Here is a 60948-nt window from a genome sequence, read left to right as displayed (position 1 = left end):
CCATCAGACTGCTGAACACGTCATAGACACCTCAGCTTCACTACTGGAACTTCAACATTATGCACTCCACACTGTATATAAATGCCACTTGTTTTGCACATATTCAACTCTGTATATTTTATATATTTTATTATTATTATTATTATTATTATTATTATTATTATTTTTTTTTTTTTTTTTTTTTTTTTTACTATTTAATTTGTAAAAATGTGTATACACACACACACACACACACACACACACACACACACACACACACACACACACACACGTAGGAAAATATTTAGTATACACATCCAGAAATGCATACACTATTATATATTGTACATATATTTATTAGTTTCAGGTTGGCCATTCTTGTATTTTGCTCGTTTGTGTTGTTGTGTTTGCACATCTCTGTTGCTTGTGGGGCTCGCACACAAGAATTTCACTCGCATGTGCTGTGCCAGTGTGCCTGCACATGTGATGTAACAATAAAAGTGATTTGATTTGATTTGATTTGATTTGACTTCTTGCGAAACGTCTGTTTTGAGCTTTCTATCCCTGATATTCTAGCTTCACCTGATTTGAACCAAAATTTTTACATTTGGATTCATGGTTAAAAAATGGTCACGAAACACATTTCAACATCTGATCAGTTTGAGAAGAATCAGCCTTAATGTTCAGCATGTTTCCAGCAATGGATCTGTTTCATCAGTGGACTGATTCTTATTTAACAGACTCCTGGAGACTCAGAGCACTTTACACAACATTCATCCAGCCACACATAAACTTCTTCTATACTCGAGTGCTTTTATCTTTCTAACATTCTCACTCTGATGGATGCATCAGGGTTAGTGTCTTGCAGGATATTTAGGACATTTATTTTAGCAGTATAAATGATTCTTTATGGCAGCTCAGTATGTGAGTAATGGGCTAAAGTGAGGATGACGTCACTTTTTGCAGCAAATAAAGTTTTCTGCTGAAAGTGGAACAAACGAGCAGACAGAGCTGGAAACTGCTCCGGTTTCAGTTTCTCCTCGTAGGCACAGAGGAGGCTTTTATTGAGGTATTTTAAAGAGTTTACAGCACAGTGTGCAGCTCGCTCTCTCTCTGCTGATAAGAGTGAATGGAGCTCACCCACCTGTCTCTGTCTTTCTTACTTTCTCACATCTCTCTGCCATTCAAAACAGGTATTTATATTTTATTTATATATTTGCATAATATCCGATTGATTATTTGATTTCACTTTTGATACCAGTGTTAAAGGGATTGTCTAATCCACATTGTTCTTTACAATCCACAGCACCAATAATAATGGCCTCTTTCTATCCTTCTATCTAACATTCTCCCTCTGATGGCTGCATCAGGGTTAGTGTTTTGCTCAAAGATAGTTGGCATGCAGATTTAAGGAGCCAAGGATCAAATCACCACCCTTTCATTTTGGTAGAGGACCTGCTCTACAGCCACCTCATATGGAGAACACAGAGGAACTTGGAATTTGAATATCCAGGAAAGGTCATAGGTCATGCATTGCTCATTTTCACATTTTGTTTGCTGACCTCGGCTCTCTGTTCTTAAACTGGAGTGTTTTAAAGTAAAGTGAACATCTTCACTGACAACAAACCTGCTGTAACTAGAAATGGCATCTCCATTTTTAAATCATCAAAAATGAAAAACACTGGCACATAAAAACATGACAACAACACCTGGATCAATACTGTGAGATTATTACACTGTCGTACGTTACATCATACCTCTAATCAAAGAATTGTTGAATCATTATACGGCTGATTAAAGATTGAAATCATTATGTAGTTTTAAGTTGCATTATACTCCTGATTTAGAAGAAGGTGAAGATTGTTAGATTTATTCACCTGATTTGTACATTATTATTATTATTATCACATTATTACATCATACTGCTGATTTATAAAGAGAATACTGTTTGCAGGGAATCATGGCCTTGCTTTTCTGATTGTAGAAGCGTCTCCCTCACATTAGCCAGGAGCAGAAAAACAGGGAGCCGAGGTTGTAACTTAGACTCACTGAGAGATAGAAAGAATGTGGATGTTTAGGTTTTATGACTAGGTGGGGACCATTACCATGACGGGACATTACCGCCACACAGGAAGTGAAACCTCGCACTTTGCTGTAAAGCAACGACCCAGAAAAACAGTTCAGTCTGGAACTGGTCATGAAGTCATGATCTCAGGTCAGGCGATAGCTCTCAGTGGATCTGTCACTGGGAGTGTCAGTTGTTTCTTCTGCTGGGAGAACCATGTAAACAAACACAGATAACACTTTTATGATGGGTGTTGGTTTTCGAGATCTGTGACCCAGATTCATTGTTTGCTTTACTTCCAGCAGCACTTTCATGATTCCTTCTGACTTATTACTGAAACACACTTATGTGAATTTACACAGATAGGTCCAGCTGTTGTGTAACACGTGAACTGTTCTGTATTGCAGATAAAGTGAACCCTGCTGTCTCGTACACTGACATTACCGTCACACAGGAAGTGAAACCTCGTACTTTCAGAGGTAAGAACATAAAAACTCACTCAGATACTCACAGTTCTCTCTTTGATCGCAGACTTTCCTTATTTCCTTGATGACATCATCATTGTTTATAAATAGGAGTGACCTGGTTATGTAACGGGAGTTTCAGGGCAGCGTTTGCATGCTTTCATACTTTCACTCTCACTATCACAGGAAGACAGTCTCAGTCCCATCAATGACTTTATTTGGATTGTTATTGGCACAGACACTGACTCTCTAACCCTGCTGTTATCTCAGAGGGCTGTGCTACCCTGGATCACCACCAAGTCATTGGTTCAGGTATGTGGACGACACCTGGGTGACAATCAAATCTCAGGACGTACCACAATTCACAGCAACTAGCTGGACGAACACATCAGATACACCAGGGAGGATATGAATGCAGGTTGCCCTTCTTAGACTGTGAAATTTCCACCAGTAATGGGGGACATTTAAAAGCTGATGTGCCAGGTTTCCCCAACATTATAAAGCGTTTACAAGAAACCTGCAGTCAGCTGGGAACGAAGAAATCACGTGGATGAGTGACGAAATGTTTCTCACACTGAAAACGTTCAGATGAACAAAATCAACGTTTAGGGATCGACTCACTTTTCTATTCAACGTTCAAGACTCAAACAGACACGTTTTGTTGTAACGTTTGACTTGAATAACAAAAGAGAGAAAGAAAGTTTCGTCATATCCTGATTCTGTTTCAGGCTCGGACCGATCAGAGCTGTGTTTCAAGAACAGCAGCTGATAAACATCACGATTCACTCAGAAATATAACATGATTAATCTTTCAAATAGAAAAGCAACTCTGGTTAAAATCTGCAGGGTCATGGTTTCACCCACTCACCTCCTCCACCCGCAGCGTGTCACATGTCAGTATTGTGTGCAGAGAAAAAAGAAAGCTCTGCTCATTAAAATGATTTTTATACATTTACAATAAAAACCAGGGCTCGTTCCTCTGTGTTTCTGTGCCGTGAATCAAACACACGATGTCCCCACTACAACAACACAGAGTAACGAACGAACTTCTGCGACCGTCAGAACAAGCTGCAAACACGCGCTCGAGTAATCGCAGATGACCATAACATTACTGCAGACACATTAAGGTCACGTGTAACAAAACTATTTGCAATCCGTGTATTTTAACGTAATTTACTGACCTTCTCTTTGGACGCTTTGACGCGGAGATCCATTTTCTCAAAGAGCAACCAGGAAGTAAACAGCTCTGGTGACACATACGTCACTCTCATGTGACACATAAATCTCCCCGTATTATAATATTAAAGTATTTACTGAAAAATGCTTTAAAAATCACTCAGGAACATTTTAAAATTTCATACATAAAACTATTGTTTACTGTTACTTGTGTGGGTTTAAATGAGTTAAACACAAAGTGTAAAGACATAAATATTGATGACTACTGTCGTATAGCCGAGAGACAGAGTGAGAGAGAGAGCGCCCCTGGTTTCAAGAGGGAAAGTAAAAGAGGCAGAAATGTTCGGCTTTGACTCCGGTCTGCTCTCTTTTTCTACTTTAAACCGAAAATGTCGTTTAAAACCACAACAACACACTGAGGATCTCTCTGCGCGGGTTAGGTCGGGCCCTCATTGGCTATTTCTAAAACACCTGTTAAAACTCTTTTTTTTCTTTAGCTTTATTTATTTGTTTGTTATTAATATTGTTGTTGTTGTTATCGAATGACTGTGCGGTTTTTGAGGGATTTGTGTACCACTTGTGTTTTTATTGATAGTGTAGTATAATAAGTTGTGTTGTTAATGGCCTTGTGAACGTCGCTGTTGACAGATCATTTCTTCTGCCTCTAAGTTTTTTATACTTTTCAGATATGTGCCAACATCTGAAGAAGAGCTTTGAATGGCCTTCATGAATAATTATAACTTGATTTATAGAGAACCCAGAGTTACAAAGTGCTTCATAGTTCAAATTAAAGCCTCACATTGAAGATTAATGTGTTAAGAACATAGACACAGTCACATGATCAGTCACCAACAGACACCAAATGAGTTTTCAGCAGTGCTGTTAAACAAATCAGTGAAATGAGAGTGAGTGTGATGAAGAGCTGAAGAAGAAACAGACAGCAGACAGTGATGACGAACTGTTGCTCATTTATTTGATTTCGTCATCATGTTCACAGAACACTGATGTTATTCAAGAACATGGAACAACAACAGTAAACTCAGTGGGTCATTTTAATTTCTATGAAACAAAACACTCAAGTTTTAAACAGTTCATTTGGTTCAACTGTTTGAAAACATCATCAAATGCAAACAGGAAACGACACATGACGACAATAAATAAATAACTTATATAAAACAATTAAATTAATTAATAGGACGAGGTATTAGTCATAAAAACAAGAAAACACACAAATTGTAACAAAATGTCAAGAAGAGGCTTGAAAATCAAAGAATCCAAGAAACTCTTTCAGGTCAGTATTTAAATGTTTTTATTCTCGTGATGAAGTTTAAGCTTGTTTCATCACACAAACACTCACTTTGACTTAAAGGCAGCAAAAGCAGCAATAAACACATTTGTGTTTAAACATTTCACACCTGTAAACTGAGGACGGTCACAAATCAGACTATAAGGTTACAGTCTGAACATCGAATCCCAACCAGCAGGAAGTTTCACAGTAAATGTAATAAATTAGTTGTAGCTTTAAAAATCTAGAGTATAAATCAGCTTTTTTTCTGTTTATAAAGTGCAGCAGTTACTTAAAGTGTTCAGCTTCCGTTTCTCTGAGACATTAAAGTTAACAGACAACTAACAAACAAGGTTTGCATAAAACACGAGTGCTTAATGTGAGCTCCATGAATCCTGTTCCTGGTACTTCAAACTCTACTGGTGATTTTCCAAAACAGTTTTAATTTTCATTTTAATTTGTCCATCAGAGACACTTTGAGGTCTCACTGAAAGATTTAAGTGCACCTTAACCAGTGAGGTAAAGACTAAATAACTTAGATTAAACACGCTGACAGTGAGGCAGAGGAGTGTTTCTTCTCCAGGCTGAACTTCACAGTTTTGTACTGAAGGAGGAAATCCATCAGTTTCACTGCTTGATGTTTCCAAGCAGATCCTCCAGAGTCTGACAGCAGCAACTCTGACTGAAGACATCTGTAAGAAATATTTCCTGTTTAGATCCTCTGATCTTCCACTCTGGGTTTTCTTGTACGTCACTTTCTTTATGTGAAAATGAGCTCGATAAATAAACCGGACGAGGCCCCAATCTGACTGAAGATCCAGCACAGATAAATCTCTGCTGCTCTCAGCTCCATTAACACCGACACTCCTTTGAGCAAGGCAGCTAGACTGGTAGTGGTTCTGTTTCTGTCTCATCATCCTCTGGATGCTTCTGTTGAAAGAAGGAGAATAATGAGTCAGTCTGACGGTACAAGAAGCAACAACATGTTTGTGTTTGTTTCTTTGTTTCTTTCTTACTTACAGTTCGATTCTGATGATGGCAGCAAAAATATACAATAAGACCAGCAACAGCTACAGCCGATATAAAAGCGATGAGAAGAACCACAGCGACGCTGGATCGACCTGCTGATGTAGAAAAGACAAGAAGGTCACCACAAATACACAAAACCCCAAACAGGGATGATGCAGAGAAGAGTTGGACTGTTTTCTCACCATTTGTTGGAGTCGTGTCCTGAGGATCTGGAGTTTGCAGCGGCGTCTCTGTCGTTGAGGTTTTAGCAAAGTTTGAATCTAAAAGACAAAACAGTCAAAATCTGTTATTAAAATTAGGCTGAAAGTTTGTATTGAGAAAAAAAACAACTTTGAGTTTGGAACCACAAACATCGCCACAACAAATCTTCTCACCGACTACAAGTTCAACGACAGCAGCTTTCACTCTGCTCTGCAGCTTGGGGATGAAACATCTGTATCTGCCGTTGTCTTCCTCCGACACGTTCAGGATCTTCAGTGAAATGTTCCCGTGTTTCATGACGTCCATGAACAGCTCCGTCCTCCTGAAGTACGAGGCCATCTTCATGTCGGGGACCTCCTTCCTGTCCCTGTACAGGTGAACGTACTCCACTCGGCTCAGCCGGTCCGACGGGTCGGGCTTCAGGTCGGGTTTGGACCACTCCACCGTCAGACCCTGGACATCGAACGTGGGCTCCAGGTGACACGGCAGGATGACATCATCACCCGGAGAAGCAATGATTGGAAGATTTGAGCCAATCACCAGAACCTCACCTGGAAACAGACAGAAAATTAAACCTCCTGAACTCCTACAGAACATCCACAGACCCCTGTCGAGTTACACACCAAAGACCTGGAGATCATGAACAGCCCCACTGGCCTCTGTGCTGTTATGTAAGTCTTTCTTAATATACGCAACAAAATTTCAGACATGTGCTGTTTGTTGTTCTGTTACAGGCTAACTGACCCTTGTGTGTACCGTCTGTGGTCCTGAATTTCTAACATTTTATTTCAAAAACAATATTACAAATGGGGATTAAGAATAACCCAATCATTTATAATACAATAAGGGTCTGGGGGGAAATGCGTAAAAGGTTGGGTAGAGAAGATTGCACTTCATTCTTGACTCCTTTACTGAGAAGCAAAGATTTCGTTCCAGGAATGTCTCGCAGTATGTTCGATAAGTGGCACAAAAAGGGATTAAGGGTAATTGGTGATTTGTATCAAAACATCACACTGATGAACTTTGAGCAATTGCAGTCAAATTTTAATATTCCTAGAGACCAGTTTTTTGGCTTTCTCCAGGTTCGTAACTTCGTTCATTCTAGAATTCCACAGTCTTCAGAAATAGTTAAATATGATGATATTGAGACATTTCTTATTAAGCGAAAAGACAGAACTCATTTTATCTCAGCCTTTTACTCTCTCCTATATACTCTCAGTAGCAACACAGTGCTATTCATAAATGGGAGAGAGATCTTAATAATCAATATAACGAAGAGGAGTGGAAAGGAGCCATTAACATGAGTAGTTCCACTTTTACTTGCAACCGCTTGCGAGAAACCCAATACAAAAAAAAAAAAAAAAAAATCATACATCGCCTTTATATAGCTCCTAATGTCTTGCATAAGATTGCACCTCATATTTCCCATCTTTGTAGTAAATGTCAAAAAGAAACTGGCACTTTTTTTCATTACTTTTGGGAATGTAAATTAATCAAAAGATTTTTGAGCTTCATTTCTCAAGAACTAAGTAATATTTTTAACAACCTGATTCAAAGGGACCCCGGGTATTTTCTTCTTGGCCTACCCTCAAAAGAAGTAACATTGAATCACTTGCAGCGCAAATTATGTGACAAACTATTGCTGGTAGCTAGGAAATGTATTCTCATTAATTGGGTTAAGGATAAACCTCCCTCTGTGACTTTGTGGTACAGAGAATTATTTAAAGTTATTCCTCACGAAAGAACTGCTGCTATTTTAGGAGGAAATGAGGGTTTCTTTCTCAATGTTTGGTCCCCTTTGCTTTCTTATTTGCCAAATGATTTGTCCCAACTGCTGAGGGGGGGTGGTTGCGATTAAGATGTTCTCAGTTAAATAGGAAGTAAGCGTAAAGGACAACAATTCACTCTTGGAGTTTATCTTTTTCTCTTTCTAAATCTGTGGCTAATTGAGTGAAAATGTTATTTTTTTCTCTCTCCTCTTTACCCCATATGTGAATTTGTACAGGTATGTAATGACTTTAATATATTCCCTTTGGGGATTTTTTCTTTTCTTTCTTTTTTGTCTGCTTTGTTATGTTTTATGCTTTTCTTGATAATGAATAAAACTGTTTAAAGTGAACATTTTATTTCACTATAATAAAACTTTATCAAGCAATAACGTGTTTATTAAAGTTTAACAACACAAACTGATTGATCAGCCTGATGCTCATCCAAGTTCTAAGAAACAACACAAGTATTTATTCATAATAATAGTTCATGTGACTCATCCTCAGTAAGTTTTACTGTATCAAGCTGATTTAAGTCAACCATCACACAGTCTGCTGTGTTTTCACTGATTCATGTTGCCCTTCTAATTATTTACTTGTTAAGACTGACTGTTTAACCTCGCTGCGAGTTCAGATTTAATAACCAACTAATTTCATTTATTAAAAAATTTTAAACTACAAATCCAGAGTAAACTACAAAACACGCACAGACACCTGATTGGACGAACGAGCCACGTCGGCAGTCAGATGTAATTCCTGATGGGGTCATGATTGTCAAGCTAATGTGTTTTTATAGAAAAGACATTAGCTTGTGGAAACACATGTAGTCAGCAGCAGCATGTGCGGACTGAATCTGCATCACTCCGGATCAATAAACAGTGTTTTAGTTTCGGCTCACCGGACGTTGTGTTTTGTAACTCTGCTCTTTCTCTCCTCTGACAAACACACGGCTCTCATAAACCTAACATGCCCACAGACTGCTCGGTGAATCATCGCCATCGTGTCCGTTATAAACAAACCTCACACAGTCAGAACCTGCCTGACAATCTTCTCGTTTTAAGCTTCTTCCGGTTTTAAAGTAACTCACTGACAGCTGTCACACTGTTAGTGACGGACAACACAGCACAGCTGATAACAGTCATTTCAGCTTATTCACATCCGCCAGTTTTTCATTAAAATTCACTGTAATCTGCACTAACACGCAGCTAGAAGCTGGACACGTCGGCTTACCTTGTACAGGAGTCCAGACGGACAAAGCCGAGCACAGGAGAAAAGTCCGGAGTGAGAAAAAGGAAGAGTCCTTAAAGTAGAAGTTGTTCAGAGACATGATCGATGATTAAAAGTTCCGTTTTCTGACTGAAGCGAGTTTTTGTTTTTTTTTGGAAATCTGTCGTCTGATCAGTCCCTGCCTGCTTCGCTCTGAATGAATGAATGAGCCGTGAGGATCTCCCTTTTTATATACGTAACAGTCTCCGCCTACTGCAATCTGGGTGGGGTTAACTGAGCCCTGGAGTGTTATGAAGTCCCATGACCTGACGACGTTAACGGAAATCTCACTGTGACGTTTGCGTGCCGGTCGCGCTTTAACGCATCACAAAAGTTACTGTATTTGGATCATTTCTATAGAAACTCCGAGTCTCAGTTTGTAACTAGTCTGCTTGGTCTCACTTTCTGTTCAGTTTGAAGCCTCAGACATTATAATGTGTCTCACTGATAACAAATAAAAACAAGCCGACCTGCCAGGTGAAGTAAGCGACTCTGAACTTTCATAATAGAAAAACATGAAAGTCATGTTGACACAACGTGCTGTGTCATTAATGACTCAGCAGTATGTAGCACAGCATCCAGAGACTAACTTGGAAATATGACTATTTAATCAATCTAATAATCTGTTAGATACAGAAGGTGAGTTTGATCATTTCTCTGTGAGATCAAAGCTGCAGCAAAGATTCAACACTGTTTACAATGTTGTGATGATGTAACATCCTCCACCTGCCAGTATAAATGCTCAGACATGTCAGTGCAGAGAACAATGGAAGCTCTGCTGGTTAAACTGGTGCTGGCAGCACTGCACTGCTCCTTATAGTCAATACAGATATTTTATTTGTATACACCATGTATTACATCACTGCTAATAACAACCATAATCAGAGTCATAATAATATATATGTATTTATTAATAACATACCAAAGAGGAGTAATAATATATAAATGACGAATTAACCACGTTTTAAATACCTTATTTATGCTTAATAGTGTGGCATTAATATAAAGTGCTACCATTATGTTTAATATATCTAAAAGAAAATCAGGACTCGTACTTCTGAGTTTCTGTGACATTAATTAAATGGATGAATTCTCAATAACAACATTGATTAGCTCCACAGAAGCTCCAACAACACGAACATCCTGTTTCTGCAGCTGTTTACAGTCTGTGCTTCACTGGAAGCAGATGATGTATTAATGGCAGCAAAGTTTGAGGGGAATACACTCTCACTCTCACTTCTTCTTACAGCACACGTGTTTCCCACAGACTGCATGTAGCAACCACTACTTTTGGCCACTGCCTCTACTGGGAACTAATCTCACCGCAGTCGGCCTGGATAATCCAAGACTATTAGAGTGAAATAAACCTCAGTGGGTTTTTACTGTAACACATGCACTGGTTTACCTAAATCTTGTCTCTGACATTTGCGCTCTATGCAACACTAAATGAAAATAATTAAAAGAAATACAACTAGACTGAAACCAAGAAAAATTAAACGTTTTTAAGCAATAAAAACTAAGTTGAAATAAGAAAATTTGCTCTGGAAATAAAAAAACTTATTCAGAGAAAACTTTGTTTTATTAACTTTTCCCTGGAGCAGAGCTGACAGCGCTGCGTCAGCTGGACTGTAAATCCCGCTTAAGACAACACGTGACATCAGTTTGTATAAAATAGGTAAACGTGCTTCATCTCTCATCACTTCAGCAGCTTTTTCTAACAGGAACTTCTCTGATTTAAAACCAACAGACGTGATTTACAGGAGGAAGCGGTGGATGTTGTTGGTTTATTGGTGGAAGTTTGACAAAAAGCCTCATAACTTCTGATGAAACTGTGACTCTTACAAGTGTGACATGTATCATCATACAGAACGCTCTGTAAAATGAGTCAAAATATTATGTCTCATTTGACCTCTGACCTCTTCTTCAAGGTCAGACTGATCTGAAGGTCCCTTCAGTATTTAATGTTGAATAATGTTACATTTTTAGATCACTTTAAGAAATTCTGTCATTAAAAAAAGTGCAGTTTTGGCTCCTCTTTGATCACATGTGACAATCTGAGCTCAGGCCAACTGTTGACTTACTGAGATCAGCAGTCAGATTATGAAGTATGAATATTTATAGATGTTATGTTTTTATGAATCTCCTGATACTCTGGTTCATGTTTTAAAGGAAAAACAAGAACACAAAACAAAAATGGCAGCTCAGGTGGATCACATGATCTCTGCTCTGATTTCAGTCTTACTGCCACTCAAAGTGTTTCTAACCACAAGTCAGATTTTTATCTCCATGCTGCACTTTAATCTGAGCACTTCAAGCACTTTAGTTTCCTCACATCCAGTTTAGAATAACTGATGAACCTAATAAGGACGTCTTCAAAGAGGCAGTCACTCAGCAGAGTCACTCTGCTGAGTGACCTCTGAACCTAGAAGAACCTTAACTGTACACTGCCAAGAAACTGATGGCATGCAGATTTGAGGAGCCAAGGATCAAACCACCAACTTCGTGTGTGTGTGTGTGTGTGTGTGTGTGTGTGTGTGTGTGTGTGTGTATATATTTTACAACAACAGTTGTCAGGCACTTCATTGTAAAGCATCGACCCAGAAAAACAGTTTAGTCTGAAACTGGTCATGAACTCATGATCTCAGGTCAGGCGATAACTCTCAGTGGATCTGTCACTGGGAGTGTCAGTCATTCCACACGACCTCTCACACGCTTTTATAAACATCTTTTACATAACATCTGATGTCATCAGAGGGATTCCCTCCTGCTTCACTACGCAGGGAGAACCATGTAAACAAACACAGGAAACACTTTTATGATGGGTGTTGGTTGTTGGGTGCAACATCCACCAACCAACACCTGGTCGAGATCTGTGACCCAGATTCATTATTTGCTTTGTTTCCAGCAGCAGTTTTATGATTCTTTATGACTTTTTACTGAAACACACTTATGTGGATTTACACAGATGAGAACATTAAGAAGATAAAAACTCACTCAGATACTCACAGTTTGTCTTTTAAAGCTCAGCAGAGAAGATTCAGATTCACACATTTTGTGCCATTTAAGTGGAGCCTTTAAATGTTATCTGAGTCTAAATATAACACAGCAGGTTTATTACTGGAGAGTTCAGGAGTCATGAAAAACTGTGTTGCGCTGGGAGACACTCTATTGTGACGTAGTTTCTGACACATTATGAGTTATTTATAACTCTGTTATTTGTAGTTCATTCCTTTTCGTCACCAAAAGGAATGAAGAGGGAACTCCTTCCTTGTTTACCAAACAAAGTAAACGCTGAATGAACAACGACAGAGTTCATTCCTCTGCTCTTAGATCTGTGCTCTCTTCCGGTCGATTTTTTCCTCGCTACCTTCATATTTTTTCTTTTTAAACCTTAAGTGTCAAAAGAATCCTGTTCACTTATTTTCAGCAGTGTGTTTACTTTATTACTGGAACAGTTTTCTGGATTTACATCTTTGAATCCAGCTGTTGTGTGAACACATGAAAATTTGCAGATAAAGTGAACACAGCTGGAAACTGTGAGGAAACAGAACAATAATACAACTAACTATAACTACACTGTAACACATATTTTAATCATGAATGGCTCCTAAACATGTTAGCAATGAATAAGTTGATCATAAAATTATTTAGGTCAGGTGATAACTGTGAAATTGTCACTGGGAGTGGGACTGATACAGCCTCAGTGTGTTAATGATAAAGGTGAGAGGTCATCTTGTTTCGTCAGGTTGAAGGACGCCTCTCCTGCTGCAGCCAAGCAGTGAGAGGTTTAGGTGCAAACACTGATGGATTAGTTATTACTGACCCACAGTTGTTTTAGATTTAGCAGCTTAAATCAAGCTGATGTTGAACAAATGAAATGTTCCAAGCTGAAGTGAAAGTATTAGAAAATACTAAAGAAAAATAAAAACTGCAGAGAGAGAGAGAGAGAAGCAGTTCAGTCTGAAACTGGTCATACACTCATGACCTATCGCCTGACCTGTCCCTGGCTGTGTCAGTCATTCCACATGACCTCTCACACGCTTTCATAAACATCTCTCATGTCTGATGTCATCAGAGGGATTCCCTCAGAGGGAGAGCCATGTAAACAAATACTGGTAACACTTTTATGATGAGTGTTGCTGGTCGACACAAACACGAGCTTAAAGTCAAAAAGTCAAACACCACTTGTGTGAAGAGTGATCTATACTGGTTACAGTGGTTAAAATACTGATCGTGGCCCCTCACATAAAGAGGAATCCTCTACAGCTCCCGGAGTAAATCAGCTGGGTCGGTACAGAGGTAACAAAGAACCAGCACCACACACGGGCAGGGGATCACTCTGGCCCGGCCGCGTGGAAACAAATATAAACAACAGTCCACAAATAAACTAAATAAAACAAGGCAAAGTGAAAGAAAATGAGACCAATAAAAATAAAACCAACTGGGAGAAGACAGCAGGGTCCAAAACCAGCGGCTGCTACAGAAGTTTCTATAGTTCAATTAGGCTGGAACACAAACTGCTGAGGAGAGGTTTATAGCAGCAGACAGAGCCTGAAAAACGCATTTAGCACTTAACCTTCTCTGGTTAGCAGTCAGGATGCTTACCTCAGGACTGAAGTCGCTATACTGAATCTGCTTAAATACAGCAACTACCTCTCTCCACGACAGCTGGAGTCAAAAAGGAATAAGGCGGCCACGCTGGGGCCACAAATGTGTCACTATACAAATGTCCCAAAAAAGAAAGAATCGCAGGACAAACGTGCAGCCTACCTGTGGCTGTGGCGTAGCCCGACCAAGACCACCCGGTTTATCCTGATGATATATCCGCTCGCAATGCTGCTTGCAGGAGCAAGGGAGGAATGAACGGGAGGAAACCTGCGAGGCAGTGCAGGCGCCACGCTGCAATTAGTGTACACGTGACAAACAGAGAGCGAGAGCAATAGGGCGAGTGAGTAGCCCATCTGGCGACACTGAGCTCTCACAGCATAAACACTGTAAACTCACTCAGTCATTTCCTTATTTCCTTGATGACATCATCATTGTTTATAAATAGGAGTTACCTGGTGATGTGACGGGAGTTTCAGGGCGGTGTTTGCATGCTTTCATACTTTCACTCTCACTATCACAGGAAGACAGTCTCAGTCTCATAAATGACTTTATTTGGATTGTTATTGGCACAGACACTGACTCTCTAACCCTGCTGTTATCTCAGAGGGCGGTGCTATCCTACCCTGGATCACCACCAAGTCATTGGTTCAGGTATGTGGACGACACCTGGGTGACAATCAAATCTCATATTTAAAACCATCATCCTCTGGAGCATAAACTGGGTGTCTTGAAGACGCTACAACACAGAGCAAACACCATCCCCACGGATGAGGTGCCTGTAGTATCAGGTAAATGTTAAGTGGTAGGAACGTTTCTGCTGGGTTGTTGTTGTAGGGGGGGATGGAAAATAATAAAGGACACTCATGGAGTAATGGCGCGTCTCGTGTGTCTGTGAGTTATGCCTCCAGTCAAATAACATCCATAACCTCAAATAACGGAACATGGTGTCAGAAGACAATTGGAAACGTTAGTTGGGCATAAGTGAAAGGTTTCGGCGTCGGTGCCAGGTTAAAGGTCGGCCATAGAGGAGCTGCGCGAAAAGAGACGTGGCGTCATGAGTCAGTTTCAAGTCACCCCGCCGGAGAAGTTCACTTTTAGGTCCGACGACTGGACCAAATGGATAAAGCGTTTTGACAGATTTCGCATCGCGTCTGGATTGGAGACGCAAGCGGACGAAAATCAAGTGAACGCCCTTATCTACACTATGGGCGAGGAGGCAGAGGACATATTGGTATCCCTGCACCTGACTCCCGAAGAGGCGAGCGATTATGAGACCGTTAAAAGGAGGTTGGATGCTCACTTCGTAGCCCGAAGAAACATATTTGAGCGAGCGAAGTTTAACCAGCGCCAACAAGAGACGGGTGAGTCAGTTGACAACTTCCATACTGCACTGCATTGTCTGGCAGAACATTGTGGATACGGGACTTTGCATGACGAAATGGTGCGAGACAGATTTGTCGTGGGTCTGAAAGACAAACGATTGTCAGAACAGCTACAAATGGATCCAGAACTAACGCTAGAGAAAGCGCTTAACAGAGCCCGACAAAGTGAGCTTGTAAAGAAGCAACAAGAGATGCTAAGCACTAACTTTAAAATGGATATTACCAACTCACAACTGAACCGCGTCCATGCTAAACGGCAAGAAGGGGCACGTCCCAAGCAGCTGACACCGCTACATAAACAAACCGCCAAAACACAGAAAGAAAAAAAGACACAATGCAGAAGATGTGGAGACATAAAAGGTCACAATCTTCAACAATGCCCTGCGAGGGAAGCCGCATGTAATTACTGTAAGAAAAAAGGACATTTTGCCAGGATGTGCAGAAACAAAAAACTGTGTGAAGTCAATGCTGCAACAGTTTCAGAGAACAGCGATACAGATGATGAGGTCGCTTTCTTGGGTTCCCTCTCTGCGGACACCAAAGAGAGTCCATGGGTAACAGAGATACATGTGGACAAATGCAACACATTCTTTAAAATCGACACCGGAGCGGATGTCACAGCAGTCCCAGAGACTTTCTACACACAGCATCAGTTGGGGAGATTGGATAAGCCCAAAAGGGTTCTGCAGGGCCCAGGAGGAACACGTCTGAAGGTAAAAGGCATGTTCACAGCCACTCTCAGCAAGAACAACCACAAAACCAAAGAAGACATTTATGTCGTAAAGGGTTTATGCACACCGCTGCTGAGCGGGCATGCTGCAGTGGCACTACAGCTGGTTGCTAGAGTTAATCATATTAGCTTAGACTCTATTGACGCTGTCAAACAAGAATTCCCCAAGCTTTTCAACGGCTTAGGCAAAATGGAGGGGGAGTACAGTATTGTTCTGAAACCAGAGGCACAGCCGTTTTCCCTCTCGACCCCTAGGCGAATCTCTCTTCCACTCTTACCAAAGGTTAAAGAAGAGCTGAACAGGATGGAGCAGCAGGGTGTCATTTCCAAGGTGGAGGAGCCCACTGATTGGTGCGCGCCTATGGTGGTGGTTCCTAAGCGCACAGGCAAAGTGAGAATATGCAGCGATCTCACTGAACTAAACAAATATGTCATGAGAGAGAAGCATCCACTCCCTTCAGTAGAACACACACTAGGACAGCTTGCAGGAGCAAAAGTGTTTTCAAAGCTGGATGCCAATGCAGGATTTTGGCAGATTCCCTTATCCAGGGACTCTTCTTTGCTCACGACCTTTATTACACCTTTTGGTCGGTATTGTTACAATCATCTGTGCTTTGGAATCTCATCAGCCCCAGAACACTTCCAGAAACGGATGGCACGCATTCTTGAGGGTTTAGAAGGAGTCCTCTGCCAGATGGATGATGTGCTCATCTGGGGGACGTCACAAGCAGAGCATGATGAGAGACTTCGAAAAGCACTGGTTCGACTGCAGGAGGCTGGAGTAACATTGAACGACAAGTGTGAGTTCTCCAAGAACAGGATAAAGTTCCTGGGGCAGGTCATTGAGGCATCGGGGGTTAGCGCAGATCCTGACAAGACGCATGCCGTGAGTTCCATGGATGAGCCCAGCAACATAAGTGAGGTGAGACGCTTCCTGGGCATGGTGAATCACCTAGGAAAGTTTCTTCCTCACCTGGCGGAAAAAACGCGCCCCCTAAGAGATCTACTGAAGAAGTCCAACCTGTGGTCATGGGGGCCACAGCAGCAGCAGGCTTTCGACGGCATCAAAAAAGAACTGACAACACCCCCAGGGCTTGCTCTGTATGATCCAAATGCTGAAACGTGCGTATCAGCTGATTCATCTTCGTATGGCTTGGGAGCAGTGCTTCTCCAGCGGCACGCCGATCTAGGGTGGAAACCAGTAGCATACGCTTCAAAAGCTCTCAGCGCGACAGAGCAGCGATATGCTCAAATTGAGAAGGAGGCCCTCGCTTCAACATGGGCCTGTGAGAGGTTTGCAGAGTTCCTAATTGGGAAAACATTCCACATTGAAACAGACCACAAACCTCTGGTCTCGTTGCTTGGCTCCAAGGGCTTGGACGAGCTTCCACCTCGTATACAACGTCTACGCATGCGATTGATGAGGTTCTCTTATACCATATCTCATGTTCCTGGTAGAGACATTGCAACAGCAGATGTACTGTCCAGAGCTCCTGTATGTGACACAACTGAGGGTTTGCCGGAGGAAGAAATCAACTTGTATGTGGAGTCCGTCATAGCAAGCCTGCCAGCCACAGAGCCACGACTCAGAGAAATCCAGACACATCAGGACAATGACAGCATTCTAAGCCAGCTGAAGAAGTTCTGTGTGGAAGGATGGCCAGATAAGTACTCCATCGAAAGGGTTTTCCAGCCTTATCTGCCATTTTCAGGTGACCTCACAGTCCACAATGGTTTGCTTCTTTATGGGAGCAGAATAGTGATTCCCACATCGCTCAGAGCAGACATTCTGTCTAAACTACATGAGGGACACCTAGGAATAACGAAATGCAGAGAGAGAGCTAAACAATCTGTTTGGTGGCCAGGCCTGAGCAGTGAGCTGATAAAAGTGATTGGGACCTGTGACACTTGCTGCCGTGAGCGGACTAACCACAAAGAAACCATGCTACCTACCGAGTTCCCACAAAGACCGTGGGCCATGGTGGGAACTGATCTGTTCCAGATAGAGAATAAACAGTACCTGGTCATTGTGGATTACTTTTCCAGATTCTTCGAAGTTGCCAAACTGACATCTACAACATCAGAGGCAGTGATCGAGCACTGTAAATCAATCTTTGCACGTCATGGCATACCAGAGCGGGTTCGCTCTGATAATGGACCTCAGTTTTCGTCTGATTCCTTCAAAAGATTTGCACAAGAATGGGGTTTTAGCCATGAGACATCCAGTCCCCACTTCCCTCAGAGCAATGGGGAGGCCGAGAGGGCAGTCAGGACCATCAAAAGTCTTCTTAAAAAGTCTGGCGATCCCTATCTCGCCCTTATGGCATACCGGGCCACTCCATTGGCAAATGGCTACAGCCCAACGGAGCTTCTCATGGGTAGACGGATAAGGACAACTATTCCTGTCATCCCATCACAGCTACATCCAAGAGGTACGGACACAGACAAGCTCAAAGCTATAGAACAATCGTACAGACAAAAGCAAAGACAAAACTACAACCGCAGACACAGAGCACATGATATGCTACAGCTCAATCCTGGAGACAAAGTGTGGGTCTCAGACATGGATACTAGAGGGACAGTCGTGTCCATGGCAGGCTCACCGAGGTCCTACATCATCGAGACAGCAAAGGGCACGCTGAGAAGAAACCGTTACCATCTTACATGGACACCTGGGGCACCAGAGATTTCTGGCGATCCACCAGAGGCTTCACCTGAGAACTCTGTTCCAGCTGCACAGATTGTGTCGGTTCCAGACACTATCTCACAGGAGGCCAGCCAGCAGACTCCTGAAGCTGGGAGCCAAATCCAACCCAGGTCTAGGAGGCCTCCAGCATACCTAAAAGACTATGTTTGCTCATAGGGCTTGGAACTGAGTGAGCACTGGGGCAGAATAATCCCCACACTCAGGCTGAGGGCTGGGTAGTCTACCCCATCCCTCATAGAGACAATGAGAAATAAAGCAAATGGTTGCACTGTTTAAACATGTTGTTTGTAGCTGCACTGAATAGTTCAGAAATGTGCACTTATGCTTAGTGTTCAGAGTTGTATACTTTGAGAGTTTATTTTTGGACATTCTGAGTAGTCTGGTTTGAAACCAAGCGAGTTCAGTAAACAAGCTGTTACCAGATAAAGCACAAGGACATAGTAATAGTATACTTTAAAGCGTGCGGGTCTAATCTGTTTTCTTGGTTATATTCCAGCATCACATCCTATTTAGTAGGGGGGATGTAGTATCAGGTAAATGTTAAGTGGTAGGAACGTTTCTGCTGGGTTGTTGTTGTAGGGGGGGATGGAAAATAATAAAGGACACTCATGGAGTAATGGCGCGTCTCGTGTGTCTGTGAGTTATGCCTCCAGTCAAATAACATCCATAACCTCAAATAACGGAACAGTGCCCTCAACCTTATAAGGTGTTTACAAGAAACCTGCAGTCAGCTGAGACTGAAGAAGTCACGTGGATCAGTGACGAAATGTTTCTCCCACTGAAAACATTCAGATGAACAAAATAAACTTTTAGGGATCGTCTCGCTTTTCTTCGAGACTCAAACAAACATATTGTTGTAATTTTTCGCACTGATAACAAAAGAGAGACAGAAAGTTTGATCACATCCTGATTCTGCTTCAGGTGAAACGAGGCTGAGCTGCTCGCTCCGTGTCTGAAGGATTTTAGCGTCTCTGACTAAAATCTGCAGGGTCATGGTTTCACCCACTCACCTCCTCCACCCGCAGCGTGTCACATGTCAGTATTGTGTGCAGAGAGCAAAGGAAGCTCTGCTCAATAAAATCATTTAAATACATTAAAAATAAAAATCAGAGCTGTCCCTCTGTGTTTCTGTGCCGTGACTCAAACACACGATGTCCCCACTACAACAATACAGAGAAACGAACGAGCTACTGTGGCCGTTAACACTAAACTCTGCTGCAAACACAACTTCGAGTAATCACATGTGAGTATAACATCACTGCAGACACCATAAAAATCACGTGTAGCAAAAATATTTGCCCTCCGTGTATTTTAACGTCCTTTACTGACCTTTTCTTTGGCAGCTTCGCCGTGGACATCCACTTTCTCGAAGACCAGGAAGTAAACAGCTCTGGTCATGTGACAATACTCCAAGCACGTGCCACTGCATACACTTATTTTTCCACATTATAATATTAAAGTATTTACTGAAGGGAAAATAAAAGAGGCAGAAATGTTCAGCTTTGACTCCGGACTGTTCTCATTTTCTACTTTAATCAGAAACTGTTGTTTAAAACAACAACAACACACTGAGGATCTCATTGGCTGTTTCCAAAACACCTGTTAAACTCTTTTTATTCATTGACTTTTAACTCAGAATCAAAGTGCTGTGTTCTCAACTTTATTTATTTATTATTAAAAGTGTTGTTGTTGTTACCCAATGACTGTACGGTGTTTTGGGGATTTGTGCATCACTTGTGTTTTTAAAAAGTTTTGCATTTCTGAAACACGATTAAATCCTTCAGGTTGAGGTGTTGCTCAGGTTTAAAAGGCATTGATCCATGAGACATGAAAGATGATACAAAGCTGAACTTGGAAAGAATTTGTCTCTTGGAAAAGACATTTAGGAATTTATGTATTTTAAATACTTATTTTTGAATTATTTGAAAATAAAACCTAACACTAAGCTTTCCTTGGTAGTGTGCAGAACAAACCTGATGACACTAAATCCCAGACAGCTTAAAAGTCAACCAATCACATCCAAGCATTGAGCCCCCCCCCCCCCCAAGGCTGTGAGCAGGGTGGCAGAAGAAAACAAAGCTGGCTGAATCCAAACAAAGGGAAGAACACACACACAGTAACCACAGCAGTGTTTGCTCAGTATACTTTATTTATGGGCTGTTTCCACTGCACCTTGTGCTGAGTTACTAAGCAACTGAAACAGCCTCATAAATGTTGCCAGAGGGAGAACACAGTGCCTACAGTCACAGCCTCCATATTTGTAGTTCCTTGTTTGTAGGACGATTTCTCCAAAACATGTGTTGGTCATACTTATTGATAGTCTATAATAAGTAGTGTTGTTGGGAGTTGTGCTGAGCTTTTCTCTGTCACTTTGTCACAGAATAGCGTCATCAAGATGTGATGCCCACATTGGCCAGGAGGTGTCGCTGTGAGACGGCTTTGAGCCTCTCTTTGTCCATCATTGATGACGTTTACAGGCATCTTCTTCAGATCACCTTTGCTGAGAAGTTCACCAGGTGCAAAGAAACGAGAACAGAAAAGCCAAATATTTTTAAAAGGTCCAACATGAAAACCACAACTGACACTTTTCTGTGTTTTCTATCAACTGGTTTTACTTCTGCTTCCCCCCCACAGCTTTCACTGCAGTGTAACACACACTTTGTACACAGAGTTGGTTTGCTGAGGCCGGGGTGCCTCTACTTACAGGGTGATGGGTCTTACAGGACAGATCGACATGTAAAGTGTGACTCATGCTGTAGTTGGCTCTGGACTTGGACTGTGTGTTTTATCCATTTTGTTAGTGTAACACTGGCCTGTTTATCCTTCCATTTTTATCATTATTGTGCTAATAAATGATCTTTTAGAGTTTTGTTAGTTTTCCTCTTTTTCCCACAGCTGAGACAGATGGTGAGACCTCCAATCTTTGTGTGTGTGTTACATTTATTTTTAGTGTTTGCCCGATGAGACATCGATAATCAGCTTTGTTGAGACTCTGTGAACACATAATTTTACATACTTTTTTCATAATGTTTTTTAAACTTATGAACTGCTTTCAGGAAGTTGCTGTTATTGTAACACCTGCACTAGTTTTCCTGAAGCTTGTCTCTGACAGTAATTAAACATAATAACTAAAAGCACTTAAACAAACACTGAACTAAAAATTTGCTGCCATGATGGATGGATCTAACATCCATCTACATAGATCCAGGTCAGAAAAGTACAAACATCTGAAGCACCAACAGTATAAATGTTTTAAATTGTTTATTTTTTATATGTTTTTGTCTAATTATAAGCTAAGAGAATGAAATTTAGGGGATTTCTGCTCCTGTTAAAAAGTCCACACAGGTTAAAAAGTGAATAAAAAGGAGAAATAGAATGAGATCCTGATCATGCACTGAAGCGGCTCCCCCTCTGCTGAAAGTGAAAGTGTGATTTTATTGCTGCTTGAGCCGAGGACTGTTTTGAGAAGCACAGCTAAAAATCAGAAGTGGGGAATATGGGGGTCTTTCCACCTGGGTTCATAAGCAGAAGAAGGGGCAGGTAGACCAGAGGGGGGGAATCCCCCTCACTCCCAGACTGTGATTAAGTCTCACTGTGGGCATCCCCACTATGATCAAACATGACACCATCACAAGACTGAACGTGACTCTATCCCAGATCACTCAGGATGAGCTAATGTGTTATTTATGGCATGAGTCGAAGCAAAGGTTAAACATTAAGATCACTTCATTACGCCGGTTACATTTCTCACCCAGCTATCAGCTCTGCTGCACTTCAGCGTGACTCTGTCTCTCATCAGCTCAGTCACATGTGGATACACTTTAACATGACATCAATACACTGCTTCTCTTTATGATTACAACACACAACAATGTTTCTTGTTACTTCTTTTTAACTCAATCACACATGACTGACATGTGATAGCTCTGTGGTTCTGTGTTTGTCAATCACAGCATAATTAATATCAGGTTTATTTCATCATACATGTCAGACAATTTCTGAAGGTTTGCTTTGGTCCTTCTGACCAATTACCAAAGTCCACAGACAACATCTGGACTGTGCCGCACACACACGCACACACACACACACCTAACTGATATAGTGTTAACCATCAAAAATGAATGCTTAACCCGAATCCCGACACTAAAACCACATTTTTAATCTCAAAAATGCCTTAAAACTCGCGGGGACCAGTCCTCACAAAGATATCTAAACATCGTACACACGTGCGTCAAATCCCAGTAAAAGGTCAGGTCGTCAGGTTTCAGGTATTGGAAACATGGAAACATTTCACAGTAATAATGATATTCTGATTAAACCTCACTGATTTGATTTTGACTCATTTTTTTATTATATTCTGATTAAATTCAAGGATAATTAATTATTACCAGAATCAAATAGAGCTGAGCTTGGTTGTGTCACTCTAAACATAATAAGGCTGTTAAGTCCTTTCACACTGTCTCAGATGCAGTGAGACGTAAGCCCAGAGTCTTCTATCTACAAGCCTATGAAACTGTTGTGCGTCCTTTGGAGGAGCAGCTGTGATCACCGTGTTCCTGTTGTGTTCCTCTGACATCTCGTTCCCTTTAATCATTGAAAACATGTGACTGTAAAACATTAACAATTATAAACCTGTATCTGCCCACATCTAAAGAAGAGCTCTGAATGTCCTTCATAAATAGTAATAATAACTTGATTTATAGAGAACCTTTCAAAACTCACATGATCAGTCACATGATCAGTCACCAACAGACACCAAATGAGTTTTCAGCAGTGCTGTTAAACAAATCAGTGAAATGAGAGTGAGTGTGATGAAGAGCTGAAGAAGAAACAGACAGCAGACACTGTGATGACGAACTGTTGCTCATTTATTTGATTTCGTCATCATGTTCACAGAATACTGATGTTATTCAAGAACATGGAACAACAACAGTAAACTCAGTGAATCATTTTAATTTCTATGAAACAAAACAGTCACATTTTTAAACAGTTCATTTGGTTCAACTGTTTTGAAAATGTCATCAAATGCAAACAGGAAACGACACATGATAACAATAAATAAATAACTTATATAAAACAATTAAATTAATGGGACAGGGTATTAGTCGTCAAAACAAGAAAACACACAAATTGTAACAAAATGTCAAGAAGAGGCTTGAAAATCAAAGAATCCAAGAAACTCTTTCAGGTCAGTATTTAAATGTTTTTATTCTCGTGATGAAGCTTAAGCTTGTTTCATCACACACTCATCTGTCTGTGAGCTAAACACTCACTTTGACTTAAAGGCAGTGAAAGTCACAAAGTCACAAGTCAGACTATAAGGTTACAGTCTAAACATCGAGTCCCAACCAGCAGGAAGTTTCACAGTAAATTTAATAAATTAGTTGTAGCTTTAAAAATCTAGAGTATAAATCTGCTTTTTTTCTTTTTATAAAGTGCAGCAGTTACTTAAAGTGTTCAGCTTCAGTTTCTCTGAGACATTAAAGATGGTAGACAAAGTCTACAAACATGTGAAGTAAGAAAAACAGTCAGAGCTCACAAACTGTACTAACAAAGTTTGCATTCATACAGTGAGGTCAGTAAAACAAAGGAGTGCAGGAGAGTTTCCATCACAGCGTTCAGGTGATGTTTTATTTTCATTTTTCCACATTATCTGTGTCACAAACGTCCATATTCATGGAAATTTCCATAATGCTATGAAAAATCTTCCAGCCCTGCTGAGGTTTGAGAATGATTCATGTCAGTCCAGCACAGTGATGATCAGGGAGGATTTAAACCCTTTAATTTGTCCATTAGAGACACTTTGAGGTCTCACTGAAAGATTTAGGTTCACCTTAACCAGTGAGGTAAAGACTAAATAAATATTCATTAAACACGCTGACAGTGAGGCAGAGGAGTGTTTCTTCTCCAGGCTGAACTTCAGTTTTGTATTGAAGGAGGAAATCCATCAGTTTCACTGCTTGATGTTTCCAAGCAGATCCTCCAGAGTCTGACAGCAGCAACTCTGCCTGAAAACTTCTGTAAGAAATATTTCCTGTTTACATCCATTCAAATCAGGCTCACATCCTTTTGTAGGAGTGACCTTATGATGATCTCAGTGCTGCTGGGCCCGAGTGTCTCCCTGTGGATGCTGGTTTGAATCCCCAATCTGACTGAACATCTACACTTCTAGACTTGCAGTGGTTGTTTTTGTGGTTGTTTTTGTGTCTCATCGTCCTTTTGATGCTTCTGCTGAAAGAAGTTGAATAATAAGTCAGTCTAACAGCACAAGAAGGAAAAACATGTTTGTGTTTGTTTGTTTGTTTGTTTCTTACTTTTAGTTTCTGAAAAATGCGAGAGAAATATGCAGCAAAACCAGCGAGAGTCAAAACTAATAATAAGGTGACCACAGCGACGACCACAGGGACCCTGGATCGACCTGCTGATGTAGAAAAGACAAGAAGGTCACCACAAATGCACAAAACCCCAAACAGGGATGATGCAGAGAAGAGTTGGACTGTGTTCTCACCATTTGTTGGAGTCGTGTCCTGAGGATCTGGAGTTGGGAAGTTTCTGGGATGTAGTGGTGCCATTGTTGAGGTTTTTGCAACATTTGGATCTAAAAGATGCAAAAAAAGAAAGAGTAGAGTTATAATCTGCTAGTAAAATTGAGACAAAAATTTTCTAACGGTACAGAAAAAACACACAAAACAAGTATCAGAGTGTTTGAATTTTAGTTTGGAACTGCAAACATCAACAAAACAAATCTTCTCACCGACTACAAGTTCAACAACAGCAGCTTTCACTCTGCTCTGCAGCTTGGGGATGAAACATCTGTATCTGCCGTTGTCTTCCTCCGACACGTTCAGGATCTTCAGTGAAATGTTCCCGTGTTTCATGTCGTCCATGAACAGCTCCGTCCTCCTGAAGTACGAGGCCATCTTCATGTCGGGGACCTCCTTCCTGTCCCTGTACAGGTGAACGTACTCCACTCGGCTCAGCCGGTCCGACGGGTCGGGCTTCAGGTCGGGTTTGGACCACTCCACTGTCAGACCCTGGACATCGAACATGGGCTCCAGGTGACACGGCAGGATGACATCATCACCCGGAGCAGCAATGATTGGAAGATTTGAACCAATCACCAGAACCTCACCTGGAAACAGATGGAAATTTAAACATTGTGAACTCTCACAGACCGAAGACTTGAAGATCATTAACAGCCCCGTGAGCCTCTGTGCAGTTATTGTCATAGTTTTCTGCACTTTCTAAATTTTCAAATGAAAAAACTGTACAGCTATTCTCAACATTAAAGTTATAAGTTAATAATAGGTAAAAAGTAGAGATAAAAGACCTTAAAGTGGAATAACTCAAGTCAAATCCATCAGTAGTTTCTTAGTCATCCAGCTCATGACAGTGTTTAAACTACCAGGAGCTCAGAGTTTGCAGCATAGCTGAGAATATTTACACTCTGGACCAACTAACTATGAATACTTCACATTATAAATCATGACATAATCCCCTCCCATTAAGTACATAAGGTGCTATTGGAAGTTAAATGTATCTATAATACTGCATTTGCTTGGTATCGTGTCAGAGTTTGCAGCATTGCTGAGAATAGTTTAACTGCAAAGTCTTCCTTAAATATGAAAATGCACACATCGCAACCATCGCTTCCGATAACATTTGACTACGATCACATGTCATATGTGTGAAGATACGGTCGCTGAACTGAACAGAAAAAGGTCATTATCAGTGTCTGCCTATGGATCGTCACACACTCACTGACGGCTGCCATCAGCGCCGCATATAAAAGACAAAGTTCTAACAGTGAATTCAGTTTGATCCAAATTTCAAAAAGTTACATTTTAGCTTTAAGCTGAAAGCAGAGTTTAAGTAAAACATCGGTTTACCTTGAACAGGTGCGATTAAGAAAGCCGAGCACAAGATTAAAGTCCAGAGTGGAAAAGTGTAAGACGAGCTGAGCCGGGACATAACAACAAGTGCAGAGACTGACGGGGCGACTCGGACTTCCTCCGCTCCTAAACGTGACTGCTGAGTGGCTGTCAGGGAGACGCTCTCATTAAGACGTCATGCGTAATTTTTTCCATGAAGGGCGTGTCAAACGGTCGTCATGACAACAAAACAAGTCCCACAGCTCCGGTTTGCTCTGTGACTAGACGAGTGACTGACGCTGTGTTGTAATCACCAGTGAAGTAGCAGTGTCTAGAAATTAACTATGATGTCATTCTAAATGTTGTTTGAACATTCTCATATTTTATTAGGAAGTAAAATGTAAGAGAAACAGAAAAACACGAGATTATAAGATACCAAAGCAATGTAAGGAAGTAGTAAAGTTTATTTATTAAGCACTTTTCACAGAAAGGCGGTCACAAAGCGCTGTACACAAATATTAAAACGTAATAGTGGTAAACTATTCCACAGACTTGGTGCAACAGACTGAAAGGCTCTGTCCCCTTTTTGTCTTCAGTCCTGTGCGGGGAACAACCAGCAGACTCTGAGTCTGTGAGCGAAGATGACGAGCAGCAGGAGCTGTGTATTTTTTTATTTATTTATTTTTTTTTACTAAACTGTAAAAGTGTTTAAAAATTCTTCACATAGCACACATCTGAGGGATGGTGCTGTTACATTGTTCACGGAAAATCAAAGCAAGATGCCAACAGGTAATAAGAAGGAAAACACACTGACGAATGTTAAAAAACTCAAATGACCTGAAAGAAGATCAGCAGCATGATACAATTCAGAGAGCAGATACACAACCAGGTAACCAGGTTAAAGCTCCCTCAGATTGTTGTAGCAATCTTTTGGTGGTGAGCACCTAAAATCAAACAAGTTAAGGATTATATGTCGCTTCAAATTCATTCAGCTGTCTACCGTCAGCCCGAGCCATGACTCAGTTATTCACATTGACGCATTTTTTAATCTCTCAGTCTACAAAAATACTTATATATTGTTTACCCAATACTGAATATAACGCTGCATTGTCAAATTTGTGTTGTCGTTTTTACGTATGCATATTAGTGTGGATTTTGGCGTATCATAAGAGGGACATGGGGGAGGCATGGGTCAGGAAGGACACTTGGCATTATTTCAGCACGTTGTTGAAAGTTGTCAGAGCGTTTGTCCCACAGGTTGGACGTCAGTTAGAAGAGGAAACGAAGGGAGATCCAAGGAGTTTATGGTGGAAGCTGAGGAAAGAAGAATATTTCATAGAGTTCAGATAAGAGCTGAGAAAGGCTCTGGGTGGTAGGGAAGAGTTATCAGATGACTGGGAAAAATAGAGCCGTAGTGCTGAGCGAAACTCTGGACAGAGGAAAGAAGACACTGAAAGTTTGCTGTGGTATGAGGAAGTACGGGAAAATATTCAGAGAAAGAGGTTAGATAAGAAAAAGTGGGAAAGCCAGGCAGATGGAAAAAGCAGAGTGTAGCACTGATAGGCAAAGAGAGAGGGGGTAAAGGAAAAGGCTGATAGAGGGCTGTATAAGAAAATGATAGATTATATTACAGATATTTGGCATCCAGACTGGAACAGACAGGGATCGAACCACCAACCTTTCAAGTAGTAGGTTCAAAAATAAATGTAATAAATTAGCCATTCCTTTTAACCTTAAACCCAGTCACTACAGAATATCTTTTAAATACAAGTGTGGTTAAATGAAGGAACCACTGTATCAGTGCACATACATTTGACAAAGTGCTGGAGTTAATTAACACAGTGCAGGAGGTCTTTCTGTACTCCAAGTACTCAACTCACAGTTCAGTTTCACTGAGACATTAAAGATGGTAGAACAAACAAAAGAAAACATGTGAAGTAAGAAAAACAATCAGATCTGATCAAATGAACTACCAAAGACTCCGTTTCCACAATACAGTCAATAAAACAAAAGACGTCTCTATATGAACTCCATAAATCCAGTTTTTGTCACTTGAAAGCTGCTGATGCTTTTGAAATCTTCAGGATATTCACATGCTGTGATCTGCAGTGGACGCTGGGATCATCCTGGACAACCTTCCAAACCAGCGGGTGATGCACATCAGCCAGCACTTGATCACAACTAAAGCTGGAAAATAAGTAATTAAATAAATAAATAAATCAAATGCTATTAGCTACTGGAGCTACATAATGATAATAATACATGTTAAAGATATCTTGAAACCAGCTGATCGTTCTGCATTTAACAATTTCCAGTAACTCTAAAAATAATTCCAATAAAACTAAGTATAATGGTTTAACTGTAACCTGACATTTCAAACTGGTGAGGGAGGGGTTTTTGCACTGACCAGAGCTCTTTATGATCACCAGGAAGCACATTTGGAATTTATTTTTAACCTTGAATAAACCCTTCAGTGTTTTCCACAGTGAGATAGTTTAACCAACGTGAGTCGATGTGGGAAACAATCACACTTTGGAAACAAAATTACCTCACAGGTCACATTTAAATCCAAGAACCATTGCTTCATTGCATCCCAACCCACTTACATTCAAAACTTCTCTGTTATTCATTTGATCTTAATATAAAATTAGTTTAGTGTTAAGGTTTCCTAAGAGTACAAGGCTTTATTTTAGATTTGTTTTTAGGCTCTATAAGTGTACTTCACACAGCTGTTCAGGTGAGGCGTCAAGATTCAAACCCCAGTCAGACTCACATCCTTTTGTAGGAGTGACCTTATGATGATCTCAGTGCTGCTGGACCTGAGTGTCTCTCTGTGGCTGCTGGTTTGAATTCCCAACCTGACTGAAGATCCAGGGAAGATAAAGCTCTAACGCTCTCAGCTCCATTAACACCAGCGTTCTTAACAATGCCAGGTTATCTTTGCGTCTCATCATCCTCTGGTTGCTTCTGTTGAAAGAAGGTGAAAAATTAGCCAATCTGATGACAAAGAATCAACAACAAGTTTGTGTCTGTTTCTTTCTTTCTTACATTTACACGGTCAGAGAAACATGGAGTGAAAGCAGCGACAGCCACAACTGATATAAAGGCAAAGATAACGACGACCATAGAGACCCTGGACCGACCTGCTGATGTATGAAAACGTTTTACTAAAAATATCTCTCAAATGGAAATGATGCAGACGAAAGTTGGACTGTTGGACTCTCACTATTTCTTGGAGTCGTGTCCTGAGGATTTGGAGTTTGGAGGATTTGGGGATGCAGTGGGCTGTCTGTCGTCAGGTTTTTAGTATTGTTTGGATCTAAAAAACAAAACAAAAAACACCTCAAAAACCAGTAGAGTCGAAATCTGTTTGTGAAACTTGCCTGAAAAGTTGGAAATGAGTTAAAAACAAAACAAATCTTCTCACCGACTACAAGTTCAACAACAGCAGCTTTCACTCTGCTCTGCAGCTTGGGGATGAAACATCTGTATCTGCCGTTGTCTTCCTCCGACACGTTCAGGATCTTCAGTGAAATGTTCCCGTGTTTCATGTCGTCCATGAACAGCTCCGTCCTCCTGAAGTACGAGGCCATCTTCATGTCGGGGACCTCCTTCCTGTCCCTGTACAGGTGAACGTACTCCACTCGGCTCAGCCGGTCCGACGGGTCGGGCTTCAGGTCGGGTTTGGACCACTCCACCGTCAGACCCTGGACATCGAACATGGGCTCCAGGTGACACGGCAGGATGACATCATCACCCGGAGCAGCGATGATTGGAAGATTTGAACCAATCACCAGAACCTCACCTGGAAATATGGAAAATCAAACCTCCCGAACTCCCACAGACCCCTGTGGAGTTACACACTGACGACCTGAACAGTTTGAGTTTTTTTTTTACAAAAACTTTTTTTTCATTAAAAAAAAAGCCTTATTTTCCCAAAAACTTAGTGAAGAGATTCAGTTCAATTCCGTTTTATATATTTTTGCTAAAATTACAAAAATTGTCCGTTCAAAGTGCTCTATACTGTAAGATAAAGATCCTACAGTATTTCTGGAAAAACACTAACAATCCAATTCTTCTAATGGGCAATCAGTTGGCAGTGGAATGAAAAAACTCCTTTTAACGAGATGAAACCTCCTCCAGAACCAGCCTCAGGGAGATGCAGCCATCTGCTGTGAGTGGTTAGTATTTGTTTCACTTTTTAACCTGTTTTAACGCAGGTCTGTGCAGTAAGAGCGGATACAGGGCTCTGACTGATCTCTCTGTGGTGCTAATCATTTGTTGAAATGGAAAATAGCAGCTGCTGCCTGTGGATGAGACACATGCAGTGTCAGCAGATTTAATAAAGCAGTCAGCTTGTTGTCCTTCTAGCTCACTATTAATTTTTAATGTCAAGAGGAAATACAGAGAACAGCTGCTTCTGGGAGAAACTTCAACATACTGATATCATCAGAGCATAAATGATGACTTAAGTCACTGAAACATCAGGAGGTGCTGAATAATTAACCTCACAACCAGGAAGAGATGAAGAACGGTCACAAACCTCTCTGACCAGCTACAGGTTGGTCTTTTACAAATCAGATCAGACAGATTATTATCAGATTATCTGAACCTTTGAGCTCCACTTCAGTGTCTGGGGATTTTCTTGGGGTTTTTCAGATTTAATCTTGGAGTCATTTATAATAAATAAATATACATTTTCTAAATCTAAACCTATTTTTTTGCTCTTAAAAAGAAAATAAAAGAGTTCTGAGTCAAATATATCTCACAGAAAAGCTAAAAAGCTATTAAGACTTTGTAATTCTGCTCCTATGTGAATATTTTCCTAATAATAAACCAGCTTTTATCGTTCGTAACCCGACGTGTCCTTTTGTCCTGTTCTTCTGTGTTTAAGCATCTATCGGTTGCTAGACAACCATAATAGATCTCAACACAAAGACGGGACGCTCATATTTTCAGATACGATTAGATTTTTAATGTTCGATTATTTAACGTTTCTTCACATTAAGTCTACATAAACGCGCAAACGTGAGAGGAAAGTCGCTCATTACGAGTGCAGAACTTAGCGGTGAATCATCAAGCCTACTCTCAGTGTAACTCACTGATAGCTGTCATCACTTTCATTAACACACAGTAAAGCAGCAAATTAGTGATACCGAATTTGGCGCATTAAAGTTCCCACAAATGTAACAGTTACGGCGCCGATCCAAACACACACGGATGCTGAGGTGGTTTAATAAATGGATCCGTTTACCTTGAGCGGGACTCCTGACAATGAAGCACAGCATAAAAGCCCAGAGAGTAACAATGAAAGAGGCTTTCTTTGAGTCTGAGCAGCAGGTACACATAATAGATGATAACAAATATAGAGCCGCTGTCTGAGTGAAATGACGATTCTTCTTCTTCTTCTTTTATTTCTTTTCGTTTGTCTTTTTCTGTAAAGCTAGAGTCGGCTTTTCTTCTGCCTCCTACTCGCTCAATGACTACTTGTCACAGTCAAGCAGTTTGACATTATGGTGGTGGGGGTGGGGAGATTCATGCGCATTGCGATTTGATTGGTTAAACTCTTTACTAAAATAACTAAAGCTTTACTACTTCACTTCACAGGTCTTTGTCTCCGTGTTTCGAGTTTTATAGCATAATTCAATAGAGATTCACAGAAATTCATTTCTTGACTAAATTTTTCAGGTACAGTTGCAGTACAAACTCCGGTTCCGCGTCATTTCGGTAATTTGGCTCTTTCTCTACTTGGTGTATGGAAAGCAAATGTCTCCATCAGGCAGAAAGTACCGCCAGGTGCCCTGATGTAAATTACACCGGTGACTTGTAATACTGAGTTTTCATGTTGCACAAGCTGAAAACATGCTCCATCCTTACTGATGCAATCTTACTTATTGCAGAGTAAATGGATACTGAGGATGCACTGGGATGATGGTGGTGGACTTGAAGCAAGCTGGGGTGATCACCTGGCTCAGCAATGAGCCAGGTGATTAGCACAGTTTCTCAGAACACGACCTGGGGTGTTGGTCCAGCAGCTTTCCGTGGGTTGACCTTGATGAAAGTTCTTCTCATGCAGGCAGAGAAATGGTCTGGTTGGTGGTGGGGGGGAATGTCTTTCTTCGCATGTGTGTTGTTCAGTCAATCAAACCATGTGTAGAACTTGGTCCAGGCTTGTAGCGAGGGAGAGCTGAGCTGAAGGAGAAAGATGACATTGAAGACCAAGATTAAGATCTGAATATTTGTTTAGCAAGCAAAGAGTTAATAACCGAAGACACATGTCCTCTTTTGTTTTGCATCAGGAAGGTCATCTGATGTGAACCATTAACAAATCAAAACATGTGGCAGCAACAGCTGTTATAGGGAAGCAGCTGAAGTTAGCGGTCATGGCTGAACTGCCATGAGTAATATTTTTATTTCATCGTAGTCTGAGGTTGGGAAGAGTCCCACAGCTCTGGAAAACCTCCTGTGTTGTACCAGTGCCAAAGACTTCACGCCCCAAGGACCTCAACAGCTACAGGCCGGTGGCTCTGACATCCCACCTGATGAAGACCCTGGAGCGGTTGGTCCTGGCTCAGCTTCGGCGCCTAATAAGCTCATCACTGGACCCACTTCAGTTTGCCTACCAGCCTGGCATTGGAGCGGATGATGCCGTCATTCACCTCCTACATCGTTCCCTCGCTCACCTGGAGACCGCTGGAAGCACTGTGAGAATCATGTTCTTTGATTTCTCCAGTGCCTTCAACACCATTCTTCCCTCGGTTCTAAAGGACAAGCTGGTGAACTCTGGAGTGGACCATCACCTCACTACCTGGATCCTGGACTACCTCACCGACCGACCACAGTATGTGAGGACTCAGGGCTGTGTGTCGGACAGGGTCGTCTGCAGTATGGGGGCCCCACAGGGAACGGTTCTGGCTCCGTTCCTCTTCACCATCTACACTGCAGACTTCTCCCACAATTCCACCCAGTGCTTCCTGCAGAAGTTCTCTGATGACTCTGCAATAGTCGGCCTCATCACTGATGGGGACGACAAGGAGTACAGAGGTCTGACCCAAGACTTTGTGGACTGGTGCCAGCTGAACTACCTCCAGATCAACGCCAGTAAAACCAAGGAACTGGTGGTAGACTTCCGCAGGCACAAACATCCTCCACTGCAACCACTGAACATCCAAGGTATGGACATTGAGGCTGTGGACAGCTACAGGTACCTTGGTGTTCATCTGAACAATAGACTGGACTGGACTCATAACTCAGACGCCCTCTACAGGAAAGGGCAGAGCAGGCTGTACCTGCTGCGGAGACTCAGGTCGTTTGGAGTGGAGGGCCCACTCCTGAAGACCTTCTATGACTCTGTTGTGGCTTCTGCTATCTTTTATGGTGTGGTCTGCTGGGGCGGCAGCATCTCTGCTGGGGACAGGAAGAGACTGAACAGGGTGATCCGAAGGGCCAGCTCTGTTCTAGGATGCCCTCTGGACCCAGTGGAGGTGGTGAGTGACAGGAGAACGGCGGCTAAGCTGTCATCCCTGATGGACAACATCTCCCACCCCATGCAGCAGACTGTGACAGCACTGAGCAGCTCCTTCAGTGGGAGACTGCGGCACCCACGGTGTGGGACGGAGAGATTTCGCAGGTCTTTCCTCCCCACTGCTGTCAGACTCCACAACAAAGACTTTAACTGATCAAGCACACACATCCATACATATGCAATAATACTAAGTGCAATAATCCTTTCTGTCATCGTTGTATTTTTACTCAGTTGTATATAGTATTTGTATTTGTATTCTATTTTTATCTTATTGTATATTTATTTTATTTTATTCTACTGTATATAGTATTTTATTTTATTCTATTCTGTACAGTTGTGTACTGTATTTATTCTTATTGTATTCTAATTTTTGCCTCATAACTTTTGCACTGTCCACTTCCTGCTGTGACAAAACAAATTTCCCACGTGTGGGACTAATAAAGGTTATCTTATCTTATCTTATCTTAGTCAAATCCTGTAAGTCTTAGTCATACATTGCATAGTTTTTCAACAAATTTCAACACTCGAGTGTTGGCTGGTGTTTTGCATTTAAGTCAAATACATGAAAGGACTTTGGAGGACGACTGAGAAGCCAACATACGATTAGCATGAACATTTTGAAGTGTAAGGATAAGGCCTTTATTCAGCTTTCAGCTGTGCGGCAATGCAGCTGGTTTTTTTTGGTTATTTTTTGTAGCTTTTTTGTGAAGTAACACATCTCAATGCACCACCGCCTCCAGAGAGCTGGCATCCACCTCAGGGTTGAGTGTTACATGAAATCAAGAGCAGCAAGCACGGGAGCTCTGCAGAGGAGAACTTTGGCAGTGGTGTTTGAGTATTTGATAGCAGCCACAGCTAACAGCTGAAGCTGGATAAAAACTGGACAACTTTAGCTTTCACTGCTACACAAAAGGATCATGTTTTAACAAGAGAATTCTGAGTAAAACCAAAGTTACTTTCCCTAGTAACTAGTTACTTTGAAAGTAACGAGTAACTTGAAGTAACTGAGTTACTTTTGAGAGAAGTAACTAGTAATGTAACTAAGTTACTATTTTAAAGTAACTTACCCAACACTGGTCTTCACTAAACCTCTCGCCCTCTACTTCACGTGTAAATAGATACCTTCTCTTTAGAGCTCATGTTGTTATGCTGCTCATTTACTGCATCTATATGACAGAACAAGTCAACACCATGACACATTTCTAATGCAGAAGTTCATACATGCACACAGTGACAGCTGTTCTCTCAGGCACATCGATACTATAGAAATAAGAGGAAATCGCCAATGGATTCAATGGACATGACAACGGCATTTGTTCTCCCTGACCGAGAAACACAAGTGATTCCAAATGCTGGGCCAACAGCCCCCTGTTGGACCATAGAGGTACTGCAGGTTTGATAGCTGATTGTTAGTACGGACAGCGAACAAGAGAGGTGAAGAAGAGAGTGGATGTAGAGTGGGGTGGGTAGAGACCAGTTTTAGGGACGATTTGTGACAGAATGACAGCAGCAAGAGTGAAAGAGAAGTTTTACAAGATCATATTGAGAGCTGTTATCATTCATGGTGTAGAGACGGTTGCCAAAACTTTATTACGAGTAAGCAGAACAAAGAAAATTTGAAATGAGTACATCAGAGACAAAGTTACAGATAAAAGGGTTGAGATGGTGTGGACAAGTGCAGAGAAGGGATTTTTTTTTGAATGAATGCTTTATTGGCCATAAGCAGGTTGGCCCGCAGAGGAATAGAACCCCCCCGACTTACACACACAACAAAGATATCACACGGGAATACAAGTCGGAGATCGGCAGCGTTACAGAGAAAACACTGAAAAAGTACACAACAATGGGAAAGTACAAGAGGAAAATAAGAGACCTCTACTGATGCTGGGCACCTATGGGAGGACAACATGAGAACAGGAAACAAAAAAACTCCTCTGCACAGAGAGCACATAAATGTCCACATTACAACATTGGAGCACGTGACAAGCCACAGGGTTGGGTAGGGGGTGAGGAGGGATGGTGGACATACTGGATAAAGGATGTTGAAGATGGAGCTTCAAAACAAGAGGACAAGAAGAAAAGCGCATAGAAGACTCACGGGTGTAGTGAAGGAGTGAAGGATGCCGAGACAGGATGAGATGGAGTGAGACGATCTGCTGTGGCAAGAAACAAGTTGAAAAGAGAAGTGTGACAGAGTGTCATCATAGCTGTTAGTGGACGAGATCCAAAGGAATAAAAAGAAAACAAAGGAGGAAATAGTTCAACTTCAGCTCTTGTTATGATCAAAGATGCTCCGTTTTCAAACTGGCCCACTGTGGTCTTACGTTTGGAAATATCTGACTTAAATGTACGTTGGACTTGTTTCTCTAACATGATCACACATCTAACCAGCATAAAAACTGCTACAGCAGATAAACTGCGACTACACAGAAACTTAGACTTTCTGGCAGAGAACAAAGAAACATTTTCTTCTTCACATAAATCACAATGAGCATGAAAAAGATAGAAGTATAAGAAACCTTCAAAAAAAGCAGCTTGGTTCCTTCACGTTCGTGTGGAATTACAGACCAGGGGAATTTTTAGTCTTGAAATCATGTATGACTCATGCGTCTGGCTGTGATGATGTCTCCAGCTCAAAAGCCTTTAATGGTAAAATGAGACATGAGCTTTATTGTCTGATTTTGGTGCTTGCTGAATAGATAAGAGGCACAGCTGCAACCACAACAGAAAAGCTCAATCCTAAGGCCTCCACCACACAACCATAGGGACTGGGTGGAGACTGCTTGTAAACCACCAGTCTATATGGAAAAGTGAGCATTCCCAGACTAGTTAGGCATGGTTGATGGAGTCTGCTTGCTGTTTGTAGGTAAAATTAGCTGTAAAGTTGATTCCACACTGAACGCCTCCTTTGTGATTGATTTGGAAATCCTCACCTTGGAAATAAAAGTCTCACATTGTAAAAATGTGTTGATATAATTTTTGCTTCAATAAGGAGAGATCATTAGAAGTAATTAAACGTAATGAAAGACGACTGGACTCGAGTAATGATGTCGGTATTGAGTCTTAGAGCGTGGGAGAGTGGGAATGATGGAAAGAATATACTAACAGAGAAACGCCTGGGGAAGCAGACCGATGACAGAACATGATCTCCTTCTAATCTTCTGTACTGAACACATGCATAAACGTTATTTAGGAGGTGAATGCTTTTCAAGTTTCATTAAAAAACAAATCAGCATCTTCCATACAAAATCCAGCAACCATAGCATCTGTTAGCTACTTTAACAATTGCAGGAAGGTTTTTAGTGCAGACCAGTTTCACAGAGTGATATCCAGCAATCGGATGTAATGGATTTTCCAAGTAATGACTCATGACTAACCAGAACAAAATCTGGAAATACTCAGATATTTGGCCTTCCTGGCAGAACAAAGAAACATCATTAAAAATGGTGACATGCCATTAGTGAGATGAAATTATTGGCACGTCTTTTAGCTTTACCAGCAACAATGTTTTGAGGGTAAATTCACTTGAAGAGAAAAGCGGAAAATGCAAACATTTGTCTTCTCATTTCTCCGCACAAATGCTCTGAAGAATAACATCCGGCACCTTCTTTTGTTTCTGATTGGATGTGATGGACAAAAGCAGTGTTTGTTATTTTCATTCTAATGTGGACTATCAGTGGCCGTCCATCTGTGCCAATAGATCCACCTTTGTGCTCATTAACCATTCGAAATGTGATCACGGTGCAACATGTTACAAAGTCAGCAGCACACTAAAGTTAGGCTAGGTTAGAGTGCAGTTGTTTTTCCATAAGCTCTGCTTTTCACAGATCACACAATTGTTCTTGGCTCATGAACCATAACATCACGAAGAATCACATGCTCCATCACCTTCTGATGGGGAGACAGAGGATGGAAAAGTAACATCAGAGATTTTGGGAAAACTCCCAAATCATTCAGGCGACCCGACCACCAGCAGCAGTTTCAGCAAGACTCAACAAGCCTAAGAATCTTTGCACAGAAGCAACTCAGGCATAGTGATGAGTGAAAGCTGTGTTTTATGTGGTTGATAAATGTGCTGAATGAATGTGTGTGTGAATGAGTGAATGAGGCTTGTAGTAGACGGTCTTTTGAGGGCTCAATTAGGTACAAACACAGAGAAGATTCATGGATGTAATGAAGGAGGACATGTAGATGGTTGGTGTGACAGAGGAGGATGCTAAGGACCTGGTGAGATTACTAATCTTACTTTGTTATGCTTTGCTAGGAAAGCAAAAAAAAAGATCAATCTATTTTACAGGAGTATGAAACATCAGACATGTCTATGAAGGTGAGCTGCCAGGTGAGGTGAGCTGTTCTACTGAAAGTGCTTTCAGCAGAATACCAGCACCTTTGGTGAACTGCAGCCATGCTGGCAACTGTGACATCCTGATAGTTTTGATGTGCAAGCAGCTCTGAAGCAGTGCTGAGTTAGCAAATAATGGCACAGCTCCTGTGATGAAGTGATAAAAATGTGCAGCTGCACTCTTGAAAGAGACAACATCAGTCTGAACCTGACACAGTGCGTCGATCACTGATTACAGCCCGCAGTCTACGATCAGGAGACAAAGACTCATTTTCACATATTTGCATCGTGGTTTGAGGGTTTTTGTGTTGCATTTGAGTTTCAGGCTTTTTCGATTCTCTGTCGCAAATTTGTGTAACATTGAACTTTAGTTTCAGGTTTATTATTTTAATTCTTGTTCCTGATTAGTTTTAAATGGAGTTTGGGTGCAGAGGAGTGATAGTGGATAGAGAAGATTCATGGATGCTGTGAAGAAGGACACACAGTGTGACAGAGGACGATGGCGGGGATAGCCAAAAAGAAGAAGAGCCAGCATCTTCACTTCCTGACTCTGAGTCGACCTCCTTTTAGCCCATCTCCCCAGTTCATGACATAGGCCGTCATCTCTCCTTGCCCACTGCCGGCATGCCACAACCTCTCCACCATCTTAGCCTGGCTCTGAACGTGTGGAGGCCTGCTGTTCCCGAGCCCTTTGGTGCCGACTCAGCATCTGTTGCTGTGCAGCCTTAGCACGAGATAAGCACAGAGCCTGCTTCTCTGCTCCGCCCCGACATCCCGCTGCTTTTTGAAGCATCAGCAGTCAGGGCCTCTGAACTTTTACATGTTTAAACTTTTGAATTCCGGTCTGTTTTTTGTTTTATCCTGTTTGAATTCACTGTTACTTCTAGTGTTTTTAGTTCCCTCTGTGACTAAGTACTTTTACCATGAGGTCTTCTCCAGTGTTAGATGTTTATTTCCTGTTCCACTTAAGAGGTTAGTCTTCTTTCATGTCTTACATTAGTTTTTCCTCGTTCCTTATGATCTTCTGCTCCTGATTTTGATCTGTGTGTAATTATTCTAACTTGTATCTCATTCACCTCCAGTCATTCCCTAATTAGTCCTTGGTGTTTATATATATTATATATGTCCCACTGTTCACTTTCTATGATCTGTTGCTGCGTGTGTTTAATCCTTGCACATCTGTGTGGGTTTCCATCTGAAATGGCTCTTGACACTAAATTCAATCAAAAATGAACAATTATCCAACAAAAAACAAACAAAAATAAAAAAACATTTATGGTCCAGTTGATTTTTATCCATTAAAGAAAATTTCAAAAATCACTTCCCTTCAGTTTTCTTCACAGATCACATTTGGATGTGATCTGTGATCTGTGATCTGTGATCTTGGTTATCACGTGACCAGATGCGTTTGGCACATATTTATTCAAACCATGTTCAAAGAGTAAAGGCAGGACAGAACAAACACACAACAAAGCAAAACAGGACCACGTTCACATATTTACACACACTTTGACATTTGAGGTGTCAGAAAAAGACACATCCTGCACAAACAAGTTTTTAACACATTTAGAACAGGAGATGATTACGGCAGGAAGCTGTGGTCACTGTGACGCTAACAAAAAGTAGAAAGCATGCGGCACCCCCCAGGTTTATCAGCCTGTCTGTCAGTGCGCCAGCAGCATGGAGATAGCAACACTGTGTGCTGTTATTGGTGAGTAAAAGTGTGTTGGAGCGCTCTCATTTAGTGCAAAAGCACTAACTGTCTTCTTCTTTATGAGCAGAATCTATATGTATGTGTTATATATGTTTTATGATATGTATATTACATGTTATATTATACATTATATTTTTCAATGGCTCATAAATGTTACTCTGCATATCATAGATTTTCAGTTATCTTATTGTTGCAACCAGAATTTATCAATTAAAGATGCACTCATTGTTGTCTTGAAGCTGCCATGTAATTACAAGGTTGCTATAAGTAACAGCAAATGATTGTTGTATTGTTTAGTAAAAGCTCAGTAACTTACTGCATGTAACTACTAAGTAATTGCCAGAATTACAAAGTGTATTTTAATTTGTGTGTTTAGGTTTTTCTTGACTGCTCATTTTAGTTTCGGAGCTGATTGCTTGTCTCAGTTTAGATTTGATCACATTAAGTATTATTATTTCAAAGGTTGTGTGGGTAAGTATTTGTCAGGGTCAAAAATTTTAAAGTTCAGAAAAACAATTATAATACAAAACTGTGATTTTTGAATGCAGGCGAGTCACAGTCATGCACACAAATAATCTCAGTAAACCTGCATGTCAAAGCCTATTTAGGCTGGTTGCCATGGCAAATTTGTCCAAAAAAGCTTAAGTTTAAAAACATTTCACGTGTATTTTTCTAAATTTTAAAGTTATTTTTTAAGCACATAATATCATTTTGTTGGTTTCTTTGTTTTGGTCAAGTTTAATTTCCTTTAATTTCCTTTTTTCAAAATTTCTGTTATCTATTTTTTTCCCACATTTAATTTCATTTGTTGTTGTTGTTTCTTTTGGGACAAAATGTAAAAAACTCACAACTAATAAAAATCAAAAGTCAGAATTTCATTGTTAAAGGTTAAGGGCAGTCTGTCTTTGCTATTGTGTGTTCCCACTAACGGCATTTAGTGTGATGTGTTGCTCCTCTATCTGAGATCGTGGGTGGCACATGAAGCTTCGATTGCATCCAGTCTACGTTTGCTACTGTAGCTCGCTGCAGCCGCTAACCGCATCACATTGTAAACAGGTAGCCATTCTGCCTTAGGCCGGGGTTTCATTACAGCCACATGCTAAACAGACACATTTTAATCCAAATAACATCCGTAGTGAAACAGCATCTAAAGCAGGCGTCTATGCATCGCCCAGCTTTCACGGTCGCTCCTTTCTTCAAGCGCATTAACAACATAAACTTACGTTTGCCATCATTTCTCTTTTTGTTTTGCAGCTTCACTCAGAATCATTCCTAACAGATCCCAGTTCTTCCAGTATGAGTCCGTCTCCATAAGCTGTGGGGGGCAGGAAAACTCTTCAGAGTGGAGAGTTAATCAGAATCAGAATCAGAATACTTTATTGATCCCTGGGGGAAATTATTTTTTGTTACAGTGCTCCATTTTAAGAGGAGCACGTCCTTTAACACAAACACAACATGTCCCTCATCCTCAAATGGAATAGGTGAATCTCACTGTGACATCAGTGATCTTTATCCAGCAGACACTGGAGTTTACTGGTGTGAGTCTGCAGCAGGACAGTGCTCCAATGCTGTCAACATCACTGTGGCAGGTGAGCTTTGATCAACAAATCATGAGTTGCAGCCAGTAGTGACTCAAAGTACCTGAAAAGCTTCTACACGTTTACAGATAACATGAACATATCATGAAGAAGCAGCTCTTTTTATGCCAAGTAAGCAGTGTTGGTCTGCAAAAAGTAAACAGGATGGTTTAATTCACCAAAAAACCCGCAACATTCACCATCTGAAGTTTGATCATATCACACTGTAATCATACAAATTTGATTTAACTCATGAACTATTCTACACAGGCTTCAACTGACTCCAGTTATTTGTTCGAATGAAAGTCCTGTTATCTGCCAGCAAACATCCTGCCAGCAAGCAGATAACCACTTCAGTCTCGGCTAAAAACAAAGCAAAATTTTAAAATGACACTAAACAAAAGAAAAGCTTTTAAATAGAATTGCATCAGAAACATAACTCGATGCTGCAAGGGGAGTCTGAACTAAACGTTTTATGTTTCAGCTGGTTCTGTGATCCTGGAAGGTCCTGTCCATCCTGTGACGGAGGGAGACACTGTAACTCTGCACTGTAGACACAAGGCAGGCTCATCCTCCAATTTCACTTCTACTTTCTATAAAAATGATGATCTCATTGGGAGCAGCTCTACAGGAAACATGACCATCCACAGAGTTTCCAAATCACATGAAGGACTCTACAAGTGTAACATCACTGGAGTTGGACAATCACCAGACAGCTCACTGGTGGTTGTTTCTGCAGGTGAGCAGAAAACATAAAGAGTAATAACATCTTACTGTGAGCACGATGGATTCATACTAGAATCCAGATATGGTTGTTTTACATGACAAAGTTCTACTTTTGTGCTTCTATGCTATTATGCATTTTTGTGCAACCACCAAAATATGGTTATTTTTCCAATTTTACCCAGTAAGTATTGATCAAATCTGAGCATAAGTACATCCAGACACCTTACCCACACAACATTAGTTTAGTTTGGTTAAAAAGTGTAAAGGAAGGACTTTTCCTTCTTCAACTGTTCATTCAGTTCCAAAATATGCACAAGTTTTAAAGACCCGAATCCCCTTTTTATGTTTGTCTTTATAAAAAATTGTCAGTCAGCAATCTTTAAGAAAACTGCTGACTGAGTTCAAATGATGGATTTGTATCAACCACCAACCACTTGAGTGTTTTTTCTAAAGAAACTGTTTACTTTAAAGGACTGTTACAGCGTCATGAGAAGTGCACTTGTTTGATGTCCTACCTGAAGGGTAGATCCTGTGTGCTGTCAGCCAAGTTTAGCACAAAAAACCCTGCTGGACGTTTATACAAAGGCCTGTGGGTCTGCATTTAGGCCAATGTGTGGTATTTTTGTTTTGAAGCAGGGAGTCCTGACTCGTCGTCTGATTCTTCCCCCCGAGTGATTCTTCCTGTGGTGGGTGTCTGCCTCATGCTGATTTTGCTGATGCTGCTCTGCCTCTGGAGGAGCCACAAAGGTCAGCATGTTTTGATGTAAATAAAAAAAAGAAATGACATTTTACATCCTGTTGCTACAATGTCACTTTCACCGTGTGTAGAATTCCTTTCTCTTGGTCGCGGTTAAAAAAAAACATCCCCCAAGAATAAACCTAAAATCTGCTGCACTCACACGAGAGTCCGGTCCTACCTCCTCCTACTCTGTTCATTTCATGAAGGCAATACTACAGATACATCCAGGTCATTTCAATCAAACCTTCTTAATCCTGCAACCCTGACACTTTTAGAGTAGTCAGCCTTTGATTTCTCCAAACATTCCTGTGACTGTTTGGATTGTTTGACTGTAGAGAGACATTTAATGATTCGTCATCTGCATAAGTGTGGTGGCTAATACTAAACGATCTGCTCGAGATAGCATTTCTGTAGAAAACAGCAGGACAAAGATAGAGACCTGACAAATACTGTGAACAAAATCTGGAACAGAGGACGCAGGGGTGAGCAATTCATTTTCCAAATGGACACAAACTGGTGGTGATAAGAGTTGGGATCGCAGCACATGGTCACTCCTCCTTCAGCCTTGTTCTGTTGGCGTTTTCTTCCTGTTGAAAGGGAGTTTTTTTTTCTTGCCACAGTTGCAAGTGTTTACTGATAGTGGGACTCATTTAACTGTTGAATAGTGTAGACTCGTCTTTACCTTACGACATGAAGTGCCTTTATGTGCCTGTTGTTGTTTTTGATGCTGTAAAAATAAACCTTAATTTAACTGAAAATGAATCAATGCTGGAATAGTGATTTGCACTGTTGCCTCACAGCAAGAAGGTCCTGAGTTCGAGTTCACCAGCTGGCCAGGGCCTTTCTGGGTACGCCAGCTTCCTCACGCAGTCCAAAGACATGCAGTTAGGTTAAATGGCAATTCTCAATTGCCAGTTAATTGTGAACTGCCCATGTAAATACCAATCTGGTTGTGTTAGCTCTGCAACCCTAACAGGGATAAGTGGAAGGAAATGGATAGATTGTGGCCACCGTTCTCTAGATGAACTACTGTGACAGATCCTCTAATCTCAGCCCAGATTTCCCCATTGTGCAGGAGATCAGAATAACCAAATGTCTCAAAAGTAGCTTTCAAATCATTATCAGGTCACCTTTGTCACCTGATAAAAAGTAGTTAATAAGAAACCACTAATGCTGTGCAACACATGAAATCAATAAGATATCCATCAGGAAGTCAAGGCTGGTCAGGTTCTCTGTGGAACATCTACTGTCTACATCAGTGTGGACACACACATATGCAGTTTCACTTTACTCAAAAGCTTCTTTAATGAATTTGGTGATGTTACATTGAACGACTTGTTAATAGTGAGTTTCTCTGCATTATGCATTTGTGGTTGAAGTGATGATGCATTCACTGCTCACTTCTCTATTCATTGTAACTCTTAAAGCTTTGTTTCTTTCATCAATGATGTTTGACTGCATTTGTGTGCCTGCAATACTGAACTGTTGAAAAGGTTAACTCATGCATCATAAAACTGCATTTTAAGCATAGTTATGGCCTTTATGAGGAAGTAGCAAACAAAAGTCTGACTCTAGCTACGCATTCATGACCTACAGGCACGCCAAAGCTACTATTATTGTGGTTGTGCATCATTGTGGTATTGTGTGCAAGAATTCTAAAATGAACGTAGCCACACAATATTTACACTGCCACTTAGTTTTAACCATTTAATACAAAAACAACACTAATAAAGTAAACTGAACAAAAAGCGGAATAAACCTACAGAAACATAGAATACTAATAAAAATATCTAACTAATGTCAGGTGATATCTGTAAATAATACTTGTATCTCTTAAATGGTGTAAGTGAGAAGTTTTACATGAAAAAAGAAGAAATTATGTTCAGAAAACCCGAAAAAGGATCTATACATAAAGTTACTGTTGTTGGCCAAACACTGTCATTAGTTCCATGTTGTTCTTTGTACAGTTGTAAATCACCTGAATGGTTTCAGAGGTGGAACATTTACTCTCTGCAGATTATTTTATTTTGAAAAAAAAATGATTCTCTGTGCTTTTCCTGTGGCCTACTCATCTTCATCCTGCAACGTCTGTTTCAGAGCTCAGCAGAGAAGATTCAGAATCCCACTTTGGCACATTCAAGCAGCGCCTTTAAATATTATCTGAGCCTAAATATAACACAGCAGGTTTAGTGCTGGAGAGTCTAGTTCAAAAGTCATGAACAAACTGTGTCACGCAAAAACTATTTGCATTCTTCACTTGGAGACACTATTGTGCCGTAGTTTCTGAAACAGTATGAGTTCTTTATGAGACTAGTTCATTCCTTTTCATGAGCAATCAGAGGGAACGCCTTCCTTATTCAGCAAGGAAAGTAAACGCTGAACAAACAGCGACAGCTCGTTCCTCTGGTCTTAGTAGATCTGTGCTCTCTTCCAGTCTAATCTTTCTGGAGTCAAAAAGGAATAAGACGACCACGCTGGGACCACAAATGTGTCACTATACAACTCAAATGTCCCAAAAAAAAGAAAGAATCGCAGGACAAACATGCAGCCTACCTGTGGCGTACATAACATAGCCCTATAATGATTTAAATATATTTGATCAAACGTGAAAAACATTCAGTTATAATTTATTCTATGACCATGTAAAACCATTACAGCTGTTAAACTCTGTCTTCACTGCTGTCTTATAACTATCATTCATAATAATCAGTATTAATTAAGCATTAACAGTTAGAACACAAAACAAAAGTGGCAGCTCAGGTGGATCACATGAGCTTTGATTTCAGTCTTACTGCCCACTCAAAGTGTTTCTAACTACAAATCAGATTTTGTCTTCATGCAACACTTTAATCTGAGCACTTTAGTTTCCTCACAATTTAGAATAACTAATGAACTCAAGAAGCACGTTTCTCAACCAGCAACCTTTTCGCTGTGAGGCAACAGTAGCTACTAACCACTAAATCAACACATGGACCATCATGCTGACCATTTACTGATTTTACGGTTTAGTAAAGAACATTTTGGGGAAAGAAAAAACAGTAAGATGAGCTCTCTTATTGTATTAAAATGAATATCCATATGCATATTACTTCAGCTGAATACGCCTGTAGTGCATTTAAATATCCCTGAAACACAACACATGTTCAAAAAATTCAAACACAGAACTTTCATTCAGTGCCACAACAAAAAGAGTTTGACTGCAAAAGAAACAGAAAATAAATAAAAACAATAAATGAATAAAATACAACAATAGTAGTAAAACACATGTAATGACATCACTGATGACACAACAAAGTTTATACAGACGAGCAAAAGCAAAAAAAGGCAACTTCACACATCAAAGATGAACAAAACAATAAATCAGTCTGAAGTCAGTCTGACAGCACAACATGTCCGTGTTTGTCTGCGTCAGACTTTCTTTTAGTTCCTGATGAAGGCGTTGAGAAAAATATGCAGCAAGAGCAGCGACAACCGAGGTGGAAATTATCAGCAAGAGGTTGACCCTGGACAGACCTGCTGATGTAAAATTAAAATAAAAAAACCAAACAGAAAAACAAGATTACCACAAAAACTCATACAAACATAAACGATGCAGAGACAAGTTGGACTGGTTTCTCACCGATTCTCACTGTTTCAACGTGCTGTTGCAGTTTGGAGGGTTCAGCTGCATCTCAGAGCTGCAAAGTTTTAGTGTAGATTAAATTTTAGAAGAGTCAATATGATGATCTCAGCTGGGCCTGACTGTCTCCCTGTGGTTGCAGGTTTGAACTCCCAACCTGACTGAAGATCCAGCAAAGATAAAAGAAAAAACCCTCAGTTTCATTAACACCAATGTTCCTTTGAGCAAGGCAGCTAGACTGGTAGTGGTTGTTTTTGTGTCTCATCATCCTCTGGATGCTTCTGTTGACAGAAGGAGGATAATGAGTCAGTCTGACGGCACAAGAAGCAACAACATGTTTGTTTCTTTCTTTCTTACAGTTCGATTCTGATGTTGGCAGGAAAAATGTACAGCAAGACCAGCAACAGCTATAACGATTATAAAAGCGATGACAGTGACGACCACAGGAACCCTGGATCGACCTGCAGAAATAGAAAAAAAACAACAAGGTCACCACAAAAACCCAAACAGGAATGATGCAGAGTAAAGTTGGACTGTTTTCTCACCATTTGCTGGAGTCGTGTCCTGATGATCTGGAGTTTGAAGCGACGTCTCTATCATCGAGGTTTTAGCAAAGTTTGGATCTAGAAAACCACAAAAATCAGTCGAGACATAATCAGTTGATAAAAATATAAGACGTAAGAAACAGAGTGGTGAAATGTCTTTAAATAAACTGAATGTCATTTAAAGTCAATAAAAAGGTTAACAGGACAACATGAATTTATTTTTAAATTATCGTCACATTTTAAGCAGTTCACACAGTGATGGCACAAACTTGCAGTCACACAACAACACGCTGCTCTTTTTCTTACAGATCAAACAGATCTTTGAGTCTTTGTACAGTTTGTTTACTGAAGATCCAAATAAACTCAAACTTGTGCCCAACTATTGTTTAATCATCAAAGACAAACACTGTAGAGTTGAAAGAAACCATTAAATGCCCCAAATTACCATCGCATTCAAGCACATGAAGATGAGTGGATGTAAACATCTGAACACAATATGTGGGTGCAAAGAAATTTAACCCTCAGTACAGCTGTGGAAACTATCAAAGAGACAAAACTCTTCTTTTTGTTAGATTGTTAACAAAAAGAAGGCAAGTGTTTGACACAATGTTAGATTTATAAATATATTCTTATCTCAGGTTCCAGACTAAGATCAGTGATCACATGTGTATAAATGAATTGTCTTACCAGAGACGGTGACTCTGCAGCTGTTGTAGCCGTGGCCATAACCTGTGTCCACCTCACACAGGTACAGACCCGAGTCCTCAGTCCTGAGTCTGGACAGCTGGAGTCTGATTCGTCCTTCTCTGAGGGCGTCTTTGTCACTCTGGACTCGTCCTGAAAACTTTTTGTCCTGATCCTCTGAGAACTCGACACCATCACGAAGATAATACAGAGTTGAGGGTTTCTGATCAGTTATCAGTCTACAGCGGATCTTCAGTGCTGAGATGGGCGTGTCTGGTTTGGTGGTGAACGTCCACTCCAGTGTGATGTTGTTGTTCTCCTCTGCCTGATAGGAGCTCTGTGTCACATCCACTACAAATGATCCTGTTGAGGAGACAGAGAGGAGCAGACACACTCACAACATCAGAAATTTCCAACATTTTGTGTCCAACGCACTAAATACATCCTCCTGCTTGGCAGCAACATCTTACAACATCCAGTGATCCACTGTCTCTCCTCTGCACATGTCTAAACCATCTCAGGTTTGCCTCTCTAACTTAATCTTCAAACCTGAGCCGTCCCTCAGACTCATTTCTGATCTTTTCCATTCTGATCACATCAAATGAAAATCTGAGCTTCTTCAGCTCTGCCTCCTGTTTCTTGTCAGCAACACCATCTCCAAACCATAAATCATAGGTTTTAACATTGGATTTGCATTTACTTCTTATACAGCACTTTTGTACTCGAACATTCACACTTTGATGGATGCATCGGAGAGCAACTCAAGGTTAATATCGTGTCCAAGAATATCTGGCATATTTTGCAGATTCTACTTCCGATTGATCGAGGACCTGCTCTACCTCCTGAGCTACAGCCAGCCCACCTGGAGAGCACAGAGGAACTTGGAATTTTAATATCCAGCTAAGTTTCATAATTTTCCATTGCTTGTCTCTGCATTTTGTTTGCTGATCGCTGCTCTCCTGAAGGAGTTTCTACCTGTTAAAATGGAGTTTTTCCTTCCAAAAAACATATTTACCTTTAACTGAACCCAAGTGGAGGATGAGAGTCGATAGTGGGACCATGAAGAAAGGCATGAAATCCATGATCACATCTTGTTAACAGTCTGTGAAGATCAAAAGCTGCTTCTTCCTCATTTTCACATTCAGGCTGCAGACGGAAAAAATAAATAAACAAAAACTGTTACGTTTCAAGACACAGACATGCTTCAAATTACATTACACTTTTATTTAACTGTATATTTGACTATTTTTGGGATAAAAAAATAAAAATAAAATAAAAAAAATAAAAACAGGTCCCCGACATGAAGATGGCCTCGTACTTCAGGAGGACGGGGCTGTTCATGGACGACATGAAACACGGGAACATTTCACTGAAGATCCTGAACGTGTCGGAGGAAGACAACGGCAGATACAGATGTTTCATCCCCAAGCTGCAGAGCAGAGTGAAAGCTGCTGTTGTTGAACTTGTAGTCTGCAGAGGTATGAAAATGCGCAGGAAAATCTGACGTGTATGGCAAACTTCACCGACGATATTTGGGGAGGAATAAACACACATCAGCCTTCGGCCATTTTGATGAACGCATACGCCCCCTAGAGCGCGCTAACTTTATTAACAGCCACACAAATGGAAACCACACATCAAACATAAATGAACCATTTGCCTGTCTCCATAATTGAGCATTTTCTCTTCTTATGTCAACATAGTCGGTGAGAAGATTTGTTTTGGTGATGTTTGTGGTTCTGATTTGTGTTTTTATTTTGTCCCCTGTCATAAACTTTCAGCCTCATTTTAATAACAGATTTTGACCGTTTTGTCTCTTAGATCCAACCTCAACGACAGAGACGCCGCTGCAAACTCCAGATTCCAACAAATGGTGTGAAAACAGTCCAACTCTTCTCTGCATCATCCACGTTTGGAGTTTTTGTTTTTGTGGTGACCTTCTTGTCTTTGAGATCAGATCGAGCTAGGGTCGCTGTGATCGTCACTGCCAATGCCTAATTATCAGTTAAAAGTGTAGTGGCAATTCCTTTACTTTTGAATGATCAAACGTCCCACAACTTAAAGTCCACAAGCCACTGCTGCACTGAGGTAATATTTCGTACGCAGGCAAAAGAAGTCCATTGTCCAAACCTTTTAGTTGAGAGTTTTGGTTTTGGTTTATTTATCCATCTTGGCAAGCAATAACAAGATCCTTCCTACTGCTTCTCCTGCTCTGGTAAAAAAAAAAACCATAGGCCCACCCCAATGCATGCTGGTCCTATACCAGTCTCTTTATTTATAGAAACAAAATGGCCCTACAGCTCTTACTGACTAACTTAACAAAATAACAACAAACAAAACAAATCATTTAAAACAAAATATTAACCGACAAATAAACCCCAAAATATAAATAAACTAACAACAAACTTTAGCTAATTTCAAAATAAAAATAAATAAATAAATAAAGAACAAATAGCTCCAACAAAAAGCTTGTACACGTTTAGTAAAGCAATCACTTTACAAAAACAACATTCGGTGAGCTGTAGTAACTGTCTTTCTCTCCTCTGACAAACACACGGCTCTCATAAACCTGACATGCTCACAGACCTGCTCGGTGAATCATCGCCATCGTGTCTGTTATAAACAAACCTCTAAACTGAGAGCAGTCGCTTCACAAGGTCAAAACCTGTCTGACAATCTTCTCGTTTTAAGCTTCTTCCGGTTTTAAAGTAACTCACTGACAGCTGTCACACTGTTAGTGACGGACAACACAGCACAGCTGATAATAGTCAATTCAGTTTATTCACATCCGCCAGTTTTTCATTAAAATTCACTGTAATCTGCACTAACACGCAGCTAAAGCTGGACACGTCGGCTTACCTTGTACAGGAGTCCAGACGGACAAAGCCGAGAACAGGAGAAAAGTCCGGAGTGAGAAAAAGGAAGAGTCCTTAAAGTAGAAGTTGTTCAGTAGTGATGTGACGTTCTGTATCGAGGCTTCGGAGCGTGTGTCGAGTAATGGAGGGGGCGTTTCCGCGATGCGCGTATCGAGGCTTGCTTCATTTATGGGAGGAGCTGAAAATGATGACGTCCGAAGCCTCGCTGCCCGGCTGTACCACGTGACTGGTTCATGAAGTGGTTCGAACTTTGCCGCGAGATATGACAGCGATATAAACCCTCAGACTTCATTCAAAATGTGGGTGTTTGATGGAGAGTTGCGGTTAGTGAGAGTTTGGAGACAGTTTGGAGGTTTATGAGAGTGAGGAGAGAAAGTCAGTGCCTCAGTGTGTAGCTGTCCATACCTCAACGTTACAAAAGCACAACCACTGTCCACACCCCAACCACACCTCACCTCACAGTAAAGGATCATTTCCATTTTAAGCATTTCCAAATAATCATTTTCCATACTGCCACTATAAATATACACAGTATACTGCCATCACTACAATATACATGTTTTACACACTCCTTTTGTTGTTGACATTTACAGGCTGTGTGCAAAATGCCACACTCTTCAAATTCATGCCAGCTATTATTTTTACGTCCAGTAGGTGTCCTGCTAGAGCAAATGAAGCTTCATGAAGCTTCGCGTTGGGGTGAACCAATTGGATGAAAAGTTTCAGTGCTTCATGGGGCTTCATCTGCCCATCACTATTGTTCAGAGACATGATCGATGATTAAAAATTCCGTTTTCTGACTGAAGCGAGTTTTTTTTTTTCTTTCTTTTTGGAAATCTGTAGTCTGATCAGTTCCTGCCTGCTTCGCTCTGAATGAATGAATGAGCCGTGAGGATCACCCTTTTTATATACGTAACAGTCTCCGCCTACTGCAATCTGGGTGGGGTTAACTGAGCCCTGGAGTGTTATGAAGTCCCATGACGTGACGACGTTAACGGAAATCTCAATGTGACGTTTGCGTGCCGGTGTTGTGCCAAAAAGTGATTGTCTGCCAGAAACTGATTGCCGTCCGCGGGAGCGCGCGCAGCTGCTTAAAGCTGCAGCGCCCGGATTACTTGCGTTGCCAGCTACTTCCGTGCAACTGATATAACGTGGAGGGGAAAAAACCCAAACACATTTATGCCTTCGCTATTAGGCAAAGGTATGCATTTATGGAGCTTTAACGTTTCTTGTAACCGAATTATGGCGCTTATCAGAAGGTTGCTTTCAGTGTGTAGCGCAGTCACGAATGACTACACGCATCACGATGGAATAATTAATGCCCACAGGTTTAGTATGTCTACTCTCGTTGTTCATATTTGTTATAAGACTGTCGAATAGTGGTTAAAACAATAAAGACCTATTGTGCCAGTATCACCATGACTCTTTCTTGTTTGTTCAGAATAACGACTGAGAACATGGCATTGTAGCGCTACAAAAAAGTGATTGTGGCCTATAACTCGTCACTGAAACAATATTTCGGCTTCAAACTTGTTGGATATATTCCAGAAGGGTTACATGTGATATATTATATCCCAAACACTCTCCAAGAACTGCTGAATAACTTGTACAGGAACAATAAAACTGACAATATGCCATTTTCAAGCTGCCAAAAAGTGATTGTGGCCTATATCTTGTCACCGAAACAATATTTCTGCTTCAAACTTGGCGGATGTCATTTAGAAGGGTCATATGTCAAATATTACATCTCAAACAGTCCCTTAGAACTGCTGGATAACCTGTAAAGGAACATTAACATTGATAATATGCCATTTTCAGCCTGCCAAAAAGTGATTGTGGCCTATATCTTGTCACTGAAACAATGTTTCTGCTTCAAACTTGGTGGATGTCATTCAGAAGGGTCCTATGTGACATATTATATCTCAAACACTCTCCAAGAACTGCTGAAAAACTTTTAAAATAACATTAATACCGATAATATGTCATTTTCAACCTGCCAAAAAGTGATTGTGGCCTATATCTTGTTAATGAAATACTATTTCTGCTTCAAACTTGCTGCATGTCATTCTGAAGGGTCCTATGTGACATATTATATCTCAAACAGTCCCTTAGAACTGCTGAATAACCATTAAGGGAACGATAAAACTGACCTGCCAAAAAGTGATTGCCGCCTATATCTTGTCACTGAAACAATATTTCTGCTTCAAACGTGTTGGGTATCATCCAAAAGGATGATATGTGGCACATCATATCCCAAACAGTCTCTAAGAAATGCTGAATAACTTTTAAAGGATCATTAATACCCATAATATGCCATTTTAAGCCTGCCAAAAAGTGATTGCCACCTAAATCTTGTCACTGAAACAATGTTTCTGCTTCAAAATTTTTGGATATCATCCAGAAGGGTTACATGTGACATATTATATCCCAAACACTCTCCAAGAGCTGCTGAATAACTTTTAAAAGAACATTAATACCAATAATATGTCATTTTCAACCTGTGCATAAAACGTCAAATTTCAAAAATACAGCACTTATTAATTGAAACGAAAACCAAACCAATTTAAGAAGAAACCACCAGTTAAAATAAACTAACAAATAGACCAGAAACAGGGGGTATAGCGGAAGCTCAACACCAGTAAACCAAGGTCGTCAGGTTTCAGGTATTGGAAACATGGAAACATTTCACAGTAATAATTATATTCTGATTAAACCTCACTGATTTAATTTTGACTCTTTTTTTTATTATATTCTGATTAAATTTAAGGATAATTAATTATTACCAGAATCAAATAGAGCTGAGCTCTGCTGTGTCACTCTAAACATAATAAGGCTGTTAAGTCCTTTCACACTGTCTCAGATGCAGTGAGACGTAAGCCCAGAGCCTATGAAACTGTTGTGCGTCCTTTGGAGGAGCAGCTGCGATCACTGTGTTCCTCTGACATCTCGTTCCCTTTAATCATTGAAAACATGTTACTGTAAAACATTAACAATTATAAACCTGTATCTGCCCACATCTAAAGAAGAGCTCTGAATGTCCTTCATAAATAGTAATAATAACTTGATTTATAGAGAACCTTTCAAAACTCAGAGTTAACACTTAAAAAGTGCTTCACAGTTCAAATAAAAGCCTCACATTGAAGATTAATGTGTTAAGAACACACAGACACAGTCACATGATCAGTCACATGATCAGTCACCGACAGACATCACTAACCTATAAAATGAGTTTTCAGCAGTGCTGTTAAACAAATCAGTGAAATGAGAGTGAGTGTGATGAAGAGCTGAAGAGGAAACAGACGGCAGACACAGTGATGACGAACTGTTGCTCATTTATTTGATTTTGTCATCATGTTCACAGAATACTGATGTTATTCAAGAACATGGAACAACAACAGTAAACTCTGTGGGTCATTTTAATTTCTATGAAACAAAACAGTCACATTTTTAAACAGTTCATTTGGTTCAACTGTTTTGAAAATGTCATCAAATGCAAACAGGAAACGACACATGACAACAATAAATAAATAACTTATACAAACTAATTAAATTAATGGGACGAGGTATTAGCTGTTAAAACAAGAAAACACACAAATTGTAACAAAATGTCAAGAAGAGGCTTGAAAATCAAAGAATCCAAGAAACTCTTTCAGGTCAGTATTTAAATGTTTTTATTCTCGTGATGAAGCTTAAGCTTGTTTCATCACACACTCATCTGTCTGTGAGCTAAACACTCACTTTGACTTAAAGGCAGTGAAAGTCACAAAGTCACAAGTCAGACTATAAGGTTACATATAAGGTTACAGTCTGAACATCGAGTCCCAACCAGCAGGAAGTTTCACAGTAAATGTAATAAATTAGTTGTAGCTTTAAAAATCTAGAGTATAAATCAGCTTTTTTTTCTTTTTATAAAGTGCAGCAGTTACTTAAAGTGTTCAGCTTCAGTTTCTCTGAGACATTAAAGATGGTAGACAAAGTCTACAAACATGTGAAGTAAGAAAAACAGTCAGAACTCAAACTGTACTAACAAAGTTTGCATTCATACAGTGAGGTCAGTAAAACAAAGGAGTGCAGGAGAGTTTCCATCACAGCGTTCAGGTGATGTTTTATTTTCATTTTTCCACATTATCTGTGTCACAAACGTCCATATTCATGGAAATTTCCATAATGCTATGAAAAATCTTCCAGCCCTGCTGAGGTTTGAGAATGATTCATGTCAGTCCAGCACAGTGATGATCAGGGAGGATTTAAACCCTTTAATTTGTCCATTAGAGACACTTTGAGGTCTCACTGAAAGATTTAGGTTCACCTTAACCAGTGAGGTAAAGACTAAATAAATATTCATTAAACACGCTGACAGTGAGGCAGAGGAGTGTTTCTTCTCCAGGCTGAACTTCAGTTTTGTATTGAAGGAGGAAATCCATCAGTTTCACTGCTTGATGTTTCCAAACAGATCAGAGTCTGACAGCAGCAACTCTGCCTGAAAACTTCTGTAAGAAATATTTCCTGTTTACATCCATTCAAATCAGGCTCACATCCTTTTGTAGGAGTGACCTTATGATGATCTCAGTGCTGCTGGGCCCGAGTGTCTCCCTGTGGATGCTGGTTTGAATCCCCAATCTGACTGAACATCTACACTTCTAGACTTGCAGTGGTTGTTTTTGTGGTTGTTTTTGTGTCTCATCGTCCTTTTGATGCTTCTGCTGAAAGAAGTTGAATAATAAGTCAGTCTAACAGCACAAGAAGGAAAAACATGTTTGTGTTTGTTTGTTTGTTTCTTACTTTTAGTTTCTGAAAAATGCGAGAGAAATATGCAGCAAAACCAGCGAGAGTCAAAACTAATAATAAGGTGACCACAGCGACGACCACAGGGACCCTGGATCGACCTGCTGATGTAGAAAAGACAAGAAGGTCACCACAAATGCACAAAACCCCAAACAGGGATGATGCAGAGAAGAGTTGGACTGTGTTCTCACCATTTGTTGGAGTCGTGTCCTGAGGATCTGGAGTTGGGAAGTTTCTGGGATGTAGTGGTGCCATTGTTGAGGTTTTTGCAACATTTGGATCTAAAAGATGCAAAAAAAGAAAGAGTAGAGTTATAATCTGCTAGTAAAATTGAGACAAAAATTTTCTAACGGTACAGAAAAAACACACAAAACAAGTATCAGAGTGTTTGAATTTTAGTTTGGAACTGCAAACATCAACAAAACAAATCTTCTCACCGACTACAAGTTCAACAACAGCAGCTTTCACTCTGCTCTGCAGCTTGGGGATGAAACATCTGTATCTGCCGTTGTCTTCCTCCGACACGTTCAGGATCTTCAGTGAAATGTTCCCGTGTTTCATGTCGTCCATGAACAGCTCCGTCCTCCTGAAGTACGAGGCCATCTTCATGTCGGGGACCTCCTTCCTGTCCCTGTACAGGTGAACGTACTCCACTCGGCTCAGCCGGTCCGACGGGTCGGGCTTCAGGTCGGGTTTGGACCACTCCACCGTCAGACCCTGGACATCGAACATGGGCGCCAGTTGACACGGCAGGATGACATCATCACCCGGAGCAGCAATGATTGGAAGATTTGAACCAATCACCACAACCTCACCTGGAAACAGATGGAAAATTAAACATTGTGAACTCTCACAGACCGAAGACTTGAAGATCATTAACAGCCCCGTGAGCCTCTGTGCAGTTATTGTCATAGTTTTCTGCACTTTCTAAATTTTCAAATGAAAAAACTGTACAGCTATTCTCAACATTAAAGTTATAAGTTAATAATAGGTAAAAAGTAGAGATAAAAGACCTTAAAGTGGAATAACTCAAGTCAAATCCATCAGTAGTTTCTTAGTCATCCAGCTCATGACAGTGTTTAAACTACCAGGAGCTCAGATTTTGCAGCATAGCTGAGAATATTTACACTCTGGACCAACTAACTATGAATACTTCACATAATAAATCACGACATAATCCCCTCCCATTAAGTACATAAGGTGCTATTGGAAGTTAAATGTATCTATAATACTGCATTTGCTTGGTATCGTGTCAGAGTTTGCAGCTTTGCTGAGAATAGTTTAACTGCAAAGTCTTCCTTAAATATGAAAATGCACACATCGCAACCATCGCTTCCGATAACATTTGACTACGATCACACGTCATATGTGTGAAGATACGGTCGCTGAACTGAACAGAAAAAGGTCATTATCAGTGTCTGCCTATGGATCGTCACACACTCACTGACGGCTGCCATCAGCGCCGCATATAAAAGACAAAGTTCTAACAGTGAATTCAGTTTGATCCAAATTTCAAAAAGTTACATTTTAGCTTTAAGCTGAAAGCAGAGTTTAAGTAAAACATCGGTTTACCTTGAACAGGTGCGATTAAGAAAGCCGAGCACAAGATTAAAGTCCAGAGTGGAAAAGTGTAAGAAGACGAGCTGAGCCGGGACATAACAACAAGTGCAGAGACTGACGGGGCGACTCGGACTTCCTCCGCTCCTAAACGTGACTGCTGAGTGGCTGTCAGGGAGACGCTCTTATTAAAACGTCATGCGTAATTTTTTCCATGAAGGGCGTGTCAAACGGTCGTCATGACAACAAAACAAGTCCCACAGCTCCGGTTTGCTCTGTGACTAGACGAGTGACTGACGCTGTGTTGTAATCACCAGTGAAGTAGCAGTGTCTAGAAATTAACTGTGATGTCATTCTAAATGTTGTTTGAACATTCTCATATTTTATTAGGAAGTAAAATGTAAGAGAAACAGAAAAACACGAGATTATAAGATACCAAAGCAATGTAAGTAAGTAAGTAAAGTTTATTTATTAAGCACTTTTCACAGAAAGGCGGTCACAAAGCGCTGTACACAAATATTAAAACGTAATAGTGGTAAACTATTCCACAGACTTGGTGCAACAGACTGAAAGGCTCTGTCCCCTTTTTGTCTTCAGTCCTGTGCGGGGAACAACCAGCAGACTCTGAGTCTGTGAGCGAAGATGACGAGCAGCAGGAGCTGTGTATTTTTTTATTTTTTATTTTTTTTTTACTAAACTGTAAAAGTGTTTAAAAATTCTTCACATAGCACACATCTGAGGGATGGTGCTGTTACATTGTTCACGGAAAATCAAAGCAAGATGCCAACAGGTAATAAGAAGGAAAACACACTGACGAATGTTAAAAAACTCAAATGACCTGAAAGAAGATCAGCAGCATGATACAATTCAGAGAGCAGATACACAACCAGGTAACCAGGTTAAAGCTCCCTCAGATTGTTGTAGCAATCTTTTGGTGGTGAGCACCTAAAATCAAACAAGTTAAGGATTATATGTCGCTTCAAATTCATTCAGCTGTCTACCGTCAGCCCGAGCCATGACTCAGTTATTCACATTGACGCATTTTTTAATCTCTCAGTCTACAAAAATACTTATATATTGTTTACCCAATACTGAATATAACGCTGTATTGTCAAATTTGTGTTGTCGTTTTTACGTATGCATATTAGTGTGGATTTTGGCGTATCATAAGAGGGACATGGGGGAGGCATGGGTCAGGAAGGACACTTGGCATTATTTCAGCACGTTGTTGAAAGTTGTCAGAGCGTTTGTCCCACAGGTTGGACGTCAGTTAGAAGAGGAAACGAAGGGAGATCCAAGGAGTTTATGGTGGAAGCTGAGGAAAGAAGAATATTTCATAGAGTTCAGATAAGAGCTGAGAAAGGCTCTGGGTGGTAGGGAAGAGTTATCAGATGACTGGGAAAAATAGAGCCGTAGTGCTGAGCGAAACTCTGGACAGAGGAAAGAAGACACTGAAAGTTTGCTGTGGTATGAGGAAGTATGATAAAATATTCAGAGAAAGAGGTTAGATAAGAAAAAGTGGGAAAGCCAGGCAGATGGAAAAAGCAGAGTGTAGCACTGATAGGCAAAGAGAGAGGGGGTAAAGGAAAAGGCTGATAGAGGGCTGTATAAGAAAATGATAGATTATATTACAGATATTTGGCATCCAGACTGGAGCAGACAGGGATCGAACCACCAACCTTTCAACTAGTAGGTTCAAAAATAAATGTAATAAATTAGCCATTCCTTTTAACCTTAAACCCAGTCACTACAGAATATCTTTTAAATACAAGTGTGGTTAAATGAAGGAACCACTGTATCAGTGCACATACATTTGACAAAGTGCTGGAGTTAATTAACACAGTGCAGGAGGTCTTTCTGTACTTCAAGTACTCAACTCACAGTTCAGTTTCACTGAGACATTAAAGATGGTAGAACAAACAAAAGAAAACATGTGAAGTAAGAAAAACAATCAGATCTGATCAAATGAACTACCAAAGACTCCGTTTCCACAATACAGTCAATAAAACAAAAGACGTCTCTACATGAACTCCATAAATCCAGTTGTTGTCACTTGAAAGCTGCTGATGCTTTTGAAATCTTCAGGATATTCACATGCTGTGATCTGCAGTGGACGCTGGGATCATCCTGGACAACCTTCCAAACCAGCGGGTGATGCACATCAGCCAGCACTTGATCACAACTAAAGCTGGAAAATAAGTAATTAAATAAATAAATAAATCAAATGCTATTAGCTACTGGAGCTACATAATGATAATAATACATGTTAAAGATATCTTGAAACCAGCTGATCGTTCTGCATTTAACAATTTCCAGTAACTCTAAAAATAATTCCAATAAAACTAAGTATAATGGTTTAACTGTAACCTGACATTTCAAACTGGTGAGGGAGGGGTTTTTGCACTGACCAGAGCTCTTTATGATCACCAGGAAGCACATTTGGAATTTATTTTTAACCTTGAATAAACCCTTCAGTGTTTTCCACAGTGAGATAGTTTAACCAACGTGAGTCGATGTGGGAAACAATCACACTTTGGAAACAAAATTACCTCACAGGTCACATTTAAATCCAAGAACCATTGCTTCATTGCATCCCAACCCACTTACATTCAAAACTTCTCTGTTATTCATTTGATCTTAATATAAAATTAGTTTAGTGTTAAGGTTTCCTAAGAGTACAAGGCTTTATTTTAGATTTGTTTTTAGGCTCTATAAGTGTACTTCACACAGCTGTTCAGGTGAGGCGTCAAGATTCAAACCCCAGTCAGACTCACATCCTTTTGTAGGAGTGACCTTATGATGATCTCAGTGCTGCTGGACCTGAGTGTCTCTCTGTGGCTGCTGGTTTGAATTCCCAACCTGACTGAAGATCCAGGGAAGATAAAGCTCTAACGCTCTCAGCTCCATTAACACCAGCGTTCTTAACAATGCCAGGTTATCTTTGCGTCTCATCATCCTCTGGTTGCTTCTGTTGAAAGAAGGTGAAAAATTAGCCAATCTGATGACAAAGAATCAACAACAAGTTTGTGTCTGTTTCTTTCTTTCTTACATTTACACGGTCAGAGAAACATGGAGTGAAAGCAGCGACAGCCACAACTGATATAAAGGCAAAGATAACGACGACCATAGAGACCCTGGACCGACCTGCTGATGTATGAAAACGTTTTACTAAAAATATCTCTCAAATGGAAATGATGCAGACGAAAGTTGGACTGTTGGACTCTCACTATTTCTTGGAGTCGTGTCCTGAGGATTTGGAGTTTGGAGGATTTGGGGATGCAGTGGGCTGTCTGTCGTCAGGTTTTTAGTATTGTTTGGATCTAAAAAACAAAACAAAAAACACCTCAAAAACCAGCAGAGTCGAAATCTGTTTGTGAAACTTGCCTGAAAAGTTGGAAATGAGTTAAAAACAAAACAAATCTTCTCACCGACTACAAGTTCAACAACAGCAGCTTTCACTCTGCTCTGCAGCTTGGGGATGAAACATCTGTATCTGCCGTTGTCTTCCTCCGACACGTTCAGGATCTTCAGTGAAATGTTCCCGTGTTTCATGTCGTCCATGAACAGCTCCGTCCTCCTGAAGTACGAGGCCATCTTCATGTCGGGGACCTCCTTCCTGTCCCTGTACAGGTGAACGTACTCCACTCGGCTCAGCCGGTCCGACGGGTCGGGCTTCAGGTCGGGTTTGGACCACTCCACCGTCAGACCCTGGACATCGAACGTGGGCTCC

General features: G+C 40.6%; 7 protein-coding genes across 15 annotated transcripts in view; 1 reads left to right on the top strand and 6 right to left on the bottom strand.

The window, feature by feature from the left end:
- Positions 1-4635: 4635 nt before the first annotated feature.
- LOC146713626 (myelin-oligodendrocyte glycoprotein-like) lies at positions 4636-20105 on the bottom strand. Of its 3 annotated transcripts, none has more exons than XM_085449179.1 (5): positions 19988-20105; positions 6373-6750; positions 6181-6258; positions 5990-6093; positions 4636-5899 (listed from the first exon to the last, which is right to left on the bottom strand). In XM_085449179.1, exons 1-5 carry the CDS (start codon positions 20103-20105, stop codon positions 5852-5854), a joined length of 726 nt encoding a protein of 241 aa, XP_085305305.1. In that variant the 3' UTR covers positions 4636-5851. The 3 variants fall into 3 exon arrangements, with proteins under 3 accessions (XP_085305305.1, XP_085305313.1, XP_085305320.1); XM_085449187.1 differs by having other exon boundaries at positions 5990-6090; XM_085449194.1 differs by lacking the exon at positions 19988-20105 and adding an exon at positions 9196-9455.
- A 3403-nt stretch (positions 20106-23508) lies between these two features.
- Positions 23509-26712, bottom strand: LOC146713625 (myelin-oligodendrocyte glycoprotein-like). 3 transcript variants are annotated; one of them, XM_085449235.1, is made up of 5 exons: positions 26548-26712; positions 25413-25790; positions 25167-25256; positions 24973-25079; positions 23509-24889 (listed from the first exon to the last, which is right to left on the bottom strand). In XM_085449235.1, exons 1-5 carry the CDS (start codon positions 26627-26629, stop codon positions 24827-24829), a joined length of 720 nt encoding a protein of 239 aa, XP_085305361.1. In that variant the 5' UTR covers positions 26630-26712; the 3' UTR covers positions 23509-24826. The 3 variants fall into 3 exon arrangements, with proteins under 3 accessions (XP_085305361.1, XP_085305375.1, XP_085305368.1); XM_085449249.1 differs by having other exon boundaries at positions 23509-24886; XM_085449242.1 differs by having other exon boundaries at positions 24973-25076.
- A 276-nt stretch (positions 26713-26988) lies between these two features.
- Positions 26989-31990, bottom strand: LOC146713624 (butyrophilin subfamily 3 member A1-like). 3 transcript variants are annotated; one of them, XR_014918173.1, is made up of 6 exons: positions 31784-31990; positions 29957-30334; positions 29756-29848; positions 29578-29675; positions 29303-29496; positions 26989-28716 (listed from the first exon to the last, which is right to left on the bottom strand). XR_014918173.1 is itself a non-coding variant. In XM_085449310.1 (5 exons), exons 1-5 carry the CDS (start codon positions 31875-31877, stop codon positions 29464-29466), a joined length of 696 nt encoding a protein of 231 aa, XP_085305436.1. In that variant the 5' UTR covers positions 31878-31990; the 3' UTR covers positions 28800-29463. The 3 variants fall into 3 exon arrangements, 1 of the variants encoding a protein (XP_085305436.1); XR_014918175.1 differs by having other exon boundaries at positions 29578-29672; XM_085449310.1 differs by lacking the exon at positions 26989-28716 and having other exon boundaries at positions 28800-29496.
- An 8074-nt stretch (positions 31991-40064) lies between these two features.
- LOC146713623 (sialoadhesin-like) lies at positions 40065-43180 on the top strand. Its single transcript, XM_085438767.1, has 5 exons — positions 40065-40107; positions 41365-41460; positions 41532-41699; positions 42172-42426; positions 43047-43180. Exons 1-5 carry the CDS (start codon positions 40077-40079, stop codon positions 43178-43180), a joined length of 684 nt encoding a protein of 227 aa, XP_085294893.1. The 5' UTR covers positions 40065-40076.
- Positions 43181-45763: 2583 nt separating this feature from the next.
- Positions 45764-50924, bottom strand: LOC146713622 (programmed cell death 1 ligand 1-like). Its single transcript, XM_085449325.1, has 7 exons — positions 50860-50924; positions 49016-49146; positions 48004-48363; positions 47317-47394; positions 47129-47232; positions 46772-47052; positions 45764-46668 (listed from the first exon to the last, which is right to left on the bottom strand). The coding sequence occupies exons 2-6, from the start codon at positions 49080-49082 to the stop codon at positions 47005-47007; spliced, it is 657 nt and encodes a 218-aa protein (XP_085305451.1). The 5' UTR covers positions 49083-49146; positions 50860-50924; the 3' UTR covers positions 45764-46668; positions 46772-47004.
- A 3267-nt stretch (positions 50925-54191) lies between these two features.
- On the bottom strand, positions 54192-57408 carry LOC146713621 (myelin-oligodendrocyte glycoprotein-like). Of its 3 annotated transcripts, none has more exons than XM_085449206.1 (5): positions 57234-57408; positions 56099-56476; positions 55853-55942; positions 55659-55765; positions 54192-55579 (listed from the first exon to the last, which is right to left on the bottom strand). In XM_085449206.1, exons 1-5 carry the CDS (start codon positions 57316-57318, stop codon positions 55517-55519), a joined length of 723 nt encoding a protein of 240 aa, XP_085305332.1. In that variant the 5' UTR covers positions 57319-57408; the 3' UTR covers positions 54192-55516. The 3 variants fall into 3 exon arrangements, with proteins under 3 accessions (XP_085305332.1, XP_085305347.1, XP_085305339.1); XM_085449221.1 differs by having other exon boundaries at positions 54192-55576; XM_085449213.1 differs by having other exon boundaries at positions 55659-55762.
- Positions 57409-57717: 309 nt separating this feature from the next.
- LOC146713620 (butyrophilin subfamily 3 member A1-like) overlaps positions 57718-60948 on the bottom strand; it is a 5311-nt gene continuing 2080 nt past the window's right edge. The window contains exons 2-6 of the mRNA XM_085449365.1: positions 60647-60948; positions 60446-60538; positions 60268-60365; positions 59993-60186; positions 57718-59406 (exon numbers count right to left, since the gene is read on the bottom strand). The exon at positions 60647-60948 is cut by the window's right edge and continues 76 nt beyond it. Coding sequence (XP_085305491.1) covers positions 60154-60186; positions 60268-60365; positions 60446-60538; positions 60647-60948 — 526 coding nt within the window. The 3' untranslated portion in view covers positions 57718-59406; positions 59993-60153. The remainder of the gene's footprint in view (positions 59407-59992; positions 60187-60267; positions 60366-60445; positions 60539-60646) is intronic.

This window comes from Copadichromis virginalis, linkage group LG3 (assembly GCF_057382275.1).
Source record: "Copadichromis virginalis isolate Kocher_CV1m ecotype Utaka linkage group LG3, C_Virginalis_male_GT1.1, whole genome shotgun sequence".
In the NCBI taxonomy this organism is placed as follows: domain Eukaryota; kingdom Metazoa; phylum Chordata; class Actinopteri; order Cichliformes; family Cichlidae; genus Copadichromis; species Copadichromis virginalis.
The sequence above is the reverse complement of the archived record's forward strand: the minus strand, read 5'-3'. Positions and strand labels throughout refer to the sequence as shown.

What these genes read in the sequence shown, in the direction of transcription:
- LOC146713626 (XM_085449179.1), bottom strand. Translation starts at nt 20,105, where the DNA reads ATGTGGAAAAATAAGTGTATGCAGTGGCACGTGCTTGGAGTATTGTCA. An exon ending in GGACACGACTCCAACAAATG is followed by an intron (nt 6,094 to 6,180) that starts GTGAGAAAACAG and finishes TTTCTACATCAG; the next exon opens with CAGGTCGATCCAGCGTCGCT. An exon ending in GCCATCATCAGAATCGAACT is followed by an intron (nt 5,900 to 5,989) that starts GTAAGTAAGAAA and finishes TTCTTTCAACAG; the next exon opens with AAGCATCCAGAGGATGATGA.
- LOC146713625 (XM_085449235.1), bottom strand. Translation starts at nt 26,629, where the DNA reads ATGTCCCGGCTCAGCTCGTCTTACACTTTTCCACTCTGGACTTTAATC. An exon ending in CTTAATCGCACCTGTTCAAG is followed by an intron (nt 25,791 to 26,547) that starts GTAAACCGATGT and finishes ATCTGTTTCCAG; the next exon opens with GTGAGGTTCTGGTGATTGGT. An exon ending in GGACACGACTCCAACAAATG is followed by an intron (nt 25,080 to 25,166) that starts GTGAGAACACAG and finishes TTTCTACATCAG; the next exon opens with CAGGTCGATCCAGGGTCCCT.
- LOC146713624 (XM_085449310.1), bottom strand. Translation starts at nt 31,877, where the DNA reads ATGTGTACCTGCTGCTCAGACTCAAAGAAAGCCTCTTTCATTGTTACT. An exon ending in TGTTGTTGAACTTGTAGTCG is followed by an intron (nt 29,849 to 29,956) that starts GTGAGAAGATTT and finishes TTTGTTTTTTAG; the next exon opens with ATCCAAACAATACTAAAAAC. An exon ending in GTTTCTCTGACCGTGTAAAT is followed by an intron (nt 29,497 to 29,577) that starts GTAAGAAAGAAA and finishes TTCTTTCAACAG; the next exon opens with AAGCAACCAGAGGATGATGA.
- LOC146713623 (XM_085438767.1), top strand. Translation starts at nt 40,077, where the DNA reads ATGGAGATAGCAACACTGTGTGCTGTTATTG. An exon ending in AACACTGTGTGCTGTTATTG is followed by an intron (nt 40,108 to 41,364) that starts GTGAGTAAAAGT and finishes TTTGTTTTGCAG; the next exon opens with CTTCACTCAGAATCATTCCT. An exon ending in TGTCAACATCACTGTGGCAG is followed by an intron (nt 41,700 to 42,171) that starts GTGAGCTTTGAT and finishes TTTATGTTTCAG; the next exon opens with CTGGTTCTGTGATCCTGGAA.
- LOC146713622 (XM_085449325.1), bottom strand. Translation starts at nt 49,082, where the DNA reads ATGGATTTCATGCCTTTCTTCATGGTCCCACTATCGACTCTCATCCTC. An exon ending in CCACTTGGGTTCAGTTAAAG is followed by an intron (nt 48,364 to 49,015) that starts GTAAATATGTTT and finishes TCTCCTCAACAG; the next exon opens with GATCATTTGTAGTGGATGTG. An exon ending in GGACACGACTCCAGCAAATG is followed by an intron (nt 47,233 to 47,316) that starts GTGAGAAAACAG and finishes CTATTTCTGCAG; the next exon opens with GTCGATCCAGGGTTCCTGTG.
- LOC146713621 (XM_085449206.1), bottom strand. Translation starts at nt 57,318, where the DNA reads ATGTCCCGGCTCAGCTCGTCTTCTTACACTTTTCCACTCTGGACTTTA. An exon ending in CTTAATCGCACCTGTTCAAG is followed by an intron (nt 56,477 to 57,233) that starts GTAAACCGATGT and finishes ATCTGTTTCCAG; the next exon opens with GTGAGGTTGTGGTGATTGGT. An exon ending in GGACACGACTCCAACAAATG is followed by an intron (nt 55,766 to 55,852) that starts GTGAGAACACAG and finishes TTTCTACATCAG; the next exon opens with CAGGTCGATCCAGGGTCCCT.